Source organism: Adiantum capillus-veneris, chromosome 2 (assembly GCF_014529385.1).
Source record: "Adiantum capillus-veneris isolate H3 chromosome 2, ASM1452938v2, whole genome shotgun sequence".
In the NCBI taxonomy this organism is placed as follows: Eukaryota; Viridiplantae; Streptophyta; class Polypodiopsida; order Polypodiales; family Pteridaceae; genus Adiantum; species Adiantum capillus-veneris.
The window spans coordinates 121,258,371-121,330,459 of NC_140932.1; the positions used below are offsets into that span (position 1 = coordinate 121,258,371).

Genomic DNA, 72,089 nt, shown 5'->3' on the forward strand with positions numbered 1-72,089 from the left:
GCAAATGAATAGGCCTAATTCGATTATGAGTGTTGAGGAGAATCAAGTGCAATCGCTTGACTTAGATGGACTTGAGTCTGTTGTCAAGGTACAAATCAATGAATTAGGGTAGTATTTCTAAGGTGACGATTCTAATGCAACCTTGCCTATCACTACAAACGGATTAATTGTAAAGGGAATCCTTGATGGTGTGGTGAGGGAGTTAGCATCATTACTAATTTTTTTTTGGGAAAACCCCACCTCAACGTTACAAACATTGTGGTAAATATGGAAAATGGTACCATTTCAAAACCTTTTGGGATGCTCAAGGATCTTAAGATCAAAGTATTAGGGCACAGGGTATGACATACTTTCATCGTGATGGATTTCTCTAAGCACCCTATGTCATATGAAATGATTTTAGGATGACCTTTTATGAGGGAAGCACAATTGGTCCATGATTGGTCTAAAAACCATGTCTATCTACAATTCTAGGACTCTGTCATTAGAGTGGATTTGGTGATCGGTAAAGTACACCCCCTCGGAAGTAGAGCCATTATCGATCACATCAGTCTGACACCATAGTTCACTCAATCCCACTACAATATTGTTATACTTGTAAGAAGGTTATAGACATTGGCTAGGATTATCCTTATATGGATGTGTTACCGGGTATGAGAGGGTCAGATAATGTTGATTGGATACACACAAGAGAGCGTAAGGTGGTCTACACCAAGACCCAAAGGATGCCTACACCAAAAAGTAAGGGAGTATATGATGGTCCAAAAATGGTGAAGTGAAGTTGCTGAGCGGAGTGTGGACTGACTCACACACACACACACACACACACACACACACACACAGAGCTTACACAGTACACAGTATGCAGTACGTAGAGAACTCTGTTTGAAGGGTTATCTCCCAATACCTCTATTATACACAAAAAGCAAAGTGAGTATATACAAAGAGTTAGTGATGAGTGAGTTAGGCGGGCGGGCGGTCATATCCGTATAAGAGGCCACTTGGGCTTTAATCGCAACAACCTCCCACTTAAAGTCCAATGTGGCACTTTAAGTAACTGTAAATCTATGAACATAAATGTACAAAGATTTACATGGCTGCCATCTATCTAATGCCCAATAACTCACGACAATGCACAAAGCCCTCTCCTAGAAGTCCCTTTGTGAGTAGATCAGTAGGATTGTCCTTGGTGTGGATCTTCAACAGTTGTATCTGCTTGTCTTCAAGTACTTCCCTAATGAAGTGATATTTCACATCAATATGCTTAGTCCTCGAATGGAACACTGGATTCTTTGCCAATTGTATAGTACCTTGACTATCACAATATAACTCTGGCATATCTACTTTGATTCCCAAGTCTCCTACCAATCTACCAAGCCAAATAGCTTCTTTGCATGCCTCATTTGCTGCAACATACTCAGCTTCTGTAGTAGACTGCATAACACAATCTTGTAATCGAGATCTCCATGATATGGCACCTCCAGCCAATGTAAAGACATAGCCTGATGTAGATCTCCTCTTATCCAAGTCTCCTGCATAATCTGAGTCAGTGTATTCTCTGACACTCAAATCCTGACTACCAGAGCATATGCGCATACTCTTTGTATGTTTTAAGTATCTCATGATACCTTTAATTGCCTCCCAATGTTTCTTGCCGGGATTTGACATATATCTGCTAACCACTCCCACTGCAAAATGCAATATACGGATGTGTAACAATCATTGCATACATCAAACTACCCACTGCAGACGCATATGGAATCTTATCCATTTCAACCTTTTCTTCCTTAGACACAGGACAATCTTGTTTGCTAAGTTTTACATATGGTGGCAATGGAACACTCAATGCCTTTCCCTTCTCCATATTGAAACGTTGCAAAACCTTGTCAATATACTCTGTTTGAGATAACCAAATCAACTTCTTTGATCTGTCTCTCTCAATGCGCATACCAAGTATATGACTTGCCTCACCCATGTCTTTCATGTCAAACGATTTTGCCATCTTTGACTTCAAAGCTGAAATTTCTTCCAAGTGTTTGCCAGCAATCAACATGTCATCCACATACAAAATAAGGATCAACCAACTGCCATCCTTAGCCTTCTTTGTATATAGACAGTGATCGAACTCACTACGTTTGTATCCTTGAGAAAGCATAAACTGGTGGAACTTATGGTACCATGCCCTCGATGATTTTTTAAAGCCATAAAGACTTTTTAACAAAACTGGAATACCAAATCTTCCTGGCCTTTCTCAACAAACCCTTCTGGCTGCTGCATGTAAATTTCCACATCTAAATCACCATGCAAGAACACTATCTTGACATCCATTTGGTGCAACACCAAATCCAATATAGCAACCAATGCAAGAAAGCATCTCAATGTAGTCATCTTGACCACTGGAGAGAAGACTTCATCAAAGTCAATGCCTTGTTCTTGCTTAAAGCCCTTGGCAACAAGCCTTGCTTTGTACTTTGGCTGACTATCATGAGCGGTGATCTTATACCTGTAAACCCATTTACAAGGTAGAGCCTTTTTGCCCTGTGGTAATTTAACTAGCTTCCATGTCTGGTTTTTATGCAGAGCTTTCATCTCTGATTGCATGGCCAACTTCCATTTCTTCCAGTCAACCACTTGTAATGCTTCCTTGTAACAAGATGGTTCTCCGCAATCTGTGAGCATGACATAATTTAGAGATGGCACATAATGATCAGGTGGTTTGGAGACACACTCAGAGCGTCTCACCACAACTGATTCTGCCTCTCTAGCCACTATAGGATGTTCCTGAGCCTGACCATGCTGTCTTGATGTGCTAGCACTAGGTCCATTTTCCCTGAAGACAACTCTTCTGATCTCCTCTGTCTTCTTTGGCTTAGCGTGAAACTTGGCTTCATTGAAATGCACATCATTGCTACGAACAAGTTTTCTGGACTCAGGATCCCAAAGCCGATAACCGATCTTGCCGGATTCTCCGTAGCCAAGAAATATACACTTCTTGCTCTTTGGTTCTAACTTATTCCTGAACTCCTTAGGAATATGGCTATAAGCTTCACAACCAAAGACTCTGAGATGCTTATACAAAGGTGCCTTGCCTGTCCATAGTATCTCTGCCACTGCACTCTTATCCAGAACCCTACTAGGAGACCTGTTGATCAAATGGACTGCTGTAGCCACTGCTTCCGCCAAAAATCCATTAGGCAACTCAGCATTTGACAACATGCTTCTGACCTTCTCTTGTATGGTTCTATTCATACGTTCTGCAACCCCATTCTGTGAAGGATTATATGGTGCAGTAAGTTCCCGCTTTATCCCTTTTGCTTCACAAAAGTCTTGAAAAGCTTTGAAAACGTACTCTCCACCATTGTCAGTTCTCAAGCACTTCAGCTTCTGACCACTGTGATTCTCCACAAGCTGCAAGAATGTCTTAAAGGCCTTGAGCACCTCATCCTTGTGCTTCAAGAAGTAAACCCATACTTTGCGAGAATAGTCATCTATGAATGTACAAAAGTACGCTGCTCCCCCTAGTGACAAACTAGGCATTGGTCCACATAGATCACTGTGCACAAGAGTTAACCGTTCGTCCCTACGATTCCTCTTTGATTTGTGCGGTTCCTGTGTTTGCTTACCATAAACACAATGCTCACAAAACTCAAAATCTTGAAATGAAAAGCCAGGCAAATAACCATAATGAGAAAGTATTTCCATTCCTCTTTTTGACATATGTCCCAGCCTACGATGCCACCGTGACACACTTGGCTGCTCAATCACATTAATTACATGGTTTTTAACCTCTGAAACATGTAAAGTGTACAAAGTTCCTGACTTGCTGCCATGTGCTACAGTCATCGAACCTTTGGAGATCTTCCAAGCGTTGTTCCCAAAGATTGTCACATAACCCGCATCATCCAACTTCCCTGTACTGATCAAGCTCTTTCGAATTGCTGGAACATGTATGACATTCTTGAGCCATAAAGAAGAGCCATTCTAAAACTTCAACTGCACATCTCCCACTCCAAGTATGTCAAAAACCTGCTCATTGCCAAGTCTGACATAATCTTTAGTAGTCACATATAATGTAAACCACTCTTTGTTCAGGGAAACATGTAAAGATGCCCCTGAGTCGATAATCCAATCACTCATAGCATGTCCATCCTCTGCAGTCAAGAAAACAGAATCAAGATTGCTTGTGAGGAAGATGTCACTAGCTGCTATAGCAAAATCACTGTCTGAACCAGATCCTGTGACATTCACCTCTTCAATCTTCACTGAACTCTTCTTTTCATCTTGCTCAGAACTCTTTGTTTTGCCTTTTTCTTGTTTCCACTTCGTACAATCTCTCTTCATGTGACCCTTCTTGCCACAATGGTGGCATTCTATGTCATCCTTTGACTTTGAGTCACGAGACTTACTTCGGTTTTGTGTCTTCTTACCCTTCTTCTCTTTAGACTGTTGTCTCCCTCGAATGACCAAAGCACTATTGCCTTTGCCTTTGTCAATGTTCTTCCTGTTTACTTCTTCTATGAGCAAGCTGCCTTCTACATTGGCACTTGTTAGACCTTCTGGCGCGATAGAATTACTTAACGCTGTACGCAAAGTATCCCAACTGTCTGGCAAAGTGATTAAGAGAAACATAGCCTTCACTGAATCTGGAAAGACTATCTCCTGTGCTGTTAACTGGTTGAATATTGTGAGAAATTCATTGAGATGATTTGACATAGCTGTCCCTTCCTTCATCTTCAAATCCACCAATTTCTTGAGCCAGTAAATCTGAGAAGCAACACTTTGTTTCTCGTACATACCACATAGCTTTTGCGATATGCCATACGCCATACGCTGTAGTCTCTTCTGCTACGTTGAAGTAAACATTTTATGCCAGTGTCAGCATGATTGTGGAACAAGCTAACTCATCAAGCTCTTCCCACTCATCTTCAGCCATACCTTCTGGTCTCTCCCCTTTGAGCTTCAGTGGCTTCACTTGTTTTTTCTGCACCAAAACCTGCCAAATCTGCTTCTTCCAGAATGGAAAGTTTGTGCCATCCAGCTTCTTTATGTTGTAAAGAGTCTCACTTTGAGAAGATGCCATATCTGCCAAACTATTTACTTCTGGGAAAAATCTGGCAGAGTTTCCCCTGTAAACTGGCCTTTGTACACAGTAAACAAGCTGTAAACAACAAGCTGAACACCTTTCCTCAGGAACTGTCAGTGTTTTGGAAAAATTTTGACAGAGTCTCCCCTGTAAACTGAGCTCTGTGAACCAAAAGATAGCTAAAAAACAATCATAAATAGCTGACCAGTGACAAATCTGAAAATCTCTGTAATATGCTGTCCTGTAAGCATACACTGTCTCCTGTCTGGGCGATCACAGAACCTGTATCTGTCTCAAGACTGAACCCTGAACAATGCCTCAACGGCCTGACGCATAAGATGCAATCTAGTGTCTACACAAAGTCATACATCCTATGGGATAAAAGTCGCCGAAGAGGATGCGTGTAGAGGGGAACTCCAGCAACCTAATCCACCTCACACTAGGTAACCCAGCCCCCATTGCTCGGCTTCAAAAAACCTCACACACGACCCTCACAGATGGCTCAGCAAACTGTCCAAAACTAGCATACATCCTACAATAGACCAATCACTGTCCTATGACCGCTGCGGCGATGTGTCTGCTAGCGTGACTCACAACTAGCAGACCCACAATCACAGTACATCAATCTGCAATACATGCCAGTGGTGTCAAGCCGTCGTATGGCCACACCTCCCCTGGAACCTGGCAAGCACAAGAAGTAGCAATGCACACTGCAATATATATATCTGATGATATATATGTGTACCTGGTCTATAGATGATGCTTTGAAGACGAATAATGATGTATGTCGATGCCGATATCGATGCCGACCACCTCCTACTTGCCAATCTACACAAGACGGATTTCTTTGCCGGCTGAAATCTATCTTCTGTTGTAGCTCAGAACGAAATTCTGAGGGCATAAACAGCTTCGAAAGGGGGGTAAAACCCCAGGACACGTGCTGGAAATGCTCCCGAAACGCTCAGTGTGAAACTTCAAGCTCCGGATCCAGAATCTGCTTGAAAAGTGTGCGCGCGCGATTACGCAAATACGCACTGACTTGGCTCTGATACCAATTGAAGTCGCGGAGCGGAGCGTGGATCGATCGACTCACACACACACACACACACACACACACACACACACACAGAGATACACAGAGAGATTACACAATACACAGTACGCAATACGCAGAGAACTCTGTTTGAAGGGTTATCTCCCAATACCTCTATTATACACAAAAAGAAAAGTGAGTATATACAAAGAGTTAGTGATGAGTGAGTTAGGTGAGCGGGCGGTCATATCCGTATAAGAGGCCACTTGGGCTTTAATCCCAACATGAAGGATATCGAATTAGCAAAACCTAATGAAGAGTTTAAACCAGTCTTTATTGCCCAAGACCTCATTGAGAAGTAAGAGGAAGACCTTAAAGCACTACTTAAGAAATTCAAGGATGTCTTTGCTTGGGCATACCATGATATGAAATGTGTTCCACCTTTTGTGGTACAAGATAAAATTCCAATGGTTAGTACCACTGCTAAACCGGTCCAACAACATCCCTACTGAATGAGCCCTAAGTATGCAAAGATCATATTAAAGAAGAGCTTGACAAGCTTCTCAAATGTGGATTCATATACCCTATTGAGCACTCTAAATGGGTGTCCCCAATAGTCATCGTGCCATAAAAGAATGGCAATCTCCGAGTGTGCGTGGACCTTAAAAAGCTTAATGCAGCTACTAGGAGAGATCACAATCCATTTCCATATTTAGAACATGTGCTTGAATGAGTAGTAGGTAAGGTGGCTTATAGTTTTCTAGATGGGTACTCGGGCTAGAATCAAATCACAATTGCACTAGAGGACCCATATAAAATTGCCTTCATAACTAAATTTGGTGTATTTGCATTTTGAGTGATGGCTTTTGGCTTGACCAATGCCCTTGCTACATTACAAAGATTAATTAACACTACCTTCAAGGAGTATCTAAAGGAGTTTGTTGATGCCTTCTTAGATGACTTGTGTGTTCATTCCTCTTGGAAGGAGCATCTGACCTGTTTAAGAAAGGTATTTGAAAATTGCAGATTATATCGCATCTCATTGAACCCCATTCAAATTCCAATTTTGGGTTAAACATGGAGTGATTTTAGGACATATAGTGTGCAAAAATGAGATTTCTATAGATGAGAGCAAAATTAGAGTTATTCTAGAATTTCCCCCACTATTGAAGTATAAGGGACTGCAAAGATTCATGGTCCATGTTGGTTATTATCAATGGTTTATATTATTCTTTGCTGATATAACTCGTTTTTCTTGTACAAGCTTCTTATTGAGTTTATTTTGGACCGAAGAGTGTGACCAGGACTATGAGTTATTAAAAAAAGCTATAACGAGTGCCTTGATCCTATAGAGAGAAAAAGGGTAAGAGAGAGAGGGATGGAGAGGAAAAGGGTAGGAGAGAGAGAGAGAGAGAGAGAGAGAGAGAGAGAGAGAGAGAGAGAGAGAGAGAGAGAGAGATAGATAGATTTTATTATCGTCCTCGGAGGTCAAATATGACCTATGGGACCAAAGTTACATGTGATGTAGTATGTGTATGGATGATGAGTGACTCTCGATGCTCCAAAATTGTAGTGATGAGAGTCGCAATGGAGAGCCCACACTTTGGCTGGGAGAGGAAAGTGTGTAGGTCTAAGTTATGGCTGAAAATGTGAGAGAAGCAAGTTCGGATGTGATCAAAAGCTGAGCACTCTAGTAGTGTGTGGTACTCAGACTCTCGAACTTGCAGTGAGCATAATGTGCACAATCGATTTGACTCTTCTCCATTTCCCCAACGCCCTATCTCGCATCGAAGGAAATGGGAGCTAAGCCGAATTGCTGCGATAGTGCGTATCGCGGACAAGGGAATAGGCTCAAGCATGTAAGTGTGAGTACGGTTTCCTCTCTCAACGAAGAACATGGTTTTGTAGTTGGGGGCAATATAGGTGGTGTAATGTATGAAGCGTGACCCACCGGATTTCTCCCAAGCCGTAATACATTGGCGTTGTAGAAAAGCTTCATTCACTTGAGAGTCAATTGAAGCATCATGTAGCAAGTGTAATGCATCCCATCTCCCAAACCACTTCTTTATGTCTTGCATCCATCCCGTGCTCAAGATCTTGCTTTTATGCGTCTTTTGAACTTTTTTGCTTGCTTCCCATGCAATTGTAGGAAGTCGATGTGAGGGGTTTTGACGCATCTTTATCATGTACTCCACAACCCTTTCCATGCCCATAACCTCAATTGGAAGAGATCCCGACTCAAGAAGTAGGAGCATATATGGTGTTTGTGTCTTAACTTGGAGAAAGTTTGTAAGAAAACGCTTTTGGACATTCTCAAACTCTTTCCAAGTAGACTTTGAGATGCTCCCGCCCCACACTTCAACTCCATAAAGAAGAACCGGTGTCACCAATGCATCAAAAAGATACTTCTTGAGAACCCAACACTTGATGTTTCCCGCATTACACATGTTCTCAAATGCATAATATGTTCTCTTTCCCGCTTCCAAATGACGCATAGCACATTCATGCCACTTGTGATTGGATGGAACCTCAAGGCCAAGGTACTTAAAGCTCTCAACAACTTCAAGTGTCTCGTTGTTGTACACAATGCATGGCTTCTCCTTATGGTTGGTTTTCACAAGCATAACCTTTGTTTTGGATTCATTTACAATCAGCCCACTTTGCAAGCAAAAGTTCTCAAGGACAACCATAAGCTTTTGTGCATCTTCTAAAGTGTGTGCTAGAAGCACTACATCATCCGCATACAACAAAAGCATGATTACCGCATTGCAAATAGTGACCTCTTCAATGCCTTCTTCTTACATAAAGTCAAGTACCATTTGTTCCAATTGATCGATGCATAGACCAAAGAGAGTTGGTGACAATGGACATCTTTGTTTAACCCCAATAGTGCTTACAAAAATTTCTGAAATTTCAGAGAGAGAGAGAGAGAGAGAGAGAGAGAGAGAGAGAGAGAGAGAGAGAGAGAGAGAGAGAGAGGGAGATAAGGAGAGATATATAGAGAGAATAAGGTTAATACATAGAAGGATAAGAAGGGTCCGAGAGAAAGAAAGAGGGAGATTGAGATACAAAGAGAAAGAGAGAGATAAATGAGGGTAAGAGATAGAGAGAGAATAAAGGGTAAGTGCTATAGAGAGAGAAATGAAAGTGAAGTGATAGAAAGAGAGATAAAGAAAAATGGAGGGATAGGGCTAGATATAGAGACAAATATCATAGAGAAATGTGTGTGTGTGTGTGTGTGAGTGAGAGAGAGAGAGAGAGAGAGAGAGAGAGAGAGAGAGAGAGAGAGAGAGAGAGAGAGAGAGAGAGGGACAGAAAAATTTAGGGGTAGGGAAATAGGGAGAGAGAGAACGAGTATAGAAAAAGGGGATGAATGAAGAGATGGAGTTGGAGAGAGTGAGATATAAATTGGGAGAGGGAGGGTAAGAGAGTGGGAGGGAGGGAGAAAAGCTCAAAAAAATAGGTGGGGGTAGATAGACAGATATGTATATAGGAGGGAGTAATACTAATTGGGCCTCTAATTACCATACCTGATTTAGGATATGTTTGATGATAAAGTAACATAGATTGAGCTTCGTATTTTGTATTTGAGTGAGTCGATTGCCTATAAATATAGGGTAAGGTGAAAGCTAAAACATACTTAGATATCCACCTGCCTCTACTAGATTTCTTGAGCCATAGCTTCATCTTCATCGTGCAAGGTGAGTTTGTCCTTGAATAATGTTAGCAATGTCCCTTGGTTTCTTAATTTACAAGCAATATTTTCCATGGTGAATACTAGGGGCTGCGGGGGTTGTGGTAATAGCAAGATGTTTGAAAAATGACTTTTGAATGTTTGACACACATCTGAGACCAATCTAGGTAAGAGCACATTAGACTTGGGTTTTCAAGAGATTAGCTATCTCTTGTAGCCTCCATGCACTAGTTGGGTTATCTATGTCCCATGGATTGACATTTTATGTATGCGGTTCCCGCTCTGCTAGCATTGATATGGTGAGGCTTCGCACCCTACCGTCAATTCCTTCTAGTATGACACTAGACAAATATTTTATATGTTGTTGTGATTGCTTTTGAGCTTATCACAACCTAGCTATAATCGCCTTTAGCTTCTGATGGTATTGGGATCTTAATCTATCTCTTGTAGCTTTCCTTATAGATTTCACACTCAGGGATTTGTTACTTCCCCACTCATTTGTCACTTTTTGCTTTGCTTGTTCTCTCATTACCACCTTCACTGGCACTTTTGCTTTGAATAACCTCTACAATATTCACCGCCCGCCGTCACTTTTCCTTCCTTATCTGGGTTTTGAGGACACTCTTGGTACAAATGTTTTCATCCATAATCACCAAATTTCTATAATCATTACCTGTCACATTAGGAACATTTTTTGTAGCATTATCTTGGTCGATCGGACAATTCTCGACCAAATGGTCTCCATCACATTTGAAACAAGATCCTAGGGATCTTTGTTGTTAGTTGTTGGTCGTATGGTATCTAAGGATATGCGTCTGGTTTAGAGTCTCCTTGATTGGCTATGAACACTAATGTTCCTTGACTCAATGGAATCCCTTCACTTAGAGATACACTTTTCATTCTTGACTGAGAATTACTCGAGGATGAAGCAAGATTCGTGTGGTCATATGACTCCATAATCACTGGTGGATTAAAATTGTGTGCATGGTGATACCCATAATATTTGTAATACAATTGTATCAGCACTAAGGCGTTCTCTTTCGGGTATTGGTATGGATATACCTACCTCGCAGCTGCTTGGTCATCACCTAGGGGTGGCAGTTGGTGTCCCAACACCAATGTTGGATCCTAGCTATGGATTTGTTGGTCCTCATGCATTTATCAATTGTGGTGGTTCTAGCCTATTTTGTTGATAGTAAGTGAGGATTCACTGGGGCATTAGGCTGTCATTAAGGAAATTTTGGACTCTCAAATGGGCCGTATAAGGACTTTTACTTTCTCCCTCTTGTCCAAAATGGGTGCATGGAAAATTTTGTACAAATGAAATGAAAACTTATAAAACCTTTTGGATTTAGAATGTACTCATCGAGATCTATCAATTGATATATAGAATGCCATTATATTCCTTATATTCTAAAATGTTCCATTTTTTGATGTGACAACTCCATCTTATAAATGGAATCTCTCCCCACATTTGAACTTCAGTGGAGAGTCCATAACTTCTACAAATCAACTCCAAATTTGTCAGAGTTAGGGGATTTAGAACCTACTTTTCAAGATCTTTCCAATGATATGTTGGTTGATAGGGTTTTGACAAAGCGTTTATGTACTTCATCGGGTTGCCCACTTTGGACAAGAGAGGCAAATTCAAACCTCCTTATAGGGTCCCTTTGAGAGTCCAAATTTTCCCTAATGTATTGAAAATTGGGCTAATAGAGCATCTCCTTGACTTGACGTTTGTTGTAGTAGCATTCCTCGCTAGCATGATTCATCAAATTATTCTCAATGGCACACCATTTATGTCAAGGATATGGTTGTGGCAACATGGAATATTGTTGTCGAATGATCTCCTCCACAAGTCTAGTTTTGTGGTTCATCAACACAGAGAAAACTTAAGTAAAATACTAACCTTAACCTCACATAACTCAAGACTACATTCATATACAGCAAGTGATACACATATAAAATATAATAGAGCAAGAATGTAACTCTTAACATAACTCAAATCCACTCTATTCATAAAAAAAAGAACTACAACCTCAACCCATTTCAATCGGATCCATACAAGCGCAGAGTGAGCTTATAAGCCTGCTTCACTTGAATGTGGTTATAACAACCTTAGTCTTGGAATACAACTAACTGTTAAATATTTGATTTACTACAATACGATTGACCATAATCCAATCTATTACAATTTGACAAAGCATATCCGACTGACCATCAAACTACATCCGATTGACCAACAACTGACATAGTAGTGTGCCTGTCAACACATGGCACATCCCCCATTGGTGGATTTCTGAGAAATCCAACTCAAATCCATATATCCCTTGATCAAAAAAGAAATAGGCAAAAAGAAATTGAGCTTAGACCACCCTAGACTATAGAATCTGCTTTAACAACATCTTGAGATAGAACTTCAGATTTTGATTCCAACATAGCATGATCTTTTAACACCTCAATCATATCTTGTATTCCAACATTCTCAACAACTTTAAACACCTGCTCAACTTCCACTGAATCCTCATCAACACTTGACTTTTGAACCTTATTATCTGTCTCCAAAGTTTGGACAGATGCATCAACCAATTCCTTCCGCTCAGAATTTGATTTCAATAACTGTGCTTCATCCCTGTGCAAATCCTGTATTTTGCATTCCTCAAGCTGTTTTAAACAAAGTTCTTTCTCCTTCTTCAATTGCTCTACCTCCTGTAAAAATTCAGCGTCATAAGTACTCACAAAACCACTTTTTACAACTTCATAGGTATATTTGACTATAGAAGTCAATCTCTCCCTCATAGCTTTCTAGACATCCTGCATTCCTTCCACCAGCTACTGTCTCACCGCATTCAACTCCCTTTTATCCATAAGAACCCTAGTGATAGTAATCTCTTCATGAGCTAAAACCTATTTCTCCAATTCCTCCAAAGGCTTTATCCTCTGCTACAACATCTCATTCTCAACTTGTAATTCCGTATTTCTCACAGCAATCTGTTCTAACTCAAAATTCACCCTTCCTTCCAAATCCTTGGTCCAATCCTGAAACATTCCCAAGGACAATTTTACTTTTGCCACTTCATGCTGATGTAGCTGCAATTGACTTTGCAATTCTTTCTAATGTTTCCCCTTCATCTCCTCCAATTCTAGTTTCAAGGCCTCTGCTAAATCCATTTTCTGCTGCAACAAGACCTTAGATACCCCTGAATCTGCTACATTCTTCAACTGCTCTTCCATTTGATGCTATTGATGAGTAACAAAACCCTGCAAAGCTTGTAACATTTTGACAGCTGTCGGTACATCAGAAATAGATGTTTCAGATACTTTTGAAGAACTTGGCCCAACTTCAGAATAATCCAATGATTTAGCTACATCTTGAATGGTAGCATTCAACCTCCTTTTCTTAGGCATTGAGAAAGTTTACGCAATTGCTTTACTAGGAGTCTGAGCTTCCACATATAGCTCCATTAACAAGTCACCTAATATCAACTTCTGGTCAAGACTGACCAAAACTTTCCTAGCTTCTTCTTCAAAGTAACTAGCTGCAAGCAAGTCTCGAAAAGTCTGTACTTTCTTTGATAATGCTGTAGGCACATCTGATTTCTCATATTGTTTCCCTTGATCAGGCACCTCTTCTAACTCAATGATTAGAGTCTTGTTAGGCACAGACACCTCACCTGCATCCACCCTTATAGCAAAAGAAAATAACATTGACAAAAACGCAGACAATCTACTGCTAGACTGAGTTTTCCTTTTGTTAGTACTGAAAATCTCAGCATGAATTCTGGCATCGACCCAATGGGCCCAACTCATCTTTGAGCGAGACACAAAGGAGAATAATTATCTTTTGAAATATAATCATACTTTGCTGAAAAACACACTCTTTCCAAAAACCACTTAATCTGTTCTTGTCTACAGTAATCAACATTCTTAAGCATGTAATATTGTCTTCCTCCCTCTCTAGGACCAAATTTCTTCTTTAAATCATCATTTGAACATTTAGGAGCTACTGTAACAGAAGTAAAAGGTAACTAAAATACCTAAGAGATTAGCCCCCAACTCAAAGTTAGATTCTCTAAAATTGCTCCCTTTATTTTCCTCAATAACTCCTCCTGTTTTTTTGCATATATGTTGGCTTTCCACTGAGCCCAAGGTAGATTTGCAAAATCATACAACCCAATAGTCTTCAACCACTGGACATTCCTATCAGCTTGACAATAAATTTCCACCTTAAAATCTGTAAAAGGCTCCATCAAACTCTGTAGCATCTTGCTGGAAGACAAAGGAGTTGCATCCTTCTTAGGTGTAAGTTGGCTTCATCCTCAGGGTTGGAGATGTCAACCCTCATGGTAACTCCTTTTCTCCGCGGTCGCAACTTGCAGGTTTCCCCTTGATCATCATCAAGGGAAGTCTTCATAGCTGGAACTAGTTTAGCTCTCGGCATGGTGGGTGTGAAGGGCGAAGAAACCTTGAAAGGCTGTTGTGGGTACATGCAGGACCGATGGACGTGATTAGCCACACAGACACACTTGTGCTGGAAAGTAAGTGAGGTGATTGATCCTTCCCCTCACTCTCATAATAACGCTTAGTGGAGAATAATTCTCACACGGTTCAAAGCCATTTTTCAAATTCAAACGTATCCGATACAGTAAAATCCGCGACAACACAATCTAACCAAGTAAAGTCCGAGCCAGCAAAATCCGACCTAGTACCTAAATGGAATCCTAGTACTTCTAAAAGAATTTTCAACAATGACCTGCTCCCTCGCATAATGCAAGAACCCAAAAACTTCACACAAGGTAGAATCTACAACAATAGATTGATGCCAATCTAGATGAGGTGGCTTTCCATGAAATTTCTTCAACCTGAAACCATTTACAGGTTTTTCCACTCTAGTTCTAAAGACATCAGCCACAACAAATGTATCTTGACCCAAATCTTGAATAACCTGATAAGGTCCTTTATATCTCAAATTCAACTTACCAAGATGAGAACCCAACCTAGAATTGTAAAGCATAGCCCAATCTCCAACCTAAAAAACTTTGAACTTTACATTCATGCTGACCCAAGCTTCCTTCTTCTCTAAATTACCTCTGTGATGTAAGAACTGACCAACTTGTCTTCCTCCAATTGCATCAAATACTTACTTCTGTGTTGAATTGATAATTTAGGAGTCATTTTCTTAGCAGTAACTCTAAGACTAGGGATCACAAATTCCATAGGTACCACAACTTCAAGACCATAGACCAATTTGAAAGGAGTCATACCTGTTGTCAGCTTAAAGGCTATTCTGAAAGACCATAAATCAGAATCCAACTTTTCATCCCAGTCCTTATTCTCTGAACAATCTTCTTCAAAATTTTAATAAGGGTTTTGTTGGTACTCTCAGCTTGTCCATTTGCCTGAGGATGATAAGCTGTAGATTTTTTGTGCATATTCATGTGAGTTTTGGTAAGCTCAAAAATAAATTCATTCAAAAAATATGTTCCCCTGTCACTTACCAACTCAATAGGACATCCAAAACCTGGTCATAATGCTGTGATACAGAAACTTAGCTACACTCTGACCCTTATTGTCTTTTAAATCAACAACTTCCACCCACTTAGTACAGTAATCAGTGGCAACCAAAATATACTTGCACCCTTTACTAGTAGTAGGGTTTACAAGCCCAACAAAATCCATACCCCACTTTTGAGATGGTTCCAATGGTAAAATAGGATGATCTGTCATCCTATCCCTAGAATCAGGCTGACCAAACTGCTGACATACCGCACAACTCTTAGCATAGGAATGAGCATCCTTTAATATAGTAGGCCACCATAAACAAGCCTGTAAAATCTTTTTACCTATAATGTCACCTGAAAAGTGACCTCCTGCTGCCCCAAAATGAGCTTCTTGCAACATAGCCGACTGCTCAAAATCAGGTACACATCTCCTATTTACTTGATCAATTCCTTTTTGATACAAGGATCCAGCAATAACTAGAAAAGGTATGCTAGTAAGAGCAAATTTCCTCCTTTGATGTGTAGAAAACTCAGTGGGCATGATACCATCAATTAAGAAAATCAGCATCTGATCATACCAAGAATCAGAAATAGAACTTTGTACTTCAAATAATTCTGCATCTGGTAAATCATCCTGAAATCCTAGAGGTTCTTCTTCTGTCTCAATCCGACTTAAATAGTCAGCTATAGCATGCTCTTTTCCAAGTGTATGGACAATCACAAAATCAAACTCCTATAACAACAACATCCACCTTGCCAACCTTCCTATAAGTAAAGGCTTTTTGATGAAATATAACAAGGCTTGGTGTCAACATGAAATATAACCCTATTGCATAGAAGGTAATGCCGAAATTTATTCAAAGCATAGACCATCCCTAAAGCTTATCTCTCAGTAACTGCACAATTCCTTTCAGTAGAGGTTAACACCCTGCTTGCATAATAGACAGGTCGAAACCATCCTCTGATCTTTTCCTGCATCAAAACATCTCCAATAGCCACATCCGAAGCATCAACAAAAACATGGAATGGCAATATCCAATCAGGAGGTTGTAAAATAGGAGCAAATGACAACATCTTCTTCAACATTTGGAATGGTTTTTCTTGAGGTTCAGACCATACAAAAGCTACATTCTTTTTGGTCAAGTGAGTAAGAGGCATGCAAACATTGGTCATGTATCTAATGTACCTACTATGCCATTTGACCTGACCCACAAACGTGCTTAATTCTTAACATTCATAGGTGCCTGAGCTGATTGAATTACCTCAATATTTTTTGCATCTATGCACATCCCCTCCTGAGATACCACATGGCCTAACAAAACACCACTTCTAATAGCCATTACACTTTTATAAGGATTCAAAGAGAGTCTGAACATCCAACAATTGTCAAAGCACAAGTTTAGATGAAGATGCAAATCCCTTTTACCAAACACGGAGAAGTCATCCACAAAAACTCTCATAAAATCTTGTAGATATAGCTCAAATGTTTTATAAGCTGTAAAATTAAATGATGGTGGTCCATTCTTGAGACCAAAATTCATAATGGTAGATGCAAAATCTCCCCAATCTACTATAAATGTTGTTTTGTTTGATCCTCTTCTGCCACTTTGATCTAATTGTAGCCTAAAAACCATCCAAAAAACTATACATTTCTTTCCCTGCTATTGCATCCAAGATGGCATTGGAAATGGATCAGTGATAGTGGCTGCGTGAAACTTTGTGTAGTCAACACACACTCTAATTTTCCCATTTTTCTTGGGCACCACAATGATTGGTGACAACCATGTAACTTCATGGATTGGTTTGATAAACCCAACTGCTAACAACTTATCAATCTCCTGCTTGACCTGTTGTGCAAAATTAGGATTCATCCTATATCTTTGTTGCACAATAAAAAATGCAGCTTCTCTTAGATTAATATGATGTTTATGCAACATTGGATCAATCCCTTTGACATCTGAGTAATCCCAGGCAAATACATCCTTATACTCCAATAACAACTGAAACAAATCTTGTAGAAATTCTCCATCCACATAAATATTGACATTGACCATTTAGGATCGTCCTCAATTCCCAAATTTAGTTCCTTCAATTCATCTTGCTGAATTCTTTTAGAGCCACCAAACCTTTTGTTGTAGATATTCTCCACCATGTCTCTGGCATCCTTTTCTTTCTGTTCAAAAACTTCTTTTGAACTAGAAGCTACACTTTGATCCATTAACCTGATTATGTCGGATCCCTGCATTTCCTGACCCAAAACAGGTTCATCAACATTCTCTTCAGGTTCCTGTTCCTTTTGCAAGATACCTGCAATATCAACCTCAAAAACTAGAACAATAGTCGGATTAGCTTGCAAAAAGGCTTTCTCCTCATCATCCTCCACCTCTGCAACCAGATTAATAGATTGGGCAAACAATGGCCTTTCTTTGCTAGGAATATGCTTTCTCCCCAACATAGGAATAGTGATTACTTGTTTACCTTGGTAAGAACCACTTGATTCTCACCCCATCTTCCTTTACCGTGGCTAACCTAAACCAAGCCCTTCCCAATAACATTTCATAAGAAGCATCTCCTTCCTTCATCCTTAATAATAAAAAATTGACTTGAAACTACATACCTACAATTCGAATGGAAGAATTCCTCAAAATACCCACAGGCTGACCCTTCTCTAATCTACCATTTTGACTTGAAAAGGTGCTGGTTCCAACTTCCCTAAGCCCATTGTAAGATTCACTGACTCAGGTTTGACTCAAGATCCTCCATCCAACAGTCCCTCATCAAATATCCTGTCTTGTAAGGTAACTTTAATAACAAGAACTACAAAATCCACATCAGAAGGATGAATTGTGTTCACACTAGGTTCCCCCATTTTCTGAGTGAGAACTTCATAGTGCTCTCTTTAACTGTTGAATCAAATCAACTTCAACACCTATCTTATCTTTCTTTTTCTTATCAGGAGTCTTTTTCTTCTTCTTTTGATCCTCCTCATTAGATGAATTCTTTGAATGAGACTCGAAAGAAGAAGCTGTACTTGAACCAGAACCAGATTCAAAATCCTTGCTTCCTCTTTTGCTAGACTTGGTCATGCAAAGCCTTTTCTCAACTCTAGATGCAACTTGTACCAGGTTATTAAAACCACCTCCAATATCAATACTGGCCAGAAAATTCTTGGTACCACTTCTTAAACCTTTCAAAAAATAGCTAGCTAACATCTCATCAGTGGGATTTCATTACCCTGTAATCTTTCAACAAAAGTCCTGAATTTTTGAGCAAAATCCTCTACAGGCACGGTACCTTGTTATGATACGATGCAACTTTCTTAAAATGTCTGTAGGAGTTTTCTCCTTTTTGAACCTTTGTAAAAAGGATTCTTTAAGTGCATTGTAAGTAGAAAAGTGAGCCATACCATATTGGCTAAACCACTCATGGCCTTACCTTCCAATGTAGCTGCAAATTGCTGTAATTTGATAGGCTCTATGTACGTCACTTGATATCCACTAGCTTGCCATCTCATTTTAAATTGCACCACGTGACAATCTGCATCTTCCTTAGAATTTCCTCTGAACTTTGCTGATTTAATCTGCGGATTAGAGGCGACTGATGGGCCATGGGGATAAAATTTGGGATTCTTGTAGGTCTTTGCCTGTTAGAAATCCTCAATGGGTCAAAGTGGAGTCATCTTCTACTTCTCGCAGGTCCTCCTATCAAGAGTAACACCCCAAAAAATTTCCTCACTGCCCTTCCCTCTGCTGTGGCAGAACTCTTCACACCAAAATTTAATAGTGGTTCTTCAAGTGGTGGATCAATTCCATCATCATCAAGGACAACATCATAATGAAATGGATCTATGTTTCCTGCTCTGGCTTGAGCCCTTCTATAATATATGCAAGAGATTCTCCTACCCCTCTTGGACATGCATGATCCCAGAAAAACATCCATAAGCGCGATACGAAACACTTATGACCTCAAAAAAGAGGACATAACTCGTAGGATCACCAAATGTGTTGTGGTTCATCAACACAAAGAAAACGGAACTAAAATACTACCCTTAACCTCACATAATTCAAGACTACAGTAAGATACAGCAAGTGATACACATATAAAATATAATAGAGCAAGAATGTATTTTCATCATCAATAGTAGAATGTGAATCATTTGAGGTCATATTGACATGTTGTGATACCTCTTCATATATCTTTCAATTGTCTACTGAATAGATAGCTTCTCTTGTGACCTCATCCAAAGTTGCACACTTTTTCAAGTGCAAGTCCTTCTTGACGTGTTTGTTTCTCAATTCCTTCAATGAGCAACACTACTTGGAAATCTTCCTGAGGTTTCTCTCGTGGTAGACACCTCTCAATGTACTATATAAAATTCAAGGCGGCCTCTTGTACTCTCTCATTGTCTTTCTATTTGAGAGAATGGATTTGTGGCATTGTATTGTACTTGATTCCTTGCATGGAAAACTCTTCTATGAAGTTTTGCAATAACGCCTATATATGTTCATAATCTTCACTTTTCAGAGGCTGGAACCATGTAAGGGTGGTGCCTTCAAAAGTTAATCCAAAACCTTCAAGATGAATGTGGAAGTTTGTGATGTATTCGGCTCTCAAAACCTAATTAAATGATGCATAATGTGCATGGGGATCCCTTGATCCATTATACTTTGATGCCATGCATTTTGCGACTTCAGATGGATGCATGGACCTTGGCTCAACAACATATCTCATCACTCCCAAAGCTCCTAGGAAATCTTCATTATACATTGTAGGTGTTGGTGTTCTAGGTATAACTCTTGGTACCTCTCTTGTGGTCACATTTGGCACTCCTCACTTCGTATGGTGTGGTGTGGATGACCCTATAATGGTCATATATCCACCTCTTATAAGCTCTAGTTCTGACAAGTAATTTCCTCTTATCCTAGGATTTAGAACTCTTGGTGCCCCCAACCTTGTCAAGTGTGTGTTTTCTACATATGGTGGAATCTTTGTGACTTGATCCATAAATCTTACCTCTTTCTCAAATGGATTTCATCTGGCTACTTGATTCAAGTAGATAATAAAAAATGGTTCCCCCCAATAGGAAAGCCTTTCCATGCCTTTTGCATACATGTATTTTTACTCATGTCCATTATTGTCTACCAAAATAGGTCCTTTTCCTATTTCAAACTTGTAGATGTACATGTACTTTTTCTTCATGCCTGTAAGCTCCACTGGGTTTACATATTCCCTAATGTAAAAGTTTTCCCCTTCCTTGGTCTCATCAGCTTGTATAATCTTGCACTAGGATTATCAACACTCTCTTGAGCTCTTTCATAGCTATGATTTTATCTCTTGGGTCATTTTCCAAAGGAGGTCTTTCTATCCCTTCACCAACTTTGTCCTTGGTTCCAGTCATACCTATTGCATGTATGAGATCGAGATCTTTAGTCCTAAGATAGGGAACCTCTCTCTCATCAATGCATCAGTATCCATTGCCAATAGCCTCTACTATCTTTCAAAACTCAAGGTTTCCTAAGTCCTCATAGACACAACGTCTATTATGGGCATCCACATAAATCCTAGCTCCTCACCATTAGTGCAATGGTAGCATAAAATCATGGTCAGTCAGGATTTTGATTTCCTAGAGGCTCCACTTGCATCTCCTCCACTATGGTAACTCATACCTGGTGCTCCCTCGGCCATGAAGATAGGAAAAGCTTGTTTAGATGAAGTATTTGAGATCACCTCTTCCTAAACTCTCAATAAATTCTCTAAGTCAACATGGTTGACACTCTCTTCAGTAGACACACAACTCACTTGATATCTTGGTAGTCTTTCACGTTACCTATACAAAGTTTTTGAACTCAAGAACATGAACAATATGGGAAAGGGAAATTGACCCATTACTTGGAACTCTTAGATCCTTCGGTAATCACCACCTTGCTCTAGCTCCACTCGACACTTGTCTCCTTGTCTGCACAAATCTCCACAAAACTAAAGTGTTGGTTGAGTTAAGTCATGCTAGCATTTGAGCTTTACACACTTTTTTGCATTCAATACACCTTAAGAAATTGAGGTTTACACACTTTTTGCATTTAATACACCTTAAGCACAACTTTCTCTTGATCCAAAGGGTTATTCTTCACAGTAGCTCTTTCATAGGCATGCAAAACACTCCTATGATTGTAATTATGCACCTGTCCCAAATTTTTGAGCTTCTTGATGGTCTCTAATGGTCACTCAATCCATTTTCAGTCGACTTTTTGACCAAGATTCGGTTTAACTTGATGTAAAAATTCCAAATTTTAGCTTTTTTTAAATCAATGTAATCCTTGCATCAAGGTCTTACCCCTGGACAAAAGCTTGGCCAAAATTTCTCACTCCAGCAAACGTCCAAGAAAACACCAAGTTTCACAACGTTTGGATGTTTGGTTTGAGTTTAACTCTAACTTTAGCGATTTTCCTAGTTTCAAAGCTCTGATTTGACCCCACACTCACACTTTGTGCCCAAACTCACTTTTGATTTGATGGCTTGCTTTCTTGGGTTAAGAAGAACCTTTGTACCAGATTTTGTCAAGTTTTATATCCTATAGCTGAGAATTGAAAAAAAAGACTTTTTTTCCTTGCTCCCCTGCCCTTGAGCTCAATTAGGCTTTTGACAATTGTATTATACTTAACACTCAAAAAATGTTATACACCCGCTTTTAGTCAACTTTGATCGTCTCTTCTACTTATTAAGCTCTTATCCGACTTTTGAACAACTCAAAACTCTATGTGTGTGAGTGTCCACAATCAAGCATGTAACTTCCAAGCACAAACTAGCTTTCAAATATCCAAGGAACACATGTGTTCAAGAAAAATTCAAAAGTTGACACATTGGCGTTGTCTTGGGAAAAAGTACATTTTTTTCTTGGAATTGTCCAAAAAGACTCTTTTATCCTCTTTTCTTGATCTAGTGCCTCTTTCACATTCTATAAGTACAATGAATGGTCTGCATTCCATTTTGCTCTTGCCAATTAGATTCAACAAGAATATGACCTTACTAACATGAAGCTTCTTGGATCTTACACACAAACTATGCTTACAATTGCACTCAACTCTCATACAAGTGCTCAAACACACTAACCAAACATCCTTTTGAGGTCAAACTATGCAAAATTTCCCCATATCAGCTTGATGAGAAAGAAACACGTTTTTTTCCTATAGATGTTGATCATCAAGTTTTTGAACTTTTCATTTCATGTTGTTCATTGAAACACTCGTGTACATGCAATATATGTTCTCACAACACAATTTTCTTTGCTATGTTTCACTTTTCAAACATTCACCAGACTTGAGCTTCAAAACCACAACGAGGGTCTTTCGACTCAATCCAAATCCAAGATGAGGAGAGTACTTGTCACACTCTTCTACTCTACTCCCATAAATAGCTCAAATCAACAACATCCTACACAACTATGAAATTTTATTTTTTTTGCATTTTTAAACCTAGTGCAAACATTATTGCTATAATAGCCACACAGCTTCTCACCAAGCTTCCATACTTACTCAAAACACTCTACTCTATCTCTTTACTACTTCTATGGATGAAAGCCACCATTGAATCACAAAGATCAAGGATACCTTGATCTCCACTTCTATAATACTCTATCTAACTAATCTAACTCTAGCAACTTTGTCAGTGTTTTATGTGTTCACACTAACGTAGGTACTCATTCCCTGGCAACGACGTCAATGTCTCAAGGCTACACGATTGTCACCTATCACATCTCATGACGAGACATATCCAAGACTATAATGTCAATCCTAGGAAGCAACTAGGGTATGGAGGCACGCCAAGAGGTTGTCAAAGTCTTGTTTGAACAAAATAGACTCTAATGAAACTGTCTATGTGCACTCTAACTACAAAAATCCTAGTTTTCATCTCTCTAATCTAATAACACATCAACATGAAAAACCAATAGCAAATCAACTTCAAACAACACCAAACTTACTAGACATCATCTATAAGGTTTTCACCTTTGTGGAAGTAGAAAAATGAACCCTAAGCTTTATTTGAGAGCAGTGGACATCCAAACCAGTAAACCCTTATCCTAATCATAGCCAAGATTGGTATGTTTGGATTCTTAAGCACACCTTTACTTTAGTCAAAAAAAAATTTGAATCAAATTCAGAGAAAAACTAACCCTTGAATCCTTACCGACAGATTTCATGGTCACTTTAATTAAATAAAAAATTTGAAAACATAAAGAGATAATTATTTCACATGGCCTAGAAGACATTTAGTCACATGGCCTAACAAATGATTACCAAATATTCACAAATAAAGTAGAAAATTAACTTGAAGATAGCATGTTTGAAAATTTAAGTGGAGCAGGTGCTAGGGGTGACATGATGAACTTGCCAAGGACTGAAAAAGTAGTAGAGGGTGCTAGGGATAGCTAGGAGACTACTTGGGAAGTGAGAAATTGCCAAATGCAAGCCCTGGGTGTGAGAAAACCTACAAATAGGCCCCTAGCTTCACATTTTCAGACAGGCTCAGAGCCCTTAAAAAATTCTCTCTAACATAGAGGGAATCTACACAAAAATCACTAGAGAGCAAAAACTCTAGTCTATTAATCAAAGTAATTAACACTAATCTCATTAAATTATTGAAAGACATATTAATTTATGTCTATATTTTCTAATTTTCTTATTAATTAAGAAAGATTAAGCCTCTCTCTATCAAATAACACTCTTATATATTATTAATCTTGCTAATATTAATCCATGTTTATGATTAATAATCTAATTAATTATTAATCTATATTAGAGTTAAAATTACTAAATTTTAGCCTTAATTAAGAGAAAATATAGCCAATAAGTTTTAATTATTTTGAATTAATTTCCAAAGCTTCCACACATTGTTAGCAAAATGTGGAAATTATATCAAAACTTTCTAGCTAATTTGGTATTTATTTAAGCAAAAATTGTCTATAAATAGCCTAAAATTGATGAGAAATTTAACAATATAGCTTAATAAATCATCAAATAATTTTTAGAGGAATATTATATTGTAGAAATCCATGATAGTTATCTCATAATTAGTAAATTAGTTTTGCTAATCACTAACACTTAAATTCTCTATTTTTAGCTAAATATTAAGCAATATAATTAATTTTTTGCTTAGAAGTTAGTGAGATAATTTTGACAGAAAAATAGCAGTGTTAGAAACCCATTATAATGAGCTCATAATTATTTTTCTAATTACTATTACTTAAATCATTTATTTTCAATTGAAAATTAAGCAAGATAGTTAGTAAATTAGCTTAGATATCAATGAGATAATTTTCAAAGATAGATTATAATGTTCAAAATGCATGATAACTATCTCATAATTAGTTATTTATAATAATTACTATTGCTCAAATTCTTTATTTTTAGCAAAAAATTAAGTAAGATAATTAGTAAATCAGCTTAGAAGTTAGTGAGATATAATTGTAACAATGAACAACTTTAGACTCTTAAAAAAGTGGAAGTAAGATAATTAAAACAAATATGTTATGGAAATTCTATGGTATGTTTTGAGTTTTGATACTCTTACCTAATGGTTAAGCATCCTTTTAAAAGGACAAAGACCATGGCTCCCAAAAGGATCCGTGCAAATCAACAATACAAAGAGAATGATAGTAACACAAAGAGGGCCAAAGCCACTCAGGACCACGAGGCCGGGCTCCGAGTAGCATTCCGATGGAAGAAAGTGTTCGTACTCCCGAGACTCAACATATGCCGAACCAATCACGGGTGGGTCTTGGTTATGAATTGAGTTTATAAGTAGCGTGTCCTTTTTCAGTTATAAAATTGCATCCGTTAAGAAATATAAGGGTATTTAGCAAATGTTAAATTGACCAAGAACAAAAGGGTACCTTCCAAGAAACACCGTGCATTGTTTTGTAAACTAAAATGTTTTTGTTAGTCTGGTTGAACTAAGAAAGATACGATTGATCATCCTTAAGAAAACTTGTTTCAAAACACCTTTGATTCCTTGGTATATTTTGATGAATAAAAATGGCTATAAGGCCACTTTTAAGTCGGTCACCTCCATGAACGATGAGTCTCTACTCCGTCATGTCTTGATTTTTCTACATAAGTTAGGATTTTGTTTTCTTATTCTAAGGGAGCTGACCACTTATGAGCAACTGGTTTGGCATATGGGCGCCCCGAACTATTTGGTGATATTTTTCACCCTGAATTATGAATAAAGAATGTGTGTTGTTTTTCACCCTTATGTGATCTTGAAACAAGTTGAGTATTGGTTAGATTTTTCAAGGATTATTCTAAGTGACCATACTTTGTCTTAAGTTTAAAGATGTTCGTTTGTTAAAGAATGCTTTCCAATGTTATTTTTAATACTTGATTTAAGGAATCATTGTTAATGAGAATTAAGAGAAACCATTATTTTAAGTGTTTTAAGAATGTGATAGTAATTAGAAAAACTAAAAGAAGCATGTGTGAGTGTGGGGTGTTAAGTGGGGATCGCGACTAAGGTTTTCAATAATAGATGGGTAGACCTAATTAGACAAGTAACTTTCCATCCTCGTGCACTAACGCTAGATGACTTCCTCAATGGAAGAGGAGTCCACCAAAGGCTGTGCTATTACACACGTAGAGGGAAAAAAGCATTGAAAGAGGATGCCTAAGCCCATTTGCAAAGATTATAGGGTCAAAATTTTATTGCGTATTTTGAAATTTTCCCAGCTTTTGCTTGCGAGACAACAATAGGTCTTTTTCTAGGGCTATAGTCCCAAACCATTGCCAATGGTAAAGGCCTATTCCCTACATTTCTACTTACGTTGAGACTCTAGGTTTTTATTAGGCTTAGAGACCTATCAAGGACCCCAACACAGCTTTAGAGTTGGCAGGCTGGGGACCTCTCACTTGGTGTCAAAGCATGTGTTAATTGCGATCCAAAATCTAGGAAACGTTCAAGATATTGTGGTGAAATAGGTTGACTTGAAAATTTTAATTGTGAGATATAAAATTGACAAGAAACAAAAAGAAAGAGAAAAAAGTTCCCTATCAATACACGAAGACTTCCATCAGGTCTACCGCACATTCATGGTTTTCAACATTATGTTTGTGACGGCACGCATATCTTGATGCTGTTCAATGCAAAAAAGTATGATGAAATAGTTAGACAAGAGGTTTTCTCCTCCCTTTTGGAGGATAAGCTGGTCAAAATCTTATAAAATCTTCTTCATTGATGCGGGTGAGTTAAAAGGTTTTGCAGATAATTTGAAGAGACTCAAGTGGAGTGAAGAACTTTTGATTATTAAAGTCTACGTCTTCATTGGGAAAAAATTCCAGATGAAACCCTTACAATAGATGGTGTTCAAGTATCTCAGAATCAATGGGTGTTTGATCATTAGGTGTCTCAAGTAATCTACCTAGGTGGCATTAGGCCCATGGGTATATGCCCTAGTACTAGAAGGCCCAAAGATGTTTATATTTTGATCCTATATGTGATCAACCCATAGTCCATATGATTCTAGTATAGGGTTGTTGTCACTCTTGTACATAGTAGGATCCTCAAGGATTGTATCGGCTCTTGTACATATTATAGTTTTCATGGGTATGCTATAAGCTATTTTATTTATGGTTTTGCAATTTTCTTCATTTAGTGTGAACCTTTTTTTAGTACGAGATAAGTTTGAAAGAATAAGCAAGGTAGATTTTCATTTAGTACTAAATTCCACTATTCAATTCCAAGGTAATATTTGCACAAATAGACTTTACACAGTTGTAATTATTACTAAAGCAAGTCCAACTTCTAATCTTCAAGGAAGAAGGACCCAACCTTGAGCGTGATAATGAATCATGGTTGAACGCTATGGATGACTACTTTATTGTAGCAGGGAATACTCAAGAGAATCAAGCAATGCTAGGTATGTTCTGCCTCAGTGGAGACGTTAAACTCTCATGGAAACAACATTGTAGAGACAATCCCACCAATAACCCATCTTGGGAGAAGATGAAGGAGGCGGTTAAAGAGCACTAGCTCCTCTCTGTGCATCAAGCTATTAAAATGAACAATATTTTTGGTCCATGCCAATTAGGACTTTCACTAGAGGAGTAATACACCAAGTATGTGTCTTTACGATGCTATGCTCCTTAGATGACAATGGAGCAATAGATTTCTCATTTTTTTCAAGGCCTTAACAAACCTTTGAGCACGTGCTTTGAAGTTATGAGGCCTACATTGATTCAGGATGCCCTTCTCAAAGCCAAACCGTTTGCAGTACAAGGAATCAATTCTAAAGGAACTATAATAATTTTAACAACTTTAGGGAAAGAGCGAGGGAAACCTTCAACCAAGGACATCAACAACATGGAGTATCTTCTATACTAAACTTGAAGTAGACCTTTCCAAACGTCAGGGTGCTATGGATGAAATCAAATGGGACACTATAGAAATAATTATTCAAAGGAGAAAAACCCTAGATTTAATACCGGAACCATTCTTCAACATTGGTTAAATCAAGGGTACAAGGTAGAAATAGAGGAAGAGGAAGAGGAAGAGGAAGAGGAAGAGGAAGAGGAAGAGTTGGAATTTAGAAAGGCTTATGTACTTAAAAAACACAAACAAACTTCGACAAACAAAGTAAAATAATGGAAACGGACTTCAATAATGCAAATAGACTTCAAAAATGGCTTGTGTACTTAAAAAACGCAAACAGACGTAAAAAATGGCTTGTGTACTTCAAAAATGCAAACATACTTCAAAACGCAAATAGACTTCAAAAATGCAAATAGATTCAAGAAAAGCATATGATTTTTTAGTTTGTTGAGGATTGGTCCGTATAAGGTCGGTCCATTTAAGTAATCTATATGTACTAGACTAGAGTTTGTACTAGATATACGTACATGCATCAATTGTCATGTAGACATGGATGTGTACTTATCTCAAATCCTCAAATATAGGCATTAACCAATAAAGACGATATTATTAGCTAGTGGTCCTCATCTCCATGCACCTCTAGACCGAGGTATGTGGGGATCAGGAATGACTAGAGAATGTGAGGTAGTTAGAGCTAGCGGCAAATGGTAGAAAAAATAAAAATAGACTTCAAAAACGGAAACGGATCTCAACAACGGCTTGTGCATTTTAAAAACACAAATGAACTTTGACAAACAAAGTAAAATAACACAAACAGACTTCAAGAATTCAAAAATGCAAATGATCTTCAAAAATGGTAGTCTGTTGAAGATCGGTTCGTATTAGATGGGTCCATTTAAGCAATCCTCATGTACTAGATTTGGGTTTGTACTGGATCTATGTACGTGCATTGTCATGTAGTTATGGGTGTGTACTTATCTCAAACCCTCGAATATAGGCACTGACCAATAAGAACGAGATTATTACCCGATGTTCCTAATCTTCGTATACCTCTAGACCAAGGTGTGCAGAGATCGAGCATGGTGGTAGTTAGAGCTAGCGGCAAATGGTAGAAAAAATACAAACGGACTTTAGAAACACAAATAAACTTCAAAATGACTTGTGTAATTCAAAAACGTGAATGGAATTCAAAAACGAATTAAAATAATGCAAACAGACTTCAATAACGCAAATAGACTTAAAAAATGCAAACGGATTCCAAAAACGCAAATGATCTTCAAAAATGGCAGCGTGTCGAGGATCGGTCCGTATTAGATTGGTCCATTTAATAAATCCTCATGTACTAGATTAGGGTCTACTGGATCTATGTACATGTATTGTCATATAGACATGGGTGTGTACTTATGTCGAACCCTCAAATATAGGCATTGACCAATAAAGATGACATTATTAGCTAATGGTCCTGATCTTCGTGCCCCTCTAGACCAAAGTGTATGGGGATCGCGCATGGCTAGAGAATACAATATTGGTTAGAGTGTTCAGATAAGTATCTTTAAAACCCTCACGTATATGCTATTCCTAGCCGTGCCAATGCTTTTATTTCATTTTTATGATTTTTCAGGCTTGAGCTACTCAGGCAATCATGCATGTCCAAAATGTGGTCCTTGACTTGGCTTTTTCTACTCTAATCATTTGAGCAAGACAATTTATGAGGAGCATGGTAGATTTTTGCATAAAGGACATGAGCTATGTGGACCAAACATATGCAAACACGACATGCATCCACTAAAAGTGAGCAATTGTAAAAACATGTGGCTAGAGAGAGGAGATTTCAAGCCACCCGCCATGAAAAGACTTTCTATTTTTCATGAACTCTTGTATTGGAGTGGAATGCCTATTAATCATCTGCTTGACCCAATGCACATTTTTAAGAATGTGGGGAAGATTCTATGGAAGACCATCACTGGGAAAGGGAGAGCAAGGCCCAATGAGATTACCTATAGGCTGTGGATTAAATGTCCAAGATGAAGCTTTGACTTAAACCGAATGGAAAGTTTGCTATACCAAAAGTTCCATGAGTTTTGAGTCGTGTAGAAGAGAAACAAGTGAAGAAGACTATATCTTTATTCAAAACTCCCACTGGGTGCATGCAATCAACTTTTACTAGAGATGACAATCTTGGTCTTAAGTCCCACAATTGGCACAAATTTTTACAATTTATCTTACCAATTTCCATAAAGGCTTGTCTAATAGATGACATTAGAAGAACAATCTATAAAATTAGTGAGTTGGTACGTTGGATCAGTTCAACAGAGATAAGAAAAGACAACATAGATACAACTCGCTTAAATGCTATTGAAGCAGTGTGTATGGTGGAGAAGTACTTCCCAACAAACATTCTTACTATCCAAATGCATCTACTTGTGCATGTGGTCGATGAAGTTATAATTTTTGGGGTAGTTCATAGCAAGTGGATGTTCTTCTTGGAGAGATTCATGACAACTTTAAAGGGGTTCCTTCATCAAAGGGCTCGCCCCGAGGGTAGCATGGCTGAAGGATGGCTTGTGCAAGAGTCTCTTATTCTCATCAATGAATTTTTGGGCTCAATTGATCCAAAGATTCCCCAAATGTGTTCTACTAAGGTCAACGTCAAGGTGACAGGGGACAAGCCGCAGAGACAAGGCTTCATTAGGAAGATGTATATCACAACGCAAGAAAAGGTTATGAGATTTTGTCTTCTCAACTTAGAAGTCATGCAAAAGTGGCTAGAGAGGTATGAAGGGAAAAATCAACAAGCTTGATAAATCGTTTGCTATTCAAGCACAATCATGCCACTAGAAACCTTCCTTTTCCAAATCATCTTTAAAAATTGTTTGACTTTCCTTTTGGGTGGTGGCTAGATGCGACAATTTCGGAGGCAAAGAGGAATGAAGTGTTGATTACTAGAGAAGAAGAGTAGATGTCAAAGGACTGCTATTGACATGTAAATATTTTCACAACTTCCTTTTGTAAATATACATGATCAAATTACTTTAGTAACTATAAGTTTGTTTAATTTTTGTGGCTACAATATCACAAATATGGAGCTTTTTGGTTGCATGGGAGACACTTTAGAGTGCAAAAAATAGATGAACAAAGAGTCACCTTCAATAGTGCGGTTAGGACAAGCTTTGTCGAAGAAAATCGGAGTAAAGGCAGAGATGAAACACATAGATTAGACAACTTGAATACTTTGGATACATCCAAAACATCTTGAAGATTAGCTTTAGGAAGTTTGATTTTTTTAATCTTTGATGTCAGGTGGTTCAAAGTTATTACTAGTGGCCCTAATTCAACTATGTGCAAATATAAAAGTGGATTGATTCAAGTGAACTCTAGGAAAGTGTGGACATACATGTGGGATACATTCATACTTCCACAAAAACACATGCGTGGGATACATTCATACTTTCGTAGCCTTCTGAACAAGTTGTGTTCACTCTAGATCCACTATGGAAAGAAAAGGATGGACATATGCGTGGGATACATTCATACTTCCGCAGCATTGTGAATGAGTTGTGTTCACAATAGATCCACTATGGAAAGAAAAGGATGCAAAAGATTAGTCTAAATTATGTTGGCTCTTTGTTGTTCATGTTGCTCCACAGAGCAAGTAAGTGTGTGAAGGATTGGAGGTTGAGGTCAAAGAGCTTCATGACCAAAGTGCACGGCTGACGGATGATGTAAGCGAGTATTTCAAGTTGGAGGTCAGTGATGAGCAGATGATTGAACGTAGAGATGAGCTTTTAAATACGCAAGTTGATGTGGAAAGCAATGAAAAAGTGGTGTTTGATGACAAAGATGCAAAAGTACAGATTGTGATAGACATCTTTGGTATATCAGCTCTCATAGAAGATGAGAGATTGACTACTGATTTTTGCTAAGAACTCTTTTGTAAAACTCTTATTTAGTCTACAACACTAGATAGGTATAATGAGTTGTGTTGCACCTTCATTTTTTATTATTCTCATTGATTAACCTGTTCTTTGTGAACTAACATATTATATTTGTGTTAGCCATGGCCAATAACGATGATACATACTCTCCTAGTTTTAGTTTTCCAGTCACTTCCGTCAGCATGTCACCCGAGCAGATGGGTTCCTTTTTGTCACAGTTCACGCGAGAGCAGGTTTCTTATGCAGAGAATCCCTCTAGACCTAGTATGGACGTCCCTATGCCTAGGATCCCCCTACACGGATCATCCCTACACCTCAGTCGAGTGTTCCAGTTATATCGATGGCTGGTTCTTCTTTGAGACAAGGTAGGTGTCATTCTGGAGGTGGTGGTTGTTATGGTAGCAATTCTATTGATGTGTCTGCACCACTGAGAGTCCTCCACTCTCTTCAGTAGATAGTTCACCAATTGGCACACCACATACACCTTGGGGATCACACAAGCATGATCCTAGCAAGGTGTACACGACTAGGTATGAAGTTGTTTTGGCAGATAGGGTCAAAAAGGCCATGCGACAGAGGATTTGGCAGCTCTATGCAGCTCATTTTGGCCACTCTATGATGGATATTTGCGATGATCAAGATGATGAAAGAAAGAATTCCATCATTGAGGCCATTTACAAAGAGTACAGGCCGGAAGAGGGGTACAATCTATTCTTGAATGATTGGATCTTGAGCGTGGCAATTGACACAATGTCACACTGTTCGTCAAAGGTGAGAGGCTGGTACAAGGTGGGCAATAAAAATCCGTCATGGTTGGACACATAGGAGTGGGGTGGGGATTGCACAAGAGACACATGGCAATAGATTTCAACAATAGAGAGATTTAGCTAGAGCACGTTTAGAGTCTATTGGAGCATCATATCTTGGGAGTGGAAGATATGACACTCTTCGGTATGAGTTTGTACATATTATACATATGCTTTAAAATGCCAAATATGTATATGTTATTTGAATAATTATCTTATGGTTAATTGTTATTTTGTAGGAAGTTGCCACCATGAAGCGCCTTTTGACATGCCAAGAGGAGAAGTATGGATACAAGCATGGAATTGTGGCCCTTTTGACCTAGATGCATGAGAAGGGAGAGGCCATCAACTGGGAGGCATTACCATGAGGGTGACATCCTCCATATTTTATTTTATTTTGTAGTTGTGGTCATTTTGATACAAGTGTGCTCATTCATTGTATACATGTATAGTTTGATGTTTACGTTTATGGTTTTTCATTTCATTTCAGATTATGATTATGGTATGTCAATCAGGTTATGGTTATGGTTTTTCAATTATGGTATGGCAATCATGTTATGGTTAGGGTATGGAAATCATGTTATGGTTAGGGTATGGCAATCAAGTTATGGTTATGATTTTATAATTATGGTATGGCAATCATGTTATGGTTATGGTATGGCAAGTAGGTTATGGATATGGTTTTGCACATATATTATGGCAATCAAGTTATGGTTGTGGTTTTGCAATTATGGTATGGGAATCATGTTATGGTTATGGTATGGCAAGCAGGTTATGGTTATGGTTATGGCTTTGTAAATATAGTTTGGCAATCACGTTATGGTTATGGTATGGAAATCAGGTTATGGTTATGGTTTTAAAATTATGTTGTGAATATCGTAACAGTTTTTGAATCATGTTACATTTATGGTTTGAAAATCTTCTTGTCGTTATGGCTACAATGTTCAAAGCATGACACAATTCTTGATTGAAAATCATAAAGTTATACTTGTGGTTTTCAAGTCATGTTTTAGTTATGGCTAGAAAATCTTCATGTCGTTGTGCATATTGTTTGGGAGTTGACATTATGGTTATGCTTCTGGAAACTTGTCAAGTTTAAGCTTTTGCTTTTGTGGTTTTGTTGTGCTTACAACTTTAGTCATTTGTACTGAATGTACCTCTCTCTCTTCAATGTCAAAATGTAGGTGGAGTGCGGTTGCTTTTGCACTCTTCCTTTGGGCAGAGAAGGTTGGTTCTTCGTGCTATAGTACATGCAACATCAGTTCCCAGCCCTCTCTACCCAAACTTTTTTGAAGGTTTTGGTGCAAGCACAGGTGTCGGAATAGGTGCCGGTATATCCCTCGGAATAGACATTGGTATGGTTTGTGGAATATGCATCGATAGGCGTGCTGTTATCTATGCTTGAGTTTTAGAAAAATTGGCATTTATTACAATGGGTATACAGATCACTTTCACTGTATATTTTGATGATAGCTATACCAGAAGTTTATACCGATGATAGGATACCAATGTTGATACTAGGGCTTTTTATTCTTAAAACAAACTTATTATCATCATTACATGCATTGATATTTGTGCGACGTGTTGTAATGGGTCATACAAGTTAGGACAGAGAGAGGGTACCTCTGGTGCAATGGTGGTAGCTTGTGCCAAATGCGGATTGCTAAGAATGGAAAGAACACTGAGGTGCGTTTAGATTGGCAAAGCTGGAATGCATATTACTTGTCGAACACTGATTTCTTTGAATGGTCAGTTAGATCGAGCATGTTCATGTGGAAAAGTTGAATATATGGGATATTTTGAGTTCATGCACTTGATTTGTAAAGGTTTTTAAGAAAGGCTCAACACTGAGTGTTTCTTGGATAAATTGGGTGACAAATAGTTAGGAATGCCAAAGTAAGGAATTGTTGAATCTCAAACAAGATGATATTCTTGAGGAAAGGTGATTATATGGGATCTTTTTATTTATATGGAAGGGATTTGACCTGGTTTTGGAGTTGATACAATTGATTTTTGAAGGTTTTTAAGATGGACTTAACATCGAGCGTTTCTTGGATAAATTGGGTGGCAAATAGTTAGTAATACCAAAGTAAGGAATTATTGAATTTCAAACCAGATGGGATTCTCAAGGGAAGGTAAGGAACTATTGGAAATAATGTTATTAAGGAGCATCTACTTATATGGAAAGATGATTCCACAGAAAATGCTATACGAAAAACTGATTTTTTCTCTGTAAAGAATTCCCTAACTTCAATTGATGAGGACATCTCAAATTCTTATTTTGGGGTCATTGTAAGGATTCCACCTCTCTAGAAGTAGGAAAATAAACCCTAAGCTTTATTTGAGAGCACTGGACATCCAAACTAGTAAACCCTTATCCTGATCATAGTAAAAAATGGTACTTTTGGATTCTTCAGCACAACTTTACTTCAACTAGAATTTTTATGAATCAAATTCGGATAAAAATTGACCCCCTGAATCCTTGCTCAAAGTTTTCATGGCCAATTTAATTAAAGTAGCAAATTGAAAACATGAAGATGTAATTATTTCACATAGCCTAGAAGATATTTAGTCACATGAACTAACAAAGGATTACCAGATATTTATAGATAAAGCAAAAAATTGACGTGAAGATAGAAACTTTAAAAATTTTAGTAGGATAGGTGCTAGGGCGATATGATGATTGTGCCAAGGACTAAAAAAGCAACAGGGGTCAGTAGGGGCTAGCAAACCTATAAATGAGCCCCTGGGCTTCACATTTTTAGACTAACTCAGGGACCTTGGCAAATTCTCTCTAGAATAAAGTGACTCTACACAAAAATCACTATAGAGCAAAAACTCTAGTTGATTAATCAAGGTAATTAACAGTAATTTTATTAGATTAGTGAAAGGCATATTAATTTATGTCAATATTTTTAACTATCTTCTTAATTATGAAAGATTAAGCCTCTCTCTACTAATATTTAGACTGTTATATGTTATTAACTTTCTTAATTCTCTATTTATGATTAATAATCTAATTAATTTCTAACTTATATTAAGACTACGATTATTAAAGTTTAAGAAAAAATATATCCAAGATGATTAGATTTAAATGAGTTAATTTTCCAAGCTTCTACACACCATTAAAAAGTTGTAAAAATTATATCAAATTTTCTAGCTAATTTTTTATTTTATTTAATTATAAATTATCTACTTTTAGCTTAAAATTGATAGGAACTTTAAGAATATAGCTTAAAAAGTCACGAGATAATTTCTAAGAATATTATAGTGTTAACATTTCATGATAATTATTTGATATTTAGTTAATTAATTTTAATAACTAATTTTTTAAGATGGGTTCAATACCAAGCGTTTTTTAGATAAATTGGGTGGCAAATAGTTAGTAATGCCAAGGTGAGGAAACGTTGAATCTCAAACCAAATGGTATTCTTAAGGGGAGGTGATTATATGGGATTTGTTTTGTTTGTATAGAAGGGATTTGTCGTGGTTTTTTAGTTGATACACTTGATTTGTATAGGTTTTTAAGATGCACGCAACACCGATGATAAATTGGGTGGCAAATAGTTAGTGATCCCAAAGTAAGGAATGATTGAATCTCAAACCAGATGGTATTCTTGAGGAAAGGTAAAGAACTATTGAAAATAAAGTAATTAAGAAGCATCTACTTATATGGAAATATGACTCCACTAAAAATGGTACACAAAAAACTAAAGTTTTCTCTGGAAAGAATTCCCTAACTTCGGTTGAGGTGTAGACATCTCAAATTCTTAACTTGTGGTGATTGTAAGGTTTTCACCTTTCTGGAAGTAGACAAATAAACCCTAATCTTTATTTGGGAACACTGAATATCCAAACTAGTAAACCCTTATCTTGATCATAGTCCAAATTGGTACTTTTGGATTCTTAAGCACAGCTTTACTTCAACCAGAATTTTTTGAAATTGTATTCGCATAAATACTGACCCTCGAATCCTTTCCAAAAGTTTTCATGGTCACTTTAATTAAATAAAAAAATTGAAAACATTAAGAGATAATTATTTCATATGGACTAGAAGATCTTTAGTCACATGGCCTAACAAATGATTACTAGATATTTATAGATAAAGCAAAAAATTGACCTAAAGATAGCAGATTTTAAGTGGGAAAGGTGCTAGGGGTGATATGATGAGCTTGTCAAGGATTGAATAAGTAGCAAGGGGTGCTAGGGGAGCTGGGAGATGACTGTCAAGTCTAGGTCCTAGGCTCCAGGAAACCTATAAATAGACCCCTAGACTTCACATTTTCAAACAAACTCGGAGATCTTGGCAAATTCTCTATAGAATAGAGTACACAAAAATCATTGGAGAAAAAAATCTCTAATTGATTAATCAAGATAATTAACAATAATCGAATTAGATTAATGAAAGATATATTAATTTATATCTATATTTCTAATTATCTTATTAATTAAAAATATTAAGTCTCTCTCTATTATTAATTACACTCTTATATGTTATTAATTTGCTTTATACTAAATCTTTGTTTATAATTAATAATCTAATTAATTATTACTCTATATTAAGAGTGAAATTATCAAATTTTAGCCTTATTTAAAGAAAAATATATCCAAAAGCTTAGATAATTATGAATTAATTCTTAAAGCTTATACACATTGCTAAAAAGCTGTGGAAGTTATATTAAAATTTCTAACTAAGTTTGGTATTTGTTTAAGCATAAACTATTTATTTTTAGCTTCAAATTGATAAGAAATTTAAGAATATAGCTTAATAAGTCATGATATAATTTTTAGAAGAATATTATAGTGTTAGAAATTTGTGATAATTATTCCATAATTAGTTAATTAGTTTTGTAATTATTGTTGATTAAATTCTCTATTTTTAACTAAAAATTAAGCAAGATAATTAGTAAATTAGCTTAGAAGTTAGTGAGATAATTTTTAAAGAAAGATAATAGTGTTATAAACTTATGATGATAAGCTTTTAGTTAGTTTTGCTAATTACTATTGCTTAAATTCTTTGTTTTTAACTAAGAACAAGGCCATATAATCAATAAATTATCTTAGAACTTAGTTAGGTAATTTTTAGAGAAGGATTACAATGTTAATTTTTTTTTGATAGTTATCTTTTTAGCAAAAATGTAGAGAAAGTAATTAATAAAATCTAATTAGCTATTCTAAGATGAATTCTAGAGGTATAATACTTTATTAGAATTTGGAATAAATAAATATTCATCAAATAATTACTTAAATGATTATTAAGTAAGAAATGAGTCATTTTTTACTATGAAAAGTTAGTAAGTTAACTCAAAAAATTATAGAATATTTATTAGTACTTAAGAACACCACAAGTTACTATTTTTCACTACAATTAAAGGAAAAGCCTAGCAAATTAATTATTCAAAAGTTGGTGTGGATTCCTATAGTTAAAGTAAAGTAAGGAGAATCTACAAGAATGAATAACAAACTAATTATAACGCTATAATATAGCAAACTAATTATAACACTATAATCCAACAGTACCTGTGCAAATCAACAACCCAAGGAAGATGATAGTAACACAAAGAGGGCTAGGGCCACTCACAACCACGAGGCTGATTCAAGTAGCATTACGACGGATGAGAGTGTTCTTGTCCTTGAGCCTCAGTAGATTCCAGACCAATCACAGGTGGGTCTTGGTTATGAATTGAGTTTATAAGTAGCCTAAGTCCTTTTTAAGTTATAACATTGCATCCATTAAGAAATAGATGGGTATTTAGGAAATGCTAAATTGGTCAAGAATGGAAGGGTAGCTTCCATGAAACATCATGTATTGTTTGTTAGACTAGGAAAGAAATGTTTGTTAGACTAGGAAAGAAATGTTTTGGTTAGTCTGGTTGAACTAGGAAATATATATTTGATCATTCTTAAGACAACTTGTCTCAAGATATGTCCGATTCCTTGGTATATTTTGATGAATAAAGATGTCTATAAGGCTACTTTTAAGTCAACCACCCCATGAGCGATGAGTCTCTACTCCGTTTTATCTTGATGTTTCTATATAAGTTAGGATATCGTTTTCTTATCCTAGGGGAGCCGTCCGGTTGTATGGGAAACTGGTTTGGTGTATGGACGCCTCGAACTATTTGGTGATATTTTTCATCCCAAATTATAAATAAGGAATGGGTGCCTTTTTTCACCCTTAGGTGATCTTGACACAAGTTGAATACTGGTCAAGTTTTTCAAGGATTATTCTAAGTGACCGTACCTTGTTAAGTTTAAAGATGTTGTTTGTTAAAGAATGCTTTCCAATGCTATTTTGAATACTTGTTTTAAGAAGTCACTGTTACTGGGAATTAAAAGGAACCATTATTTTAACACTAGACTTGTAATGAGCCAAAAAACTGGCTGAAGCCACAAAAATGGCTCAAGTCAAGATTCACATTGCATTTATATATGGCATTAACACTAGTCCTGTAATTGGACACTTAAGTGTCCTAAGACACTAAAGTGTCATGTTTTCCTACCATCTTTTGGCAATTTATTTGTCAAGCTAGAAAGAAGGTTTTTACACCTTGCTTCTACCATAGATTGGTTATGAGCAAAAGAAAACATTGGATTTTTCTCCATGTCAAAATACAATCCTTATGAAGAGGATTATGGTAAGTTCTAAGTCATAAATTTTAGTAAAATTTCAAGCTGTTTTGCCAAAAAAATAATAAAATTCCTATACCTTTTTGTTTATAAAAGCTCGATGTTAGTACTTAGTGTTACAAAACAATGGAATGCCCTTCAAAGAGTCGTTTCTTATGCAAGTTATAGACATAATTTCATTCTTGAGCACATGCTAAATAAGAGCATAAATTTGGTCTTCTAAAGGTCCCCTCATGGAATCAGGGCTATTCTAGCGCAGTTTGCAAATACAAATGACTTTATATGTTGAAACCAAGAAACTACGTATTTTTATGGCTCCCTAACTGAGTTAAATCTTGTTTCTTGAACTCTATCTTGAGTTTTGTATCGTGCAAAAACTCTTGAAAATCTTGAGATCTGCATAATAACATTGAAACCAAGGTTTTTGATGCCACAATTGTGTATGTACCATGTTCTTTGATACATTCAGTTAATCTACGTGGAAAATTTGATATTATTTGAGGTTTTGAATGCTTATGTCTCAAAAATAAAAATATCAAAGTTTTCTCTTATGCAATTTTGAATATTTAAAATGATCCAATGCTTTTCTCATAGCAAAGCCCTTCTACTTGCCACCTTGAGTCCTCAATGGAAAGGGTAAGCAATGTATCACTTTCTAAAACTCACAAATACATTAAAAAAATATATTTTTCTTTGTATACACCGATATGCTTGAAATGGCCATCTCAAACACGTAGAAATTTTCATTATTTTATATACTCTAAAGTGATTTTTTTCACACCTGAAACTTTCAGTTATCTATAGCACAATTGTGAAAAAGTCACATAAAATTTTCTACAAGGCCGCTTCATTTTTTCTTGAGTTTATATAGTTGATTTCTTTTAAAGCATCAATCACAGTCTTACAAGGGTCAACTTGATGAGTATAGTTCTTGATCATGGTAAATTCTAAAATACAAGGTCATATTTTTAAAAGACCCTATAGCTAACATATTAAGCATGTCAAGAGAGTTTTCTTAAATACATTATCTAATGTAGGTAGCATTTAATTTATATTTGTAAAAATTAGGACACTACCAAACTAATGTTAAAACCACATGAAACTTCTTGAGTATGGGTTTAAGATATGAAACAATTTTTTAAATACAAAATTTACATTAAAAATGTTTGAGGACATTTTTCCAACCCTTTCTTGCTCAAATAGGCCACATGTGAGTGCTCTAACATTCTTTTTTGTTGCATACACACATACGCACACACATTCACATAAACATGCACGCAAGTAAGTAAAAATGCACACTAAACAATATAAACCCACTATATACGAGACGCACACACATATTTTTCAATTGTAAAAAATAAAATGTTATTTATAATATTAATTAAAAATCATCATTAACTAAGAAAGGTAACTACATTTTATCATTAAAAGAAAGATTTATTTTGATTTATGTTATTTTATAATTAGTTTTATTATTTTTATGTAAATAAATTTAGAAATTTGAAAAGTATATTGTTATTTTTGTATTCCTGACTTATTATATGCTATTCACTTAATAAGATTTAGTCATTCAGCACTAACCATTTAAGTAATAAATGGTTTTATCACTTAGGACTGATCCACAGTTAGATCGGTGAAGGTTAGGTGCTTAATTAGAGCATATAGCTGCTTACGTATTGAATCATTTAGCCAAACCCGCTTAGTTTTACACGCGGCTCGACTAGTTTTGTTATTTAGTCACTTGGTGACTTAGGGCTGTGTGTGTAGATGACTGACATCTTGCCTCGAGGGATATGGGCATATATACTCTCTCACCTTATGGTGAAGAGCATTTCCAAACTGGAGTGGAAGTACAAATTCTTGTCACTACCACACATAACGGGGAAGAGAAGAAAAGGTTGATGTCTATGGATTTTGTTGTACCAAATACCTTCAGAGCTTGGTATCATGATGCTGCAGGGAACCCCGAGTTTAGACCACCTCAACATAAACCCTCGCCTATTGGGAGTATCGAGTGGATATAATCTAAGTTTGGAACGGAGATTGTAGTCACTAATCAAATTTTGTACATAAATGCTTATGAACTTACCCTAAGACTGACAAAGGAAACGTGGATGGCCAGAAACGTACTTCCTTTAGTAATGGCTACAAGATGCTTTGACATTGTTATGTTTAATGTATGGGGACGACAATGCAAAAACAATGACCGACATTCCTATAGTTCAGTACCTTGGGAGTTATTCTTTCACTTATTTGAGAAGTCACTAATCGACAACCTTCACAATGTAAAAATTTTATACAATGCCTACAACAGACCTCAGTGCTTGCAAATTGTGCAAATATTCACAGTTTAGTAGGATGGGACACACCAGATGTGTTCCCAAAGGAATTTGCTTTCTTCAATGACTACTTCGGGTACAGGAAGGCGATTATTCACGTCGAAATGGGAGTACCTGTAACCAACAAATCGGTTACTCAGGAATGGTATGACTCACATGCCAATGAAGAAATGTTCTAGCCAAAGATTGTTTAAAGGATTATTGGAGTCAACCATCAGACATACTCAAGGAATGGGATAACTATACTCCATTGGTGGAAGGATGTCACAATGGATATTATCGAGTGCATTATGCTAGATCCATTAGGATTTATTAGAAACTTTTGAGACACCTTGTAGAAACCCAAAGTTTTGTGATATAGAAATTCGGTTAATTTATTCATTATTCTTTCTCCTATTTCTTTTCATCTTGTCTTTAAACGTCTTTTCTATTTGATTTAAGGACTTCAAACGGGATATAATATTTTACTAAGTGTAGCCTTGGTTGATATGGTGCAGTAAGTTACCATGTCTCCTAGAGGAAATGCGGCTGCTACTAACGCAAATGCACCTATTGTTCCTCAACATACCATCATCGATGCTATGCTTCACAAGTCTCAACTTGGAAATTTTACAGGGGAAGGCAAAGATGTAGGCAAAGTTCTTGAAGATTGGATTGAGTGCATGGATGACTACTTTGACTCGGCTCATTTGTCCGCAGTGAACAAAGCTATCATCACTAAGTTCAAACTAGAGAAAATAGCCAAGCATTGGTGGAGAGACCATTGCATGGAAAACAATGTTGTTCATAATGCTGCAACTTGAGATTATCTTAAGACCCATCTTAAGAAGAATTATCAGAACAAGGTCTATCATTCATACCATATGAATAAGTTTCTTAACTGTACTCAAGGAACCAAAGATTTGGAATCACACTACCAATATTTCTTAACCCTTGTTAAGTATGCTCCAGCAGGGATGACTCAAGAGGTCAAAGTAGCTCGATTCATGTCAGGGCTACATAATCCTATGAAGACTAGACTTCAAAGTCTTCGTCTTACCAATTTTGCGGATGTCCTTGATGCATGAAAACCCATTAAAATAAAGTTATCTACTACCGGAAAGAGGAAACCAGAACCTGTTCCTGTTCGTGAAATCAAAAGACCTCGTTCCGAAGAGGAAAAAAGATATGGAAATCCACAACAAAGAAGAGAGAACTTATTACGTATGAAAGCTAGACATGATCATTTATGCTATACTTGTCTTGATCCTGGTCATCAATCCAAGGATTGTCCCTTTAACAATTCAAGCTTCACAGGATTGGTGGACAATTATGGACATAAAAACTTCAATCCAAATTGAAATTTTGTAAACTTTACACCCAGACCATCGACAATTCAGAGGAACTTTAATCATCAAAACTTTAACTAAAACCAGAGACAACCTCAAAACCAAGGGAATTTTAGACCAAGCAATCCACCTTTTGTTCAGAATGGACCTCAAGCTAACAGAACTCAAGGGACTAGAGATGAAGGAAATCAGGCAAACACGTATGTTCATGCTGCAATTGAACATCAGGGAGTGAATGAACAATTTTCAGTTATTCAAAACCAAGCGGAGTATCAGGTAACCATTTTACCTTATTGATTGATTTAGGTAGTACACATTCTTTCATATCTCCTAAGTGCATCAGGAACCTCATTTTGCCTGAACACTTTGATACAGACCTTACTTAAAGAGAAGAAGTTAGATTCACTTGAACCCGAATGGATAACAAAATTTGATGATGTATTTCCCGAAGAACTTCCACAGTTACCACCCAAGCGTGATGTTGATAATGCAATAGAGCTTACTCCAGGAGCTCAACCACTTTCTCATAGACCTTAAAAAATGTTAGTACCTGAATCTGCGTAACTCAAGAAGTAATTAACTCAACTCCTTGAACAAGGCTTTATCCGACCCACTGTTTTTCCATGGAGTACTCCTATTCTCTTTAGTCGAAAGAAGGCTGGTACTTTACGTCTTTGTATTGATTATCGTGGATTGAACTAGGTAATAGTTAAGAATAAGTATGCAATACCAAGGATTAATGAACTGCTTGATATATTACATAGGTCTTCTATCTTCACAAAGATTGATCTTAAGTTAGGGTTTTACCAAATTTGAATTAGGGAGAAGGACATACCAAAGACAGGATTTAATACTCGTTTGGACATTATGAATTTACAGTTATGCCTTTTGGATTTACTAATGCTCCAACAACTTTTAATCATCTTATGATCGACGTATTTTGAGAGCATCTTGATGATTTTGTTCTTGTCTTCTTTGATGATATCCTGGTTTACTCAAGAAACAGAGAAGAACAAAACAACATGTGCGACAAGTACTTGAACTTCTACGTCAAAATCAACTTTATGCTAAACGTAGCAAATGCACCTTCTTCACTGACAAGGGAAATATCTGGGATTTATTGTATCCAAGGATGGTGTTTCTATTGATCCAAGTAAGACCAAAGTTCTTGGTCTTACTTGGATCAGAGCTTGGTCTACACTGAAATCAATATGAGAAATACGTGGCTTTCTTGGTTTAACAGGATGGCATGGTACATTTATTGAAGGTTATGCTAAAATTGCATCTCCATTGACTAATACGCTTAAGAAAGCTAAAGTGTTTACTTGAAATGAACGTGCTCAAGCTAGTTTGAGAAACTCAAAGAAGCTTTGGTGAATGCTCCCGTACTATAGCTTCCAGACTTCTCAAAGACATGAACACTATGCTCACTGATGCAAGTGGACAAGCAATTGTTGGCGTTTTGTCTCAAGAGGGAAAACCAATAGCTTATGAATCTCGTAAGTTACATATACATGAGTTAAATTATCCTACACCTGACTTGGAATTATTGGCCGTTGTGCATGCTCTTAAAGTATAGTGACATTATCTTCTTGGAAGGAGATTTGAACTACATACCAACCATAGAAGCCTGAAGTGGATCTACACCCCAACCTGACCTTAATATGCGGAAATGAAGATGGATGGAGTTGTTATGCAAATATAATTTTTTGGAATCGAATATAAACCCGGGAAGGAAAATCTTGTGGCCGATGCCTTAAGCAGGAAGAGTACTGTAGCGGCTATCACAACCTCTACTACTTCTTTAATTGACCTTATTCGAGAAGGTATGACTTAGGACCGGTATTACTTAAAGATCAAGTACTTGATAAACCTAAATAATCGCACAGAGAAGCAGGAAAGGTAAATAAAAGTCTTTCATGTTGAAGGGGATGACCTTTACTTCGGTAAATGTCTTTGTATTCCAAATCAAGGTGGAATTAAACTCCAGATATTACAAAAAGCTCATGATATACCTATAGTAGGCATCCAGGATACATTAAGACTTACTCTACTGTAAGAAAGAAGTTGTTTTGGCTAGGACTAAAGCGCGATGTGTTGAACTATGTTAAAAGATGTTTAACATGTCAACATATTATAGCTGAACGAATTCGATATCCCGGTAAGCTTCAACCTATTGATGCTCCACAAATGAAATGGGAATGCATATCCATGGATTTCATTACAAAACTTCCTACATCTCTGGGATATGACTCTATTTTTGTGGTTGTTGATATGCTTACAAAAAATGACCCATTTATTTCCAGTCAAGACAACATTTATGGCTAAGGATATAGCTCAAGTCTTCATGAAAGGTGTTTTCATGTATCACAGTTTACCTCAATGAATAATTTTTTATCATGATCCGAAGTTCACCTCTAATTTTTGGAAAGCCTTATTCTCAGTTGTAGGAACCCAGTTAGCCTTTACTACTGCTTATCATCCTCAAACTAATGGGCAGACAGAAAGAAAAAATCAAATCTTTGAAGACATGTTGAGAGCTTATTGTATGCATGAGTAGAGTAAATGGACTCGATATTTGTATTTGATTGAAATTGTGTATAATTCATCATTCCAACACTGAAATGGAATGTCTCCTTTTCAAGCATTGTATAGACAAGAGTGTCTTACTCCACTCAAATGGATTGACCCTCTCATACGAGTTCAATCATCCAAAGAAATGTTGGATGAAATGCAAATACAAACCGATCTTATACGGTAGGATACTAAGACTGCTCAAGATAGATAGAATCCAAAACGATCTACCAGAATTTTTGAAGAAGGCGATATGGTGTTTTTGAGGGTGAAACCCCAACGTAGTTCTTTATCAATGGGTAAGTGTAAGAAGCTAAGTGCCAGATATTGTGAACCTTTTGTAATCACAGAGAGGATTAATGATCAAGATTACAGACTCTTGTTACCACCACACATAAAGGTAGATGATGTTTTTTACGTAAGCTTACTCAAGAAGTATGTACCTGATCCACAACATAATCTTGATGATTCTCTATTATCTACATCTACTGATGGAGGAATCCCAATCCTCGAGCGAGTACTTCCGAGCGGACAAGAAACAGAGCGAGCATAAGCAATGAAAAAGATTAGATCAAGATCTCAATAGTTACTCTATAGAGTATAGTGTATACAGGAAAGTAATCATGTTGCATCTCAAATAGTCTCATTAAACAAAAGAGCCATCACTCACTCTCAGCGGTTGAGTTTAGTGAATTTTCAGTGTCGTGTCTCTTGTTCACTCGCAGGGCTTATCTCTATCACGCTCTCTCAGAGTCTCAGAAGCAAGTCAGTCTCTCTCTCTCTCTCTCTCTCTCTCTCTCTCCCTTTTTTTTTGGAAAAGACTTTAGAAAGACATTTCCAAAACATCTGATACAAGCCCGTTCAAAAGACTCAAAAGTCCCTCAACGTCCATCTTATTGATGGCTTCAACCACAGTGGCAATGCTTGTAGCATCTTCTGAGAGTTCTATGATACAAGTCAAAATTCATCAGCCTTCTTCCTCTCCTAGCTTATGCACTAATTAGACACCTCTTCACTTCCTAACAGTAGGAACATCGGTACGCTGGTTCTAGTTCTGCATATCCTCCTCGCGTCTAAACCTCTGTGGTGGCTCCCGAACTCTTCTTGCTATGCGGGATCTCACACGAACAACGTGAGAGTGAATGGCGTGTGAAACACAATACTGCATTTTGTCGTAAAGCTTGGGAACTGCGTACCCATCATAAACGCAAGCATCCTGCACATCTTGCACAACGGCTTGTTCAAAAATATTCCTTACAAGAAACTCATTGACAGCCTTGTCCTTGGGCACACATCGTCCACAGTTGGAGCACCTAATGGGGTTGGTGTGGTCTCTTTCGTGCTTGTTATATCCATCGTTGCGGCGCTTGACCATCGGCTCTAGTTAACTTTCAGGGTGCTTGCCCTCCTGACAAGCAGCTCCCCGCCACCTGAGCAGGCCCTCAAAGTGTGCCTTGGCCAGTGTGACTTTTTCAGGCCCCCGGGTCCGCCCTGCCTTTTCCCCCGGATCCGCCCCCCCCCGCGAGAGAGAGAGAGAGAGAGAGAGAGAGAGAGAGAGAGAGAGAGAGAGAGAGAGAGAGAGAGAGAGAGAGAGAGAGAGAGAGAGAGAGAGAGAGAGAGAGAGAGAGAGAGAGAGAGAGAGAGAGAGAGAGAGAGAGAGAGAGAGAGAGAGAGAGAGAGAGAGAGAGAGAGAGAGAGAGGGCCTCACTGAATGTGAGAAGCAGTGAATGAGGGACATATAGACAAGCTTTGGGGTCAAGTGTCTAATGCAATGCTCGATGCATCCCTTCAACATGATCAAGAGAGTAAGGTGGCTTGTGAGACGTGCACCAAGACTAACATGGTGATGATCTTTGGGGAGATTACCACCGATTATGGTAGATATTAACTATGAGAAACTTTGAGAAGTTGGTTTGTGTCAGGTGATGTGGGTATTGATGTTGATCATTGCAAGGTTTTGGTTAACATCAAACAGTAGAGCCCAGACATTGCTCAAGATGTGCATGGACATTTCACAAAAATAAGGCTGAGGAGATTGGTGCAGGAGATCAAGGGCATATGTTTGGTTATGCTACTAATGAGACTAATAAGGAGCTTATGCCCCTCGGCCATGTCTTGGCTACCAAATTAGGTGCCATGCTCATAGAGGTAAGAAATAATGGAACTTATGGATGGTTGCCCAAACGACAAAACTCAAGTAACTGTTGATTACAAGAATGAAATGGTGCCATCACTACCATGGTTCCCATCATAGTTCATATGGTCTTGATCTCTATGCAGCACAATGAAATAGTTACCAATGACAAATAGTTAACATGATCTCAAAGAGCATGTTATCAAGTCTGTGATACTTGAGAAGTACCTGGATGAGAATACCATCTTCCATCTAAATCCTTTTGGAAGGTTTGTGATGGGGGCCCACAAGGTGATGTTGGCCTAGCAGGAAGGACGATCATTATTGATACATATGGTGGTTGGGGAGCTCATGGCGGAGGTGTTTTCTTAGGCAAAGACCCAACCAAGGTGGTGTTGAGATGTCGAGCTCTACACCTTGAGCTGGCATCCACTACGGGTCTTGGCCGCTTACGGCATTTACTCACTGGCGCGTTAGGTGACCGACACGGAGGATCTCTGCCAGTGATTCTACAGCTGGACTACACTTATAGTGCCAGCCTAGTACGCTTCTAGCGAGTTCACACTTAGTGACCGCATGTACATATGTGCTACTTTTCAGCTTTAGCACTTAGTCATTTTGTACTCTTTTTTCTGTGAAGAAGAAGAAGAAGCTTTCCATCTCTGTGTGCTTGTGCTTGTCTTGTGTAGCTCTCTTGCATCCTCATTCTTTACATGGTATCAGAGCCTGGTGCAGGCAAGAGAGGCTAAGAGAGCAAGAGCATCACAATCCCTTCGTTCGCAATCCACGACCAGATGCGCAAGTTTCTGAACAGGTCTCCAAAGTGCAGTATACAGAGATTTACTGTACAAGTACAATGGTTGTATGTACGCTTGATTGTGGACACTCGTTGAGTGTAGAAAGCGTTACAGGAACCACGATAGCAGGTTCAGTAGATTTGCAGGTTTTTGCAGATTGCAGCTATTTTGTCTTAGTGCTTCAAGATGTCTGACGGTTTCAGTCAGATTGTTACTGAGAAGCTTGAGAAAAATAACTACCCTGCATGGAAGTTCAGAATAACAAATTTCCTAAAAGGAAAAGGTTATTGGGACTATGTAGAAGGAGACAATGAAAAGGAACCAGAGATTTCCGAGGCAAATGCTACAGCAGAACAAAGGAAAGCTTTGAGGGACTGGCAACAAAGCCAGAGCAAAGTGATGTATTGGCTTTCTATGAGCATCACAGATGGCATGATGGGCTATCTACAGGATGCTGAAACCCCCGCCATTGCATGGAAAAACTTAGGCAGAGTGTTCGAGGTGAACACCAAGGCCAAGAAGCTTCAACTAAAGTCAGAGCTAAATCAGGTTAAGAGGAACAACCTCTCCATCAATGATTATGCTTTGAAGATCAAGAGTATCATTGAGGCTCTTGGATCTATTAAAGTCTCAGTGGAAGACGATGACATTGTCCGTGCATGCTTGGATGGTCTAGGAGATGAGTATGTACATTTTAGGTCTTCCATGAATACAAGAGACGACATCCCCGTGTTCCAAGATTTGATTTCTACACTTATTCTTGAGGAGAAGAACCTTGACACATCTTCTTCTCATGGCAGAAATAATTCTGAACAGGCCTTCTATTCTAACTCCAACAGAGGTAGAGGTAGAGGTCGTGGTCGAGGCCCAAGGGGTTGCAGGGGCCAATTTCTGGAAGGTCAATCAAATCAAAACAATACAGGTGGCAGGGGAAACCAGTCTCAAGGCAGGGGGAGTCAAAGAGGTCGTGGTGCAGGATCAAGCAGGCAGCAACATACTCCAGATAGTAGAGAATGTTGGACTTGTGGTGAAAGAGGTCACATGTCACGTGACTGTCCAAAGGGAAAAGCAAGTAGAAAGAGAGAACAGGGCAACTATGCATCTACTAGCAGAGATGCAGATGACAGCAAAAACGAGCACATGTTTGTTATGCAACATGTAATGAATACAATGACTGCAGAGAATTCCACCCAAGATGATGTTTGGTATGTGGATTCAGGTGCCTCTAATCACATGACGTCTCGTGGAGAGTGGTTTAGAGATATGCGCAAACCAGATGTGTCAGGCTATGTGCAGACAGGAGATGACACAGCTCACCCCATTGCTCATGTAGGGGACATACCTCTAAATACGAAGAGTGGGAAATCAAAGTACTTAGCAGATGTACTTCATGTCCCAAACATTACAAAGAATCTTGTTTCTGTTGGACAAATGGTTGAGCAGGGTTTGGAGGTTCGCTTCAATCCAAATGGCTGTTATGTAGAAGATTTCCAGAATGGCTGTAAGCTGATCACAGAGGGCAAATGTGTGGGCAGAATGTTTACGCTGAATGTAGACATGCCTGAGGTAAAAGCTGCATTATTTGCACAGGGCACAGGTGTTGTGGCTGATGTTGACATTTGGCACAAACGCATTGGCCATGTCAATGAGCAGAGATTGCGCAGCATGCAATCAAAACAGATTGTAAAAGGTTTGCCCAAATTCAAGGTGGATGGTATGCATAAAGTGTGTGCAGCATGCCAGTTTGGAAAACAGTCAAAGGGCTCATTTCCACATGAGCGCAATGTATGTAAAAAGCCACTTGAGGTGGTGCACACAGATGTTTGGGGTCCAACCGATACTGCAAGTATACATGGTTGCAGGTATTATGTCTCTTTCATTGATGACCATACAAAGAAAGTATGGGTCTACTTCATGCGTAACAAAAGTGAAGTGTTTGGTCACTTTCAAGACTTCAAAGTCATGATTGAGAAGGAGACAGATATGCAAATCAAGACATTGAGGTCAGATGGAGGGGGAGAGTACTTCTCCAATGATTTTTCAGATTTTCTGCGAATGCATGGTATACACAGGCAGTTTACATGCAGATATACTCCACAGCAGAATGGGGTCGCAGAAAGGAAAACAGGCACATTACAGAGGTTGCACGTGCATTGATGAATGAGAAGAACATGCCTCATCATTTCTGGGCTGAAGCTGTAAATACAGCTGTGTACATTATGAACAGGACACCTACAGCTGCGGTGCATGATGTAACACCTGAGGAAAAGTTTACAGGTACAAAGCCTGATTTGGCACACTTGAAAGTGTTTGGCTGCATAGCTTACGTGCATGTACCAGATGAGTTGCGTAGGAAATTGGATCCTAAAGCAGAGAAATGTATTCTTGTGGGATATTCCCTTGAACAAAAGGGGTACAGGTGCTACAATCCTACTACACGAGAATTACGAGTGAGCAGAGATGTAGTCTTTGATGAGATGAGCAGCTGGTACAGTAATGCACATGGCACTATTGGGGCTGATGTAAAAGATGATGTGGTTGTACAAAATGTGAGGCCACAGTCACAGGTTTTGAGTGGACCACAAGAGTCCTCTTCTCGTGGCTCTGTTGAGAAACCATGGAATGGTAGACTACGTACGCAGGTTACTCCACCAACAGGTACAGGGAATGTATCACGAAAAGGAAAGGAAAAGGTTGATGAACCTCCCTTTATGGTTGATGCATCATCAGGTTTTTCACATGTAGACATGGATTCAGATGGTTCTGAACAAAGTCTTGATGAGGAATTTGGAATTCCGGCTGTCATGACACCTGGTGTAAGGAAAGTACAAGAAGATGCTAGAGGGCAAAGGAGTGACCCAGGACCGCGCAGATCTAGTAGAGTCAGAAATCCAGTTCAGAAATTGACTTATGATGGGTATCTAGCACATCACCAAGCCTACATGGCTAAGGTGATACAGGATGTGGAGCCCACATGTTTTGAGGATGCAGTTGGAAATGTGCATTGGGATGATGCAATGAATGAAGAGATGGCTGCATTGGAAGCAAATGACACATGGGAGTTGGTGCCATTGCCAAGTGGCAAGAAAGCTATTGGCTGTAAATGGGTGTATAAAACCAAGCATAAGGCTGATGGTAACATTGAGTGTCACAAGGCAAGGCTGGTCGCAAAGGGTTATGCACAGACGTATGGCATAGACTATGAGGAGACCTTTGCTCCAGTGGCAAAGATGACGACAGTGAGAGCTGTCATAGCAGTGGCTGCATCTAGAGGATGGATTATGCATCAAATGGATGTAAAGAATGCCTTCTTGAATGGTGAGTTGCAAGAGGAAGTGTATATGGATCAGCCATCTGGTTATGTCGATCCAGGTTACCCAGATTATGTATGCAGACTTCTCAAAGATTTGTATGGTTTGAAGCAGGGCTCTAGAGCATGGTATGACAGGATTGCCAAGTATCTTGTCAGTATTGGTTTTAGGAGAGCTCATGCTGATCATTCACTCTATGTACGTGAGAGTGATGTGGGGATTGTGGTCATTACCATATATGTAGATGACCTTATTATTGTTGGTGCCAATGCTATGGAGATTGACCATGTGAAGGGTCTTCTCAAACAGGAGTTTGAAATGAAAGATTTAGGCGAGTTGCGCTACTTTCTTGGCATTGAAGTGATCAGGACTCCAGAGGGTGTATGGCTATCACAAAGACAATATGCTTTGGACATGTTGTCAAAGTATGGTATGGCTGATTGTAAGCCAATTTCTATTCCCTTGGATGTGAATGCAAAGCTGAGTGCAGAGAAGGGTGATGTTGTTGAGGATGTCAACATGTACAAGAAGATTGTGGGTAGTCTAATCTACTTGACTATCACGAGGCCAGACTTGAGCTACACAGTAGGCTTGGAGAGTCAGTTCATGCAACTTCCGAGGAAGCCACATTTGGATGGAGTACGACGCACACTTAGGTATGTGCAAGGTACTCTTGACTACGCATTGTTCTATGCAGCAGATGCACCATTAGCATTGTATGGGTATACAGATGCAGATTGGGCAGGTAGCATTGTTGATAGGAGATCTACGAGTGGCTTCATGTTCTCTTTTGGGAGTGCTGCTGTTACTTGGAGCAGCAAAAAGCAGCCTACGGTTGCTTTATCGAGCACAGAGGCCGAGTACAGAGGTGCAGCAGTTGCGGCGTGCGAGGTAGCTTGGCTACGCACATTACTTGAGGACTTGGGAGTGCAGGTGGACCAGCAGATTTTCATCCATTGTGACAACCTCAGCAGCATGCAGTTGGCTAGGAACCCAGTGTTCCATGCCAGGACCAAACACATAGAGGTCCATTACCACTACGTTCGAGAGCGAGTGTTGGCGGGCGACATCGACTTGGTCTACGTCAGCACAGAGGAGCAGATAGCGGATATCTTTACCAAGGCCCTCGGAGCTGAGAAGCTTCGACGTTTCCGGACTATGCTTGGACTCTGCGACATGCAGAGCTCGAGGGGGAGTGTTGAGATGTCGAGCTCTACACCTTGAGCTGGCATCCACTACGGGTCTTGGCCGCTTACGGCATTTACTCACTGGCACGTTAGGTGACCGACACGGAGGATCTCTGCCAGTGATTCTACAGCTGGACTACACTTATAGTGCCAGCCTAGTACGCTTCTAGCGAGTTCACACTTAGTGACCGCATGTACATATGTGCTACTTTTCAGCTTTAGCACTTAGTCATTTTGTACTCTCTTTTCTGTGAAGAAGAAGAAGAAGCTTTCCATCTCTGTGTGCTTGTGCTTGTCTTGTGTAGCTCTCTTGCATCCTCATTCTTTACAGGTGGATATATAGAAAGTGGAGCCTACATAGTGAGGCAGGCTGCTAAAGAGTGTTGTAGCATTTGGTCTTGCATGCCATTGATGATTCAGAGATTCTAGAAATAATCAAGTTTCCTCATCCCCGCCCCTACAACTAGTATTCTCCTCCTATATAAGAAGTGTGGAGAAGAAGCTGTTGTATTGATGCTCTCGCTAAATTCTTCTGAGATTTAGGTATTCCATCCTCATTGCATTTGCATAAAACTTCTAGAGTGGCATCAGTTTGTCTAACATAATATAACATCAACTAAATAATCATAGTGTAGAACAACATTTCAAGAACTCATCATTCGCCCTCCCATTAACAATATATAAATTCATGCACAAGAGCACCCACGCACACAAAATCCGTCCTGGTATGATCTCTATCAACCTTAATGACCTCCATCGGGGTGGCATCAAGCGATGCCAGGAGACTGTCGCACTATGGTCGCAAACAATGACCCTGATTTCACCTAGGAAGTAGTTAACCTTTTGAAGTTGAGAAGGCTTAAGATAGCCCTTAAAACTTGCCTTATATTTATTTAGTTTGAGTGGCACATTGGTATCACTACTACTAAACTGATTGTGGGCTTATAACATTCACTTCTTTGCAAACGTGTAAATGTAAGATTAGAATAAGAAACTCCATGGCTAAAGTGGTTATCGTAATATACAGAAATTACTTTTAGTGTGTGTGTGTGTGTGTGTGTGTGTGTGTGAGAGAGAGAGAGAGAGAGAGAGAGAGAGAGAGAGAGAGAGAGAGAGAGAGAGAGAGAGTATTCAAAGGGAGAGATGTTTTGCTACGGATCAGGGCCACGAGTTCCCAAAAGATGGAGGACAGTGTGGGTGTAGTTCACCATGGGAATCTTGAGATGCCAGGATGAGGCAAGAGTAGGCCTCAACAGCTAGCTTGGCTTTTGATTGTTGTGTCGACATTGGACAACCCTATGGATAGAGAGAAAGAGAAAGAGAGACTATTTGCAGTGACTCCCCAAAAATCCAGCTTTGCATGGTTTCACACGGACGTCCTGGACTAAAGCCGATAGATGGCGTCAAGGTTATGGAGCCTTGCCCTCTTCCTCTTGGAAAGTACTTCTCCACCATGCACACTGCTTCAATAGCATTTAAGCATGCTGCATCGATGCTGTCTTCTCTTATCTCCTTTGAACTGATCTAGCATACCAACTCACTGATTTTGTAGATTATTCTTCTAATGTCATCTGTCAAACAATCATTTATGGCAATTGGTAAGATAAACTGTAAAAATTTGTTCCAATCGTGGGACTTAGGACCACTAAGATTTTCATCTCTCGTAAAAGACGTTTTCAAATATTGCATGTACCCAGTGGGAGCTTTGAATGAAGATATAATCTTCTTCACTTGTTGCTCTTCTGCTCGACTCAAAACCCATGGTCCTTTTGATATAACAAACTTTCCATTGGGTTTATGTCGAGGCCACATCTCTGGCATTCGACCCACAACTTGTAGATCATCTCTTTGGGCCTTGATCTCCCTTTTTCCAGTGATGGTTTTCCATAAGATCTCCCCCACATTCTTAAAGATGTGCATTGGGTCGAGCAGATGATTAATCAGCAGGTCACTCCACTGCATGTGCAATACCACCACCGCGCTTAGTAGCATCACGTTTGTAAGGAATTTGAACACAGCTCTGTGCAATTTCACCTCATTGCAAGGCAGCAAGTATGGTGCAAAACTTGCCACCGGAGATCTAAAAGTGCCATGGAAAATCTTGGCACTATGATTCTCATAGCATGTATTTAAAATTCCTATTGTATAGCTAATTTCTTGCAACTAAATCCCTTGAGCTTGTTTGGAGGAACTTGCTCGGTTATTGCCTTGCTCGGTTATTGCCTTGCTCGGTTATTGCCTTGCTCGGAAATATTCGCTCGCCATTCGGTAGGACTCCTACTGATGGAACTTTTGAAGTATATCCCGAAGCAATACTTCAGAGCAGAACCAAGCCTCTACGTAATTGAAACATCATTGGACACCTTGTTAAATAGTCAATGTATCCTCAAGAAGATGCAACTTGGGAACATGATGATGGAATGGGACTAAATTATCCAGATTTCATGTCGAGGTGAAGACACCCCAAATTTTTCAAGTGTGGGAGAATGTAAGATCCCCAATTTTTGGGTCTCTTCTAAAAATAAGAAAAATAACTTGCAGTATCTATTTCACCAAATTTTGACTTAAGATGCTTGATTGATAGTATTGGAAGGTTCTAAAGTGAAAAGCATGGTCATTTCCATATTCCAGTAGGTTAGACGGACGCTTGGTCAGTTTTGAAAAAATCAGTTTTTTTAAATCTTTTCGTGCTGTTCGGCGTTTTTGAAAAGCAATGTGCTTTTTATGATGACCTAAATATAAAATATTAATTTTGGTCTCCGTCGGATTTAAAAATGATCACCCGGAGCAAAAACGAGACCAAACGAGATTTTTACAAAAAATATTTTACAAAAAGCGGTATCGTAAATACGTCAGGGCAGTACGGGAAAGTCATAATTATGTTGGAATATTATGGTGTGGCATAGTCTAGCTACGGTTTCCATTAGCTGACCAGATACTGCTTGGATGTTCAATTTTGCTGTAAAAATTGAATGGTACAAAAAAGCAAAGGCTTGTTTTTAGGAAAGAAAGAGTCTTTTTAGAAAAGAGAGAGGAGGAGTTTAGTTTAGAGCTCTTTTCTTGGAAGCCAAGCTTCTTCTTAGAGACTCAAAATCGTGCATCAAAATTTGTGTCGACAAAAAAAAATAAATAAAAAAAATAAAAAAAAAATAAAAAAATATATATAACAGCCGCAAACGTGCGCGAACTTATCTCTCTTTGCTTCACTCTATTCTTAGCTTGTGATTTTGGTCTTGAGAGCCTATATAAAGACCCCTCTCCATTAACTTTAAAAAACACACTCTCTCGGAAGTGGAAGCTCTCTTGCCTTGACGTTGGAGTTACCTTCTCTCCCTCAAGCTCTTACCTTCAAGCCATCTCTCAACTACCATCTATTGCATCTACCGCAAGACTATACGTATCTATTATACGGAGTGGTGCAAACTCTTCATCACCATCTCCATAAGATCTTCTCTCTCTCAAGAAGAAGAAGAAGGATACTCTCTCTCTATTTGCTTATTATCTTCTCTCTCGTTTCACGGTGTACGTGCTCTCCGGAAGCTTTCGTGGCGGATACCTCTACGTAGCTCTCATCGCCGCTCTCTTGTGGAAAAGCAAGAAGCCTTTTGACAGTCCCTAATCGATTTTAAAGTGCGGTGAGAAGCTCTAAACTCCATAGTCATCATCTCTCTCTCTCTCTGTCGTTTTTTTGCGTAGTCACCCTATCGATGATTGTTTTTTCACATATGACTGCATGTATGGATCAATCGAGTATATACAAAGTTTCCTCACAATTATTTTATCATGCTTAACATGCCGATTTATGCACATGATGTGTTTATGGTCACGTGCGTGCATAAAAAGCACTTTTTGTTTCACGTCTTAGAGACAATAGGAACACTGTTTTGGTCATAAATCACAAACCATTATGAATCAGCCCAAACCCTTTATACCAGAGATAAACACATCAATTGGAACATTTTCTCTCTTTGGTGTCATGTGAAAAACACGCACGAACTAAGAGATATGGTCAAAAAACAGTTTGATGCTCACTACACTTAACCAAAATTTTTGACTCCTATTATCTATATAGATTCACCGGATGGACAAACCCACTTAAACAATTGAAAAGCTTGATGAAACTTGATGATAAATGAACTTAGGTCTCCGTTATCACTTTGTGAATGCAAGTTATTAATCACTCTATAACCGATTTTTACCTGCACGCGTAGGAGTGCTACCAAGGGGGGTACCATATGACGTCATGAGTTGACCGAGATGTTTTGATATGTTTTATGGTTTTTTTTGGTGATTTAATTTCAATTATTAGATGGCCATAAACTAAAGTGGGAGTATATGGTTAAACATCGCGAACCGCATAGGCAGATATGAATAAAGTGGCTTTCTTTTGGGGTTATCGTTTGTTGTGTGAGTACCATATGGTCAAAGTGATGTGATAGAGTGATAGTATATATTATGGAGATGAACTTGATGCATTGGTTTGAGGCCAAATATTTTCAATTGCATGTTTTGCATACTCCCAAAAATGCAAAAAAATTATTTTTTGCATATGTGTCAATGGGAGAAGTACTTACCCTTAGTGGAATAACCCTACAATAACACTGTACATGATTCCACGGGAAAAGCACCTTTTGAGGTAATTGAAGGAATATCAAAAATTCCCTTGCTACTTAAGGTACATGGGAAGATCTTCACTGCAGATGAGTATAGCCGAGACCTACAAGAATCTTTCCAAAAGATTAAGGATGCTATCTCTATCTCATAGCAAAAGCAAAAGGCTACTGCTGACAAGCACAGAAGAGCCCAAGCCTTTAAAGAAAATGATTGGGTCTTATTCAAATTTCCCAAGGCTTGATTAAGGCACACAACGGGCAAGAATCCTATAGGACACCAAAAGTACTATGCTAAGTTAGCAAAAAGGTATTATGGTCCCTTCCAGATTCTTAGGCCAATCAATGAGATGCCTATCAACTCAAGTTGCCCAACCATTGGCTCATACACAATGCTTTCCATGTGAGCCTACTAAAGCCTTACAAAGGAGAGCCACCTCAAGAACCAACTATTGAAGACCCATTGGAGATCGAGGACCAATAAGAGGTGCTACAGCCCGAGTCCATTCTTCGACATGAAGACAAGGTACTAAGAGGCGGTAAGACTATCCGACGATATCTTATTAAGTTTATTATCCTTTTGAAGATGCTAGATGGATGCAAGGCATACAATTAAAGGATAACCTAAACATTGTCAATGCTTACAATGCTTCCCTAGAGTAAGCAAATGTACAAATGTTTAAAATGAACAAAGTTTTTTTCTTATAAGAATCTCCTTTTCTTTATTGTGCACAAAAATGAAGTAGTATGCATGCTTAGATCAAGTTTGCAGAGTCGACGTCTCCTGAACACCAAGTAGAGCTTGTCACTCTACTATGGAAGATGATAAGACTAATGTGCGGACATGCTTGCGGCAGCCTCAGGCTTTCAAGTGCCAAAGGGACTAGTCATCCATTGTGGAATGATGTCGTAGGGTAACATAGGGATCCTCTACCTGCTAGGAAAAAGGACTAATCAATATGCTTTATCTTCTCTACCCCATAGTCGAGGACGACTATGATTTCAAGAGAGAGGTAATGTCATAATAATCAATATCTAATTCTCCTAAATGATTTTCTCATGTTAATTGGTCATTTAATATGGGGAAGTGCCAGGGGAGAAAAAGCTAGAATATTGGTTAAGCTAGCAGACCAGCCACATTAGGGATCCAAAAGAGAGAAAATAGGGATCCAAAGGGGGGACCATCTGCAAAAGAGCAACAATGGGCTTAAAAGACCCTAAGGTTCAGCCCATTAAGACTTCCAAAATGCTAAGGTTCCAAAATTCAAAGGTTGTGTCCAAAGGCTAAACACTAGGGAAATTGGATGCTTCGTGTGTGTCACAAAAAGTCTTTGTCAATCCCTACATAGGAGGGGGCGAGCCTTGCAAGTAGGGGATGAGAGAGAAACTCACACACACACACAAGCTCCTTTTACACAAAGGAAATGAGGGACACATGTCAGCTCCCTAGCCCAGATTCCCACAAGGTGTACCCAATTCCTATTGGATGGCCTTGGAGGTGGACCAATGAGAATTAGGCTAGAGTAAATATAGTTTAATTAATTTAAAAATACTTAATAAAAGAACCAATAAGAATTAAGCTCTTTAGAAGACTATTGGACAGTCTCCCAAGGGGACCAATGAGCATTCAGTAGCCCAATGGCTTGCTTGATTCCTATTGGCCAGGAGGCAAAGGGTTTCAATGAGAGTTTAGTTGAATTAAATAATTACCTAAATCTCTCACAAAAGGGGAAAGGGGACACATCTTAGAAGGCTATCACTTATTCTGCTTAATTACCATTGGCTAAGCCTGGGGAGGTCCAAGAGGATGCTAGCAAGAGCAAATAGCAAGAGGGGTCGACCAAGAGAGAGAGGGGGCTGATTTTTGCAAGGCATTATCACACACACACTCACACAATCTCATGTGTGAAGTAAAGAAAACTCTCTCTCCTTCTCAAGCTTTAATGGAAAGCTTATCACCTACTCCAAGCTGGTGAGAAGGAAGGCCTACACCAACAACTCTTTGCTTTGTGATGCAAATCCAACCAAGAGCCAAGATTCAATGCATGCTCATCTCCTTTACCATTTTAATTACTAATCTAAGCTATGCTAGTTTGAGTGATTATGTGAGGAGATGTACATCTTTCTCATAAGAATACTCCTTTTTCCTCTCAATCTACTCTCATACCCCGCTAGCTCTCACCATGTTCGAAGGTGTGTGAGGTCTTGGGTCTGAGACCGTGAGGGAATTGATGTTGTGTAATAAGTGTTTTGCGTAGTGCATGAAGTTTCCATCTTCATTGCACTAGCTATATTGAAGGAACACAAGGAATTGTATTGTAAAATGTCTCTCTTGATGGGAGAAACCATAATACAAAGCCTTTTGGAGGGGGACCGGCTCCATGCAAATCCGTTCCTCAACTGTTGTGGATTGCTTAATTTCTCTCTCTTTTGAAGTATTGTTCATGCTATCTAACTAGGTGTTATGCTTTTTGTTGCTCTCCTTACCCAAGCACTCTTGTTAATCTCATTAGGAATCTATTCTAATGAAATGCTCACTATGTTCATGCTATTTTCTGCTACACACAAGTTACTAGGCCATTAAATGTTACATTTCTTCTTCCTCTTCCGTACCCTCATTCCCCGCTAGCTCTCTCCACCTTCGAAGGTGTTTGAGGCCTTGGGGTTGAGGCTTGGGATAGTTAATTCTTTTTGCAAAGTTTATGTTAAGCTCGTGACGCATGAAGCTTTCCATCTTCATAGCATCACCAAGGTCACAAGGAACACAAAGAATATATTGTAACAAAGTCTCTCTTGATGGGAGAATCTATAATACAAACGCATTTTGGAGGGGGGACCGGATCCAAGTAAATCCGGTCCTCATCTATTGTCATGTTTTCTAATACTCTCTCTCTTGTAAAAGTATTTTTCATGCCAAGTTAATTAAGTACTATGTTTATGTTGCTACCATCAGGTAAGTTCACCCTCCAAGTTCTCCAAGTAATCTCACAAAAATGCTCACTCTAATTCTATTAATTTTGCTATTCTCAAAGTTCACAGGCCATTTACATTACATTAACTGCTACATCCCAAGTGTCTTAACTATCAATGGGAGTTTGAGTCTTCCTTCAATTATCTCAAAGAATAATTTTCCTATAGAAGTATGGACAGTGTTATTGTACGCATACCCTACTAAGGGCAAATAATTTTCTCATTGATCTCTTTCATCTACTTTCTTAACATAGGCTTTAATTAAGTAGATCAATAATTGTTGAATTTGCTACCTCACTTTGGCCATTAACTTGTGGGTAATAGACCAAGGAGAGATACAAATTAGTACCCAGATACTCAAAGAAACCTTTCCAAAAATTGCTAGTCATTCTTGAATCTCTATCAGTAGATACTATAGATATTGGTGAGTCATGGTCCTTAAGACCCGTGAGATAAGGAGGGTTTCCATATGGTGTGCTTTAATAGTCTTTTTGACCAGTATAAAATGCACTTGCTTGCTAAATTGGTTTACTCTTGACCATATTCCCATATTCCCATGAACGGATTCTGGCAATCCAAAGACAAAATCCATGGATATACTTTTCCATGGGGACTCAAGTATAGGCAATGGTGAAAGCAAGATACGATGCTTCCCTCTATTATACTTTGTCTTTTGACATACAATGCATTTGGCAACATAGTGTGGTATGTTTGCCTTCATTGTTGGCCAATAAAAATATATCTCTACTCCCTTGAGAGTATCTTGAATCCCTCTATGTCCCACATAAGGTGAAACATGAGACTTATACATAGCATTTTCACCTGAACTATGTGAACACATAGTTCAGGTGAAAAGGTTATGTGTAACACATAACCTATTTTCATAGAGAAGATAACTATCTTGCACATTGTATGGTTCCTCTTTCTTCCCTAGTGCAATGTTTGACATTACATCTTTGAAGCCTATATCCATAGCATACTCATCTAAAATAGAGGATAGGTCATTGTGAGTATCCACCCTTGGTCTTCGTAAAAAAGCATCGACCGTGACTTAATTGTGCTTACCAGCTATGTGAGAAGTATGAAAGTTAAACTGTGAAAGAGTGTTTTCCCACCTCATTTTCTTATCACTTAATTTACTTTATGTTAAAAAGTATTCAAGATTTTGATTATTTGTGCATAAAATAAATAGAGTTCCTAGGAAATCATGCTTACATGCATCTAGGGCATGTAAGATAGCTAGCAGCTCTTTTTCATATATGCCTAGATTCTTTTCTTGGTCATCCAATATCCTATTTTTGTATGCTATGGCATGCCCTTCTTGAAGCAAAATAATTCCAAGGCATTGTCCACAAGCATCACATTGGACTTCAAAAGGCTTTCGAGAGATATCCCTCCCCAGGGGTCTATGCACAAAATATACAATTTATACTTTTCTACAATTTTCAATATACATCAGATTTGCAAAAGCATTTGCACAGGGGAGGAGTTCTCAACGCTCGACCAAGCACCAGACTGCATCCAGAGATACCTAGAGACTAGTGCTACCCATGAATGGGTGTTATGAATGAAAGCGTACTCAAGAAAAATATAACACGGGCGAGCACTCCACCCAACTTGGATGAGGCACGACCAATCCTGCATAACCACTTTAGAATATAGCATGGCTGCAAAAATTTTGGTAGCATTTCTGCAGCATAACCATATCCAATAAAACCAACCATGAGCCACATCGGCTTATACCATAGAATATCAACCACAATCCATAAGGTAATCTTAGCCCTTGACCATGAATCATAATTACACTGAACCAACTCCCACACTTGGAGTTTAACACATCCCCTGCAATCAAGCGGAGTCTACACACAAGTGACCCTTAAGAAGATTCTTTCATGCATAAAAGGAGTCCGACCAGCAACTAATTATGATATAAAAACCCAATTTTGACATCCAACCATGCAAAGTTGATGCAGCACATCTGCACTTCACCTCTCTAGCACATAGAGCTAGTTTTGACCTAAGAAGGTGGAAAGCAATCACAACCATACATATGAGGCATCCACATCAATCCATGACTTTCGGTACATCATATGATAACATTACATCACCATAAACATGAAGCAAAACAGCTCCGACCTTTAGGTCAACCATAAACCATAACTGGATCTTTGATCTACTTCCGTTACATAGGCTTTTAGTAGATTGAGAATTGTTAGGTTAGCTATTTCACTTTGGCCATCCGTTTGTGGGTGATAGGCCGAAGAGAAGTTTAGCCTTGTTCCTAAATTCTCAAAGAGACCCTTCCAGAAGTTACTAGTCATTCTAGGATCTCTATCCGACACTATGAACATTGGTAAGCCATGGTACTTGAAGATTTGTGAAATGAAGAGGGTTGCCATTTGATGGGCTTTGATAGTCTTTTTGACAGGTATAAAATGAGCTTGTTTACTGAACCTGTCTACTATCGTGCATACTCCCGTATTCCCATGGATAGACTTAGGCAATCCAAAGATAAAATCCATGGATATGCTCTCCCATGGTGAATTAGGGATTAGCGAAGGTTGAAGCAATCCAGGTTGCTTCCCTCTATCAAACTTTGTCTTTTGGCATACCACACATTTAGAAACATACTCTTGTATGTTTTCTTTCATGGTAGGCCAATAGAAATATGTTTCAATCCCCTTTAGGGTAGACTGAATCCCTCTATGCCCTGCATAAGGAGGAGAATGAGATTCATACATTACTTTCTCACGTAGTGAGCTAGTAACACATAGTCTATTGCCGTAGAGAAGATAACCATCTTGGATAGTAAATGGTTCCTCATTCTTCCCTAGTGCAAGGGATGAAATCACATCTCTAAAAGCGGGATCAATAGCATACTCATCTATCATAGAAGATAGATCATTGTGAGTTGCCACATTCACTCTTGGCAGTCTTGAGAGTGCATTAGCTACTTGATTATGCTTGCCAGCAATGTGAGCAATATGAAAATAAAATTGCAAACGAAAATTTGCCCACCTCATTTGTTTATCGGAGAGCTTGGTCTGCGTCATGAAGTACTTAAGACTTTGGTGATCCGTTCATAGTATGAAAGGAGTCCCGAATAAATAGTGCTTCCATGAGTCTAAGGCATGCAGAACTGCGAGGAGTTCCTTTTCATATATGCCTAGAGATTTCTCAACAGGGTCGAGCCTTCGAATTTCATAGCCTATGGTGTGCCCTTTTTGAAGCAAAACAGGTCCAAGGCAATCGCCACAAGCATCACATTGGACCTCAATGGCTTTGAGAGATCCGATAGTGTAAGCATAGGTTGAGAGATAAGCTTTTCTTTAAGCTTTCCAAAAGCATTGTTCTCCTTGGCAGACCATGTGTACCTAACGTTTTTCTTTGTTAGGTCATGTAATGGTCCTGCTATTAGTGAGAACTTTTCTATGAAGCGTCTATAGTATGCACACATACCTATAAAGCTTCTTAACTCATGAAGATTCCTTGGTTTAGGCCATCCTTTTATTACCACTAACTTTGATGGATCCATTTGGATGCCATCTTGAGAGATAATGTGACCCAAATACTGAATCTCTTGTAAGAAAAATTCACTTTTCTTTTGATTAACATAAAGTTTATTCTCTCTTAGAACTTGAAATATTACCTTGAGGTGTCGCTTGTGTTCGTCTAATGAATTAGAGTAGATGATGATATCATCAAAGAACAGTCCAATAAAGGTTCGGTGAGGCCTGAATAGCTTTTCCATCAAGCGGTTGAATGTGGATGGTGCATTGGTCAAGACAAAAGGCATGCCAATGTATTTGTAACGACCAAACATAGTGTGAAATGTGGTCTTTACAATGTCTTGATCAACTATCCTTATTTGATGATAGCCACGTTTTAGGTCAATCCTACTGAAGTAGGTGCACCCTAGTAGTTTATCAAATAGGTCTTCTACCCGTGGAACAGGAAACCTATTTTTGATAGTGATCCTATTTAGTGCTCTATAGTCGACACACATACGATATGTGTCATCTTTCTTTTGCATTAGTAGCACAGGAGAACAAAATTGAGATGATCTAGGCCTAACCATGCCCTTCTCAACTAAATCATGCACTTGCCACATAATCTCCTCTTGTTGAGCGTGAGAAACTCTATAAGGAGGTTTGTTAGGCGGTGAAATTCCTGGAAGAAGTTCAATTGCATGGTCATCATGACCTCGTTTAGGAGGTAGCTCACAAGGGATGTCGTCAATAAAAACGTCTTGAAACCCCTTGAGAAAATTGGATAACTCTAATTCCTTTTGATTGTGTATATTTTCTTTTGCTAAAAAATTAGGTTCGTTTTGAGAATCTTTAACAAAAATCATGTACACGGAAATAGAGCTCTTTATTGACTTGTTGAAAGCTTGTGTATGTACAATGGGTATAGTGTTACCCATTTCCTTAGCATCTATATACATACCTTTTGCCCTGAACTTAAAGGAGATTCTCCTTTCAAGGAATTTAACATTGGCAGCCATGCAATCAAACCATGGTGCCCCTAGGATTACATCCTCATGCTTGAGAGGAGAGATAAAGAAGTCCTCTTTGTCCACATAGCTTTGGACATGGAGCCTCAATTTCCCAATTAAGGGAGTGACTGAAGCTTCTTGCCCCTTGAAAGCACCATCTGCGGGTAGGACATCTCCCATCTCGTAGGTTTGTATACCTAGCTTGGTGGCCAACTCTATAGATATAAAATTAGGTGTAAAACCGGGGTCAAAGAGAATAAAAGCATCATGTTCTCTTACCTTTCCCCAAGCATGGCATAGAGGAGATCCTTTGTGGTGAGTTTCCTCCTCTTGGATTTCGAGCAAGGTAGCTCTAGGAGGATCATGGCGGTTGTTCTTTTGGGGACAAGCGCGGTACACATGCCCTTGTTCACCGCACCTTAAACACCGGTTATCCTTGCGATAACGCTCAAGCTCTTTAGGAGAGAGTTTATTTTTGCCTTTATAAACTCCCTTCTCTTTAGCTTTGTTGGAGTTTCCCTTAGGAGACTTTTTGACATTGTCGTTCCCCTTAGGCTCATTGGAACCCTTGTTTTCAGGGGGCTTAGAATTCCTCTTAGCCCCTGTTTGGAAATTGATTCAAGAGGCCACCATATTATGACGTATTACCGCCGATATGGTGCGTGGCCTTCCGGAGTTGACATACTCCACCATTTCTTTGGTAAGCCCGAACAAAATTGCTGCTTTTGCTCTCAGAAATCCAACTTTTTGAAGACAGTGGCTTTGAGTTGTAGGTCCCAAAACTTGTCTACATATTCATGGATGGATTCATAGGGAGAGAGCTTCAAGCTTTTCCATTCGGTGAGTACTTTGTCTTTGGCATTGGTGGCCAAAAATTGCTTCATAATGAAATCTCTTAAAGCTTTCCATGTTTGTGGAGCTTCATGTTGGCCCGTAGGATAGACCACCATTGTCTAGTGGACTTTTGAAAGTGCATAGCTACATGGCGTAGCTTAGAGGACTCCGTGAAGCCCTCATCTCCGAACGCCACATCAAATTGTTGGATAAAGGTCAAGACTTTGTCCGTAGCACCTCTTAGAATTTCTTGAGCTTGGATGACCTCTTCCATGCGGCATAGGATTTCCTATGGCCTCTTCTTTCTGATGGATCAAAGGTTGCACCATCACTTTCTTCAGAAGATGAAGAATTTGAGGAAGATGGAGAAGAGGGTGACCTCTTTCTCGTCTTTTTATTGCCTTGATCTTCGTTGTCTTCACCATCACTTTCATAAGAGGAAGAGGATGAAGAAGATGGATAAGAGGGTGTCCTCTTTCTCGCCTTTTTCTTCTCTTGCTTTTTGTCATCCCTCTTTGAAGTATGGTGTGGAGAAGTATGTGATGGTCTTCTCCATTTTGGAGGCGATGGAGAGCGTTTAGCCCACCATCTTTGTGGAGCCATCTCCATTGAGGTGGCGGGAGACTCACTTCTTTCTTGTTCCTTTGGTGGAGGCTCTTGAATTCTCCTTTGAGAAGGAGATGCGTCATCAAGGAGAAAATTTTTGAGCCCTTCATAGGGATCCTCTTCTTCTTCCCAAATCGGAGAGAGACCTCTTTTGGAAGTCTCGCAAGGAGGCTTCCTAGGTGTTCTCTCGTCATGGTGAGGAGCTTAAAGAATCCCATGAGCACGAACCTACCGTTGCACTTCACTTTGGAGGGATGGATTGCCCATGGCTTGTTGAAGCCTAGAAACAAGATAGCTAACAAGCATCGGGGCATCATTAGTAGCTTGCTCATTAGCAAAATCAAAGTTATCAACATTAATTTCACTCTCTTTACTATTGTCAGCCATTCTAACAACTTTTAGGTGTACTTTGGCACTTCAAGCCCTAGTTGCTACTCCTCAATACCCCTTTAGAAAAAGCACTCAAGCTACTATACCCATGGCCCGAATACCATTAATTGCAAGGAACAGAAGAGAGGGTCGTTCAACACCAAAACAACACCGGCTCCTATCAAGCTTCTAATAGCTCAATAGTGGTTAAGATGTAGGCAAGCCCCGTAGCACTCCACTGTTAAGACCATAGCTCTCGACGGTGATGCCCCATTAACTGCACAAAGGCAGGCGCACTGAAAGGCTGAAAAATCCATATTCTACTTACTCACATGCAATTAATAGTACCAACCATTTATAGCTAGCTTGAGGACCTCCCTTCTTGAGCAAGAAAAGAGAAACTTTGTGCTCTGATACCAATGTAACATTTAATGGCCTAGTAACTTGTGTGTAGTAGAAAATAGCATGGACATAGCAAGCATTTCATTAGAATAGATTCCTAATGAGATTAACAAGAGTGCTTGGGTGGAGAGAGCAACAAAAAGCATAACACCTAGTTAGATAGCATGAACAATACTTCAAAAGAGAGAGAAATTAAGCAATTGACAACAGTTGAGGACCGGATTTGCATGGAGCCGGTCCCCCCTCGGTCCCCCCTTCAAAAGGTTTTGTATTATGGTTTCTCCCATCAAGAGAGACATTTTACAATAAAATTTCTTGTGTTCCTTAAATAATAGCTAGTGCAATGAAGATGGAAACTTCATGCACTATGCAAAACACTTATCAAACACAACATCAATTCTCTCATGGTCTCAGACCCAAGACCTCACACACCTTCGAAGATGGTGAGAGCTAGCGGGGTATGAGAGTAGATTGAGAGGAAGAAGGAGTATTCTTACGAGAAAGATGTACATCTCCTCACATAATTACTCAAACTAGCATAGCTTAGATTAGTAATTAGAATGGTAAAGGAGATGAGCATGCATTGAATCTTCGCTCTTGGTTGGATTTGCATCACAAAGCAAAGAGTTGTTGGTGTAGGCCTTCCTTCTCACCAGCTTGGAGTAGGTGATAAGATTTCCATTAAAGCTTGAGAAGGAGAGAGAGTTTTCTTTACTTCACACATGAGATTGTGTGAGTGTGTGTGTGATAATGCCTTGCAAAAATCAGCCCCCTCTCTCTCTCTCTCGGTCGACCCCTCTTGCTATTTGCTCTTGCTAGCATCCTATTGGACCTCCCTAGGCTTAGCCAATGGTAATTATGCAGCATAAGTGATAGCCTTCTGACATGTGTCCCCATTTCCACTTTTGTGAGAGCTTTAGGTAATTATTTAATTCAACTAAATGCTCATTGGACCCCTTTGCCTCCTGGCCAATAGGAATCAGGCAAGCCATTGGGCTGCTGAATGCTCATTGGTCCCCTTGGGAGACTGTCCAATAGTCTTCTAGAGAGCTTAATTCTTATTGGTTCTTTTATTAAGTGTTTTTAAATTAATCAAACTATATTTACTCTAGCCTAATTCTCATTGGTCCACCTCCAAGGCCATCCAATAGAAATTGGGTACACCTTGTGGGCATCTGGGCTAGGGAGCTAACATGTGTCCCTCATTCCCTTTGTGTAAAGGGAGCTTGTCTGTGTGTGTGAGTTTCTCTCTCATCCCCTACTTGCAAGGCTCCCCCCCTCCTATGTAGGGATTGAAAAAGACCTTTTATGACACACACGAAGCATCCAATTTCCCTAGTGTTTAGCCTTTGGACACAACCTTTGAATTTTGGAACCTTAGCATTTCGGAAGTCTTAATAGACTGAACCTCAGGGTCTTTTAAGCCCATTGTTGCACATTGCTCTTTTGTAGATGGTCCCCCCTTTGGATCCCTATTTTCCCTCTTTTGGATCTCTACTGTGGCCGGTCTGCTAGCTTAACCAATATTCTAGCTTTTTCTCCCCTGGCACTTCCCCATATTAAATGACCAATTAACATGAGAAAATCATTTAGGAGAATTAGATATTGATTATTATGACATTACCTCTCTCTTGAAATCATAGTCGTCCTCGACTATGGGGTAGAGAAGATAAAGCATATTGATTAGTCCTTTTTCCTAGCAGGTAGAGGATCCCTATGTTACCCTACGACATCATTCCACAATGGATGACTAGTCCCTTTAGCACTTGAAAGCCTGAGGCTGCCGCAAGCATGTCCGCACATTAGTCTTATCATCTTCCATAGTAGAGTGACAAGCTCTACTTGGTGTTCAGGAGACGTCGACTCTGCAAACTTGATCTAAGCATGCATACTACTTCATTTTTGTGCACAATAAAGAAAAAGAGAGTCTTATAAGAAAAAAACTTTGTTCATTTTAAACATTTTTACATTTGCTTACTCTAGGGAAGCATTGTAAGCATTGACAAGGTTTAGGTTATTCTTTAATTGTATTCCTTACATCCATCTAGCATCTTCAAAAGTATAATAAACTTAATAAGATATCGTCCGGATAGTCTTACCGCCTCTTAGTACCTTGTCTTCATGTCGAAGAATGGACTCGAGCTGTAGCACCTCTTATTGGTCCTCGATCTCCAATGGGTCTTCAATAGTTGGTTCTTGAGGTGGCTCTCCTTTGTAAGGCTTTAGTAGGCTCCCATGGAAAGCATTGTGTATGAGCCAATGGTTGGGCAACTTGAGTTGATAGGCATCTCATTGATTGGCCTAAGAATCTGGAAGGGACGATTCTTGCCCGTTGTGTGCCTTAATCAAGCCTTGGGAAATTTGAGTAAGACCCAATCATTTTCTTTAAAGGCTTGGGCTCTTCTGTTCTTGTCCGTAGCAGCCCTTTGCCTTTGCTGTGACATAGAGATAGCATCCTTAATCTTTTGGAAAGATTCTTGTAGGTCTCGGCTATACTCATCTGCAGCGAAGATCTTCCCATGTACGTTAAGTAGCAAGGGACTTTTTGATATTCCTTCAATTACCTCAAAAGGTGCTTTTCCCGTGGAAGTATGTACAGTACTTTGCGCATTGGGATATTTGATCTACTTCCATTACATAGGCTTTTAGTAGATCGAAAATTGTTAGATTAACTATTTCACTTTGGCCATCCGTTTGTGGGTGATAGGCCGAAGAGAAGTTTAGCCTTGTTCTAAATTCTCAAAGAGACCCATAAGTTACTGGTCATTCTAGGATCTCTATCAGACACTATGAACATTGGCAAACCATGGTACTTGAAGATTTGTGAAATGAAGAGGGTTCCATTAAATGGGCTTTGATAGTCTTTTTGACAGGTATAAAATGAGTTTGTTTACTGAACCTGTCTACTATCATCCATATTCCCATATTACCATATTCCCATGGATAGACTTAGGAAATCCAAAGATAAAATCCATGGATATGCTCTCCCATGGTGAATTAGGGATTGGCAAAGTTTGAAGCAATCCAGGTTGCTTCCCTCTAACAAACTTCGTCTTTTGGCATACCACACATTTAGAAACATACTATTGTATGTTTGCTTTCATGGTAGGCCAATAGAAATATGTTTCAATCCCCTTTAGGGTAGACTGAATCCCTCTATGCCCTTCATAAGGAGGAGCATGAGATTCATACATTACTTTCTCACGTAGTGAGCTAGTAATGCATAGTCTATTGCCGTAGAGAAGATAACCATCTTGTATAGTAAATGGTTCCTCTTTCTTCCCTAGTGCAAGGGCTGAAATCACATCTCTAAAAGTGGGATCAATAGCATACTCATCTATCATAGAAGATAGATCATTGTGAGTTGCCGCATTCACTCTCGGCCGTCTTGAGAGTGCATCAGCTACTTGATTATGCAATATGAAAATGAAATTGCAAAAGAAAAATTTCCCACCTCATTTGTTTGTCAGAGAGCTTGGTCTGCGTCATGAAGTACTTAAGACTTTGGTGATCTGTTTGTAGAATGAAAGGAGTCCCGAATAAATAGTGCTTCCATGAGTCTAAGGCATGCAGAACTGCGAGGAGTTCCTTTTCATATATGCCTAGAGATTGCTCAACAGGGTCGAGCCTTCGACTTTCATAGCCTATGGCGTGCCCTTTTTGAAGCAAAACAGGTCCAAGGAAATCGCCACAAGCATCACATTGGACCTCAAATGGCTTTGAGAGATCAGGTAGTGTAAGCACATGTTGAGAGATAAGCTTTTCTTCAAGCTTTTCAAAAGCATTATTCTCTTTGGCAGACCATGTGTACCTAACGTTTTTCTTTGTTAGGTCATGTAGTGGTCCTGCTATTAGTGAGAACTTTTCTATGAAGCGTCTATAGTATGCACACATACCTATAAAGATTCTTAACTCATGAAGATTCCTTGGTTTAGGCCATCCTTTTATTACCTCTAACTTTGATGGACCCATTTGAATGCCATCTTGAGAGATAATGTGACCCAAATACTGAATCTCTTGTAAGATAAATTTACTTTTCTTTTGATTAACATAAAGTTTATTCTCTCTTAGAACTTGAAATATTACCTGGAGGTGTCACTTGTGTTCGTCTAATGAATTAGAGTAGATGATGATATCATCAAAGAACACTTCAGTAAAGGTTCGGTGAGGCCTGAATAGCTTCTCCATTAAGTGGTTGAATGTGGATGGTGCATTGGTTAAGCCAAAAGGCATTACAATGGATTCGTAAAGACCAAACGTAGTGCGAAATGCGGTCTTTACAATGTCTTGATCAACTATCCTTATTTGATGATAGAAACTTTTAGGTCAATTGTACTGAAGTAGGTGGACCCTTGTATCTTATCCAATAGGTCTTCTACCCATGGAACGGGAAACCTATTTTTGATAGTGATCCTATTTAGTGCTCTATAGTCGACACACATACGATATGTGTCGTCTTTCTTTTGCACTAGTAGCACAGAAGAACAAAATGGAGATGAGGCCTAACCATGCCCTTCTCAACTAAATCATGCACTTGCCGCATAATCTCCTCTTGTTGAGCTTGAGAAACTCTATAAGGAGGTTTGTTAGGAAGTGAACTTCCTGGAAGAAGTTCAATTGCATGGTCATCATGACCTCGTTTAGGAGGTAGCTCACAAGGGATGTCGTCAATAAAAATGTCTTGAAACCCCTTGAGAAAATTGGATAACTCTTATTCCTTTTGATTGTGTATATTTTCTTTTGCTAAAAATTAGGTTCATTATGAGAATCTTTAACAAAAATCATGTACACGGAAATATAGCTCTTTATTGACTTGCTGAAAGATTGTGTATGTACAATGGGTATAGTGGTACCCATTTCCTTAGCATCTATATACATAACTTTTCCGCTGAACTTAAAGGAGATTCTCCTTTCAGGGAATTTAACATTGGCAGCAGCCATGCGATGAAACCATGGTGCCCCTAGGATTACATTCTCATGCTTGAGAGGAGAGATAAAGAATTCCTCTTTGTCCACATAGCTTTGGACATGGAGCCTCAATTTCCCAATAAAGGGAGTGAGTGAAGCTTCTTGCCCCTTGAAAGCACCGT

The 72,089-nt window shown here is 38.7% G+C and overlaps 2 pseudogenes; one reads left to right on the forward strand and one right to left on the reverse strand.

The window, feature by feature from the left end:
• Nucleotides 1-46,329: 46,329 nt before the first annotated feature.
• LOC147463496 (small ribosomal subunit protein eS26y pseudogene) lies at nt 46,330-46,656 on the reverse strand (annotated as a pseudogene).
• Nucleotides 46,657-47,113: 457 nt separating this feature from the next.
• LOC147463497 (S-adenosylmethionine synthase 2-like) lies at nt 47,114-47,787 on the forward strand (annotated as a pseudogene).
• The last annotated feature ends 24,302 nt before the right edge of the window (nt 47,788-72,089 follow it).